Consider the following 72089-nt stretch of genomic DNA (forward strand, 5'->3'; position numbering starts at 1 on the left):
TGTGATGGTAACAATTTTTAGAAGCTATCCACCAGTCAATTGGAGATGTAAACTTGTAGAAAGAAATCGAATAAACGTCACACTCAGACACCAATCGAGCAGCCAACGACACAGTCTGTCCTCAGTCCTCAGTGTTCAGTTCTCAGTCAACGGTGAAAGTCAGTGGGACTCTCGATGGTGAAAAACGATGGAAAGTGGAAGCCTTCAATGGAGCAGAGAAACAATGGCAACCCTTGGGTTAATTGAGAGACCCTTTTAGGACTCGGCAAAGGCATTGTCTTGGATCGATCTTGGCAGCAGCCAGGAAGCGACCAGGAAGATAATCGGATAGCAGTCAAATTATATTGAGTTCCACCTCCAGGCCAACCAGCGTGTAAGAAAAGAGTCGACTAGTCATTGGGCTCTTCGTTCGACCCTTTCGAAGGGGACCCTTTCAACCCCCGAACGATTTCGGGGGCTATCTTCCAGCAGGCTGGAAAGTCGTCGAGCGTGAAGTTGAAACGACGCCAGGCCCCAGTAATCCATAGAGAAGGCATGCTTGATTGCACCAGCCCCATCATAGCCAGAAGAGGACTATCCTATGCCCCCCTCGGCCCTTCCAAAGCCACATGGATACATGTACATATTAATATTTGGCTTTATATTTAAACTATTTCTGGTCGTGTGCATATTTTTCGATTTGGACTTTGCACCGTTGAGTTTCCGGTTGCCAGAATTCCATTCCGGGTCACAAGCTGAACAGTACGGAGACGGACTTCGGCTCGTATGGAGTCTGGGAATGGGATGGAGTATGGGTATGGGTAAGGGCATGGGATAGTTAGATGCTTGGCTGAGCAGCTGTCGTAGCAACAGTCACGACAGGCACACCCCCAGGGCCGAAAGTATGTAAAATATTTTTGCAAAACGGCCAACTGGAATCCAGTTTTAAAATTAGGGCTTAGGACACTTCAGTTTTCGGTGAGAGGCAGATAATGGATGAGGGAATCATGGTTTTAAAATATTATGTGTACATGGAAATAATCATATATTTGATTGTTTATTATAGAATACTCGTACATATATTATTTTAGGGTATCTGCGTATATTGTTGCCTTTTGTTACACTTTTGTTATTCATTTGCCGAATATAATCTTCATTTTAGGACTCCAGCCTGGGAATAGTAGGCAACGAATATCTCTTGTGGTATAAAATACGGGTAAGTAGGTTCACCACACACTTGGCAAACGTAAATCACAAAGGTTTCTGGTCATGAACATCGACATGGACATTGGCATTGGCATATGCCTTTAACGAGGAGGCCAACACCCTCAAATGAATGCGTATCTGTCTCTGTATTTGTATCTGTGCGTCTGGCCGTCTATCTATCGCTGTGTAGTTGTACTTTAGCTTTTGCAATCCAAACGTTAATGGTCTGTCAATTATCGCCACCCAGTGAGTGTAACGATAAGATATCGCCTTCAGGCACAAAACCTTCCTGCCCCATTCCGCCCGCTATCTATTCCCCCTACATGTGTGTGTGTGTGTGTGATTGTATGTCCGTGTCCCCTCAACACTTTAGTACATCATTTAGTACGAATTAGTTATGGACATAGAGCACACAAGTCTCACCCTCACCCTCGCTCTGGACCTCGCTCTGGCCCTCACTATGTCTTGGCACGCTACCCAAAGCCGAGCCGAAGACGGACAATCGAAGGGAACAAATTTCCACACAGAGGGCGCAGGAAGGAATTTCTGAACGGAGTCGGGTCAGAGGTCGGCTCTGGTTGCCCTTTTTACATTTGTATTTATGGCCAGGGCCAAGACACTGTGCACAGCACACAGATACAGCACACAGCCACAGGCACGCACATTGAGATGATGAGGCCTTGGTGGACGGTGTTGAGCATAATACTCGTACACAAAACACAGAAATTGGCATTCACTAGCGACAGCACTGAGAAAAACTTCAGATATTGATAGAAAACAAAAAAGAAAAACAGTAAGAATGTCCCAATGCGTTGCTCGATACCTTTAAAACTGTGCCGACAAATTCCGAATACATTTATTTTATGCCTCTCCTATTACATACAAATATACAAGATTATACGTGTAAAATGTGGCATTTCTATCTAGTACTATGGGATGCAATCATCTTGGTGGCCTGCTTGGACTGTACTCGTATCAATTATCCCTTAAGATTTTGGCACAGTGCATGAGACCACTTCATATACAGACAGTCGGAGAGACACACTTAAGTTCGTACCTCCTTCTTAGTTTCCGCCTTAGTTTCCGTCTCCGTCTCCGTCTCCGAATCGGCCTCCGACTCCGACTCTGTTTGACTGAGTGCCCATTAGACGATGACGATGTGGGGGAAGGCAATGGCAGTGCCAGTTGATGGCGTCTTGGCCCTGCTACTACTCGTACTCATACTCGTACCCTACCCCTATCAATTGCTCCTTTTGGCCGTGCATTTATCTATTTAGACGCTTTTAGTTTCGGCTTTGGTTTCCAGGGTGGCGGCATCCTCTATATCGAATTGATTTCCAGCCACCACTCACCCAGGACCAGGACCAGGACCAGCGCCAGGCCCAGACTCCAGGACTCCCAGATTCGCAGACTCTCAGCTCCATTGTTCCTCTTGTTTGTCTTGTGTAAGTATTTTTATTTCTTTTCATGCTTATTGGAATTTTATTATCAGCTCATATAAATGCAATAAAATGTTGATATATGTGCGCCAATATGGGTGAATGTGAATGTACGCAGGGTCCTTCGTACTTACCAAAAACACCACCCGAACCACAATTTTTCGTTATTTATTTTCTTCCATTGCCCCACTCCGCCCTCCTTTGAATTGAAAACTTTTTGGATGTTTTTGCTTTGAAATATTTTCAGTTTTTATTGATTTCTCTTTATTTATTTAATGTATTCTCATACCGCTCAGCTCAATTGCTGTTAGCGGCCATTCCCATTATTATTACATTTATTGATGTTAGGTTTTATTGCTATTATTATTAGCTATGGTAATTATTCCCGCATCAGTAGTTCGCCTTTCTTTGGAGCTTAGCCTACGTTTCATTTAATGCATAATCATCGTAATTGTTCTAGAAAAAAAAACAATCAAATTTGACCATTGCTTTAAAATAGTTCTCAGTTTTAGATCCTGTCTTTTTCTTGTTCTTGTCTAGTTTTACACATATTGTACGCACACAAACACATACATATGTTCTGTATGCTTACTGGACAGAGAGACCTCACTATACGGGTATACATACATACATATCTATATAGTTTTCATACATATATGGGGGGTGATTATGCGGAGGGGCCTTAGGAGTACTTACTATCCTTAAATGAGTATCGTATCAATTCACAAATTAACGAATCCAACAGATAACAGATAATAGATAACAATTCATCGACACTGAAACTCAGGCTAAAATTTCGATAAACCAACAACAGGTGTGTGAGTATCTGGGTATTTGTGTATCTGTCTGTGTCGTGTACGTATGTATGTATATGTGTATAGTTAATTCAATTTGCACATTTACCAATTAGCTATAATTAATAAGCGTTTTCTTTGGAAGAACTTAACGTAGGAGCATTTTGCATTGATCTGAATGTTGAACAGTTTCCATCATATTGCATCTTAGCCTACTATCCTTATGAACTATGTCTTAGCTTATGAGAAAAAAAACCACCTCCACTCACTCAATCAAACACTGAAGCCCACACACACGAATACACACAGATAATCAGAGGGATACATTTTGAAGATTTTAGGAAAGTATAAAAACCGTTGAGCTGAATTTCCTACGGGGATTACATTACTTGTATTTGGTAGTGAGCTATCGCTTAACGCTTAATGCTTAAGCCGAGGTACACATAATCCGAGCTTAGGTCTTAGGTGCTACACAATATTCATTCATATCATATATGGAATTTTGTATAAAGTATTGCATATGCATTTACGAGTATCTATCAATTATTTGTCACATAGAAACAGTTAAGAGGACGGCCATTGAAATCAGGGACCCAAATCCAAATGTGTCTCGGCCCGGCCAACTACGATAGCGTTTCGGATAAGGATTGGGATTCTGCTCTGGCAGGACGATGCCGATTCGAATATGCTCGCTCACTGATCCTGATTCTGATTGAGAGCAAGGGGCAAGGCTCCAAGCAGTTTGGAGCAGTCTCGAAACGAAGGCTAACCCGCTTTCCATCCCTCTACATATACAAATACATATACATATAGTCCCATTCAACTCCACTCTCTTTTCAGTCAGCACTTCGCTGGTCCAGGGCACATTCGAGGGGGCATCGTTTGGTCGTGATCCGATATCCGACAGGCCTATCATCGTTGGTGGGTCGAGGTTTTCGGTCCGTGTTTCAAAACTCAGTTTTTTATATTACACATACGATTATATATCTTATCGTAGTACTTCAGTTGGGTCTGGGCAACTATTGCGCCCTCGCCCAACTTTACCTCTGCCTCTCTTAGCGGCTGCAGATTACTTCTAGTAATGTGCTCTACATACCCTGATTCTTCGCACTTGTCCGACTTGCTATGCACTCTCCCTATACCTTAAACCTTATACCTACATATCTCTGTGGGAGTATCAGCTATAGTCACCGCATATATTCTTTTCCCGAACTTGCGTTCTCTGGGATCTGAAAATGAGTATTTTCGGGCCTTGGTTTAGGCGTACTAGGTACGTCCCTGCTTAACTTACGAGTACTCTATGGGACTAACCTAAATACCTAAGACCTTAAGGTTTTAAATGCGCTTACATCTTTCACTATCGAAATTCCTCTTAAAACGATGTAATTTCCCTAGGGCCTTGGCCTACGAGTTTTCAACTGAAACTGAACAATAATCCGAATTGTGCTCTGTAAGCAGGGTTGGCATCGAGGGTCAGCGTTCCTGCGATTTTGTTTGATTTTTGGGGCTCATTAAGTTTGTTTTTGTTAAGTCTTTTTGTGTGTGTGCATGTGTGTTCAGCGGACAAGTTATCGGTTTTGGTATCGGGTATCTGCCATTCGATATATCGAATCGGGTCGACTGTTACTGCTTGAATGCGATCCTTGGGTGGGCAAGGCGGTTTTGGAAGACAGTTCTTGATTGATTATAATCAATTTTGAAAGCTATCGATGCATTTATCGATCACATATATGATCAATGACCGATCAAACTTACCGATAGACTGATAGAAAATAGTTTATTTGAGTTACCGTGACCATTCTTGACCACCCATCCATCCCTTACTTTTTCGCCCTGGCGCCAGCTTATCGATAACTTATTAATATCAGCTATCGTCCTTAACTTGATTCATTCGTGTGTGTGTGAGTGTGTGTGCTGTGTGTGCGTGGGGCCGCTGACCTCAAGGCCCTGCTTGTCACTTATTCATATCCTGCCTAATACTGCTGCCTTACACTAAGTATCGATACCAAGTATCGAAACGCTAACCTCGAGCATCTTCGAAATCTTCTGCTTCGAGTTGCCGTTGCCTTTAAAGATATGGAATTTCTTCTCTACACTTATCTACTCATTGGGGTGGGGCTGGAAGGGGGAGCGGGGGCGTCATTCGGTGAGGGGAATACGAGTAGTTGTCTGCTCGTGATATGTGATAGGTCAGGAATTAGCATACAAAACATTATCCTCAATTTAAAGCGAATTGGTTCCAATCTGATCCGACAACTTGTGGAACTTATGGCTACGGTAGAGTTATTTTCAGTATTCAGTTTGGGGAGGGGCGTTTGATTATATCGTTCGAGATTAGGATTAGCTAAACGTAATTGTTTAAAATTGTACCTAGCCTACAGCTCGTAATGCTCTCAACGCGATATTGGTATAGAGATTATATGTGTATAGTACTTATGCATAATTAGAGCTAAATGGTAGATGTATATACAGATCTATGTACATAGATAGCTGAACCTTTGAGTACACATGCTTAGGGCTATTGTACCTACGAACAAAACGAACGGGGATCTCCTTGCCTCGAGACTTAAATGCCTAATTGAGTGGCGAGTATCGATCGATCCATCTCTCCATCCATTGCTTTCATTTGGCACTGTGCTCCAAACATACATCCATCCATTCACCCATTCATTCATCCATCTATCCTTACGTCCTTACCCCACTACTACTTACATACACCTTCGATTAAGTACAGTTTTGCTCTTAGTCCAGTTTCGGCTTGCTTGCTATTGCTATTTTTGTGATTGCTGGTGTTGCCGCTGCTGCTGTCATGCTCGTCGTTTTCAATCACCCCATATGCATGATCTTCTTGAAGGCCTTGCGAAACTCTGGATTGAATATCGTATAGATCACGGGATTGACAAAGCTGTTGATGTAGCCCAGCCAGGTGGTCATCATGTAGGCCGTCAGACCCGGTCGGCAGTCTTTATTGAATTTGGCGCACATGGCGTCCATGATGTTGCAGGTGAAGAATGGCAGCCAGCAGAAGAGGAAGACACCTTTCGGCCAGACAGGGATTAGGCCAGAGATGGATAGAAGGAGATACAGATACAGTCAGAATGAAAATGATTTGCAGTCTCCCCGCTAGTTTCCCTTTTATTTTGGCTTCCGCTTAACTTACCCAAAACGATGGCCAATGTTTTTGTGGCCTTGCGTTCCTTTTTGGCCGACGATTTTTCGCGTTTCTTTTTCGAGGCCTTGTGCACCTTGTATATCGTGAATCTACGCCAATAGGACGGCACGCAAGCGGCAAGCGGCAAGTGGCAAGGATAATAAGCCATGGTAAATTGCATTTTCCGAGAGGGAGAAAAACGTGAAAATAGAGAACGAGTAGAGACCAGTGAAAGTGTGTAGCAGAGCGAGAGAGAGAGGGCGGTCGGTTGGTGGGTCGGTCGGGGTTACATTACCAACACTCAAAGCTGAACTAATAACTGTAATTAGGGAGGACGGACGACGTTACTCACCTTGACGCCTGCGAGTTTTTCTTATCCTTGCGCGAGGACGTTTTCGATGTGGTCGATAGCGTTGAGTCGTTGCGTGCCAAAGTCATGGCCTCCTGCACTCCATAGCGGACAAAGGACAATGGCTTCATGGCGACGCTGCAAAACGGAGCACAAACGGAACGGAACCGCACATCAGGCAATGTTTCGGGTACAAATATGAGGAAAGTGGACGTGGAACCATAAGTCCCCTACAGAGTCTGGCTACAGGGGGTGCTGCGCAGAGTTATAGGGTTTTTACTGATTTGACGAGCATATTTTTACAGACTCAAAGGGGTAGGAGTATGGTGGAATGAGATCAAAAGAAAGAAGATAAAGGGAGGGAGTCATAGGTTTTCATGGGGTCAACAGATGATATATACATGATAAGAAAGCTATGCAAAATATCTTTCATGGTGGTACGATCGAAATATACTGTACATACGCTAAGGGGGGGCAGGGGATCTATCTAGAGGGTCTAGAGTAACTGTGTGTTCAATGGCAAATACCTGGAGTGATCGACTGCCACTGACCTGAGTGGTGGCTCGCCGCGCTTCGGCGAGTCCTCGGCGGTGTTGCGCCGGCTGCTGACACTCGACCGCTGCAGGGTGGCTCCGCTGGGCAGGGGGCTGTCTGGGGGCGTGGCGCTGCTCACCGCTGCGGCGGTGCCGGCCGGGCCCGTGGCCACGCCCACGCCTGCAAGGACATCATCAACGTTTGAGGCTGCATAACCAGAATCATGATTACCATTCGGATCGGCAACCACCAGCTGCGGCTGTGTGGTGATCTGAGCCACAACGCTGCTGCCACACGGACGCCAAAGCGACGGGGATTCCATTTAATTTCCAATCGGCGTTCGAGATGATGATTGGCGTTGGGCAATCAAATGCAATGCAATCCGGCCAGGACAATCAATCAATCGATGCCACAGACAGGCGAACCGGCAGACAGAAGAGAGCGATGGCAGCGACGACGACGATGACGATGACGATGGTAATGGCGATGTCGATGAGAGGACGAGAAGATGAAATTGGGGGCGCAACGTCAATTAAAGGCAAGGCATAAATTGAGTTTTAATTAAGTGACGCATTAATTGAATTATTCAGATTTATTTTTCACATCTTCTTTGGTTTCGCCTTCTTTTTTTCCCCCGATTGGTAAAAGTTGCCAATAAGGTGGTCTGTCGAAGCGTGGTCTGTCCAATACCCAACCATCCCATTCCATACCATTCCTCTTTGTGCATCCGGGCCGGTCATTAATGGTTTCATTTCATGTCCTTATTGGATTAAGCAGGCCATCAGGATGCTAATTGACTGTGCTTAACGCCAGGTTCGGGTTCGGGTTCGGGTTCACGCTCAGGCTCAGGTTCAGGCACGAGCTCTGGCTCAGACACGGACTGGACTCAGATGCGAACTCAGACTGTGATTCAGATTCAGATTCAGTTTCGGTTTTGGAAAGTGATTGAGCGATCGATTGGGACTTGTTGTGGCTGGCTGAGAGTGGTGAGTGCTACTCTTATGGCAAAACAATTGAGAAGAGGGCCCTACTGAGAGACCCGTTTTGCAATTAGATTGACATTTTTCTGTTGCCAATGCACTTAGTGCAAATGCAGACGATGCATACGACTCTCAGGCAGCAGCTCTCACAGGAGTTGTCCAAAGGAGCACTGGGTGGAGCTGTGTTGGGTTATCTATTACGTGCTTGTGGCACGTGAAAAAGCTGCCAGGTTGCAGATTGTATCAGGGGGACGTACCGATGCCCCAACCGAACCCTCAAATTACACTGTGCAACAAAGCCGCACGCATTCATTTTGCTTCACACCACGAATAGCGCCCGGCGAATAGCGAATAGCGGGAGCAGTGTGTTTGTATCTGTATCTGGCTTGGACTCCCTTTGTGGATACTCACTTGCCGGTCTCCTCGACCACGGTCGCCAGCATGAACTCGGTGGACTTGTCGTTCACAATGACATGACAGTCGTCGATGTCCGGTGAAATGGCGTTCTCGTCCTCCTCCTCGTTGGAACCACTGGCCGTGTTGGTGGCCGGCTCGTCCGGCATGATCCGGCTGGCATGGCGACTGCTGTCGAGGGCCGTCTCCGCCAGTCGTCTAGTCTGGGCGATGTTCTCGATGACGCTGCCGCCCGTCAGCTCCGAGAGATGCGGCTTACGGGCAGCCCTCTGCTTTCTGGCACGACTACGTAGGGCCTGTAAAATAGAGGTAGACGCAGAGAGAGCGGGTCAGTGGGTGGGTAAGTGGGTAAGGGGGTGAGAGGCAGACAGGGAGACCTAATCCAGGACTGATGCGCTTGCAGTCTCCAGGAGAAGGCTGCAGCTAATGTGTGTAAACTAAAATCTGACTCTGCCATTCCATTGGATGCGATTCGACCCGATTGGGTTTGGTTCTTTGTAAACGGGTGGATTGTAAACTGTGAATTGTGCACGAGTCAGCAGGGAATTAAAGCCGGGAAAAATCAGGGCAGCCATTCATGAGTATTCCGACCAGCAAATCCGATTTTGATTACCTACTATATGCCAGGACAAAGAGTACTCTGAGGGCCTGAAGGAATGGCTTTTATGCCAGGACAATGATAATATACCGAAGCACCAATGATGCGAGCACTTCATTTTTGTATGGAAAAGCCTCATTCGACATGGTTTCCTGAAGACTCGAGACTGAACACTACTCACCTTGAATATGTTCCAGTAGAGGAATACCATGATGATGCAGGGTATGTAGAAGCTGCTCAGCGACGAGTAGAGTATAAAGTCGGCGTTGTAGAAGGCGCACACATCCGGTTCGCGATTAGGCGTGTTGTTTAGGCCGAGAACTATCGGCGAGCCGATTGCAGCCGATATGGCCCACACCAGCAGTATCGTAAGGCAAACGCGGCGACTGTTTTTGTGCTTGGCGTACTTTATTGGCTGCGTCACAGCGATATATCTGTCGAATGCAAAGATACAAAGATTAGTGGGTGGCACTAATAAACTGGGGAGATAAGCTGAGGGGAGGCCATTCTTACCTGTCTATGGAGATGGCAACTAAGTTGAATATCGATGAAGTAGAGCATATCACATCCATGGCTATATAGAAATCACAAACAACATCAGGCAATGCCCAGGCCCCATTTACCTGCAAAGAAACGGGGACATACTCGTATATTGTTCTCTTAATCTTTTCAGCCTATGAGGCTATGAGGATGCGAATGGAGGAGGGATACTCGTATAGGGTTCTATAACAATATTTTTCTGTTCCCATTTGGCCAGAAATTAGTTTTCGAGTCTATCTCTCGATGGGCATCTCGGCCACGAGACACGAGCAGGACAGAGACAGACTCCATAAAAACCTTAACAATAACGCTGGGAATTTCCAAAGCCAAACAATTTGTAGCACACAAAGCCCATAAAGAGTGGAGAGTGGGGTGTGCTGCCTTGAAGGGGCAGGAGGGGCAGGAGAGTAGCCGCTGAAGCCTCTGCTGAAACTGACATCGACATCCCTCTCCAAACAAACACACACACACACACACGCACAGACATTCATTTTTCTTCTCCGATCGGTTTTGTGTTTAAAGTAGGCAAACAAACTCAATCTCCAGCTGAAACTCAAACTGAACCTTTACCTTACGGCCTCGTTTCTCCCCTCTCCACCCTTCTCCGCCGACTCTCCCTCACACAGACAGCAAGTGCAAAATATTTGTGGAAGCCGAGCCATGAAAGTGAGAGTCAAGTGAAAGCAGCATAGAAATACTGTACAGAAATAGCCTAGCACAGACCCAGTCCCAGTCCCAGTCCCAGACCCAGAACCAGACCCAGTCGGAGTCACAGTCTCAGCCTCAGACGATGGCTGAGACCCGTAGCCGGGTCTAAGCGAGCATAACAAAAGTTGAGCTCTGGCTAAAGAAAGTGGCAAAAACTTTTCGATATAAAGACACACGCACGAATGCTCATACACACGCACACATGCACATGCCACACACAAGCACACACTTAGACTGACACACACACACACAGACACACTCAGATACACGTGAATGGTATGGCATTTTTTTACAACATTTCTTTGCCTTCCTGTTTCCATTGTCAGGCACATTGCGTATACGAGGCGTACGCGTACGCGGCGGAGATGGCAATGGCGATGGCGATGGCTTCTACGGCTGCCTGCAGCTGAACTATAATTTATAATGTATTTTTGGGTATTGAGCATAAGTGTATATACACATAAAAAGGAAGAACGACAGAGTCTGTTCATGTCGTCTATTCTATCTGTTTTCTTTTCTATACTTTTCTTTATTTTGGTTTTCTTTTCATTCCTTTTGTCGCTGTCCTTTTTCGGATGGCGCCAAAAGTTTCCGCAATCGATTAAGGTTCGACTAAATGTGAACCGAGAAGAAATATACATACCTAAGTATGTATATAAATATACTCGTAAAGATATAGAGAGAAATCCTTCTTAGAAACAAATGTAACATTTGTCGAATTATTTATGGCTTAATCATGAAAACTTGGCCTTGAATGGGTTCCATTCACTTTCTCCAGGCTTCATTGAATTTTTTAATATTTTGCCAAAATTTATACATACCCCTACCCCTATTTGGTTCTGAGTATTGTGTAAGCGATTTCCAATTCACCGAAAGTGTCTGCCCCGCTTTCTCCATTCTGTTCGCTTTCTTCGTGTGGCTATGGTTGTTTCTGTAGCTATAGCTGTGGCAGCTCGAAAATGTTCAATTTATGTATATTGTGAGCATAAAGGCTCTTAAAGTCAGCCGGCTGCCGTCTGGCCTCCCTCGCTCTCGTTCTCGCTCTCGCTCTCGTTCGCTTTACTTTTTGTGGGTTTTTGGTTTATTTTAGAGGAAAAATTGAAAGTAAATTTCTATGCTCTCGCTATTGTTTGTGTGCGGTTTTTGCAGCAGCAGGAGCAGCAGCGGCAGCAGGGCATAAAATAAATAAATTTATCTATTTGCACAGTCAAAGGCGAGCGCACACACAAAAACCCAAAGGGACAAAGCTTTCAGATGGCATCCCTATACGTAGCCCTGGCACTCATTGATACCGACTGGGAAGTCGGAGGCGACAATGAGGAAGAGACCGAGACACACACACACACACCCACACACGAAAACAGCGAGGGGAGACGGAGACCGCATACAAACACAGCCACAGACACAGACAAAGGCAAAGGCAAACACACGTAGCCTTTTTGATAATTGAGCTTCTGGTTTTTATAGTTTGCACGCAGATGGAGTCCAGGAAAAGGATACGAGTATATCCCACATCGAAGCGAGTACATAAGAGTTTTGTGCAGAGGTAAGGCTACATACTCGTAGTGCTACTGGCATATACTTTTCGGGCTTTCGAGTGGGTGTTGAGGGTTAAGGGGTGAGTGGTGAGTAGTGAGGGGAAGTAACTATTTGTACAAATCAGTGGCACACACAAACACACAAATACTGCTCTGTGGAAGATGTGGCATGAAAACTGGCTGAAAGGCAGACCCAAAATCCATTGAGAATCGTTTCAATGATCTGATTTCATTGAGTGGTGACCAAAAGCCGATTGGAAAAGTCGGCTAACATTTGTTAATGCTAAACAAAACAGAACTCCATAAGCATTCATTTAAGAAAATCTTCTCAGAAAAGTGAAGGAAGAAAGTGTAGAAGATTCTGTGCTAATTGTTTTTCCAGCAGTGATTTGGCTTCAGTTTCAGTCGCTCCACAGTGAACACCAAATAATTGGTTCTTCAGTTTCCACACTGGTTCACTGAAGCTCAGTTACAGTTCGCTGTAATCCAACACTGTTTGTTTTCTTGCACAAATAAATCTCACAATTTCCCCACATTTTCCATTTTCCTTGCTTCTCTTTGGGTCCGCCTCCAAGCTGTCGCTGTCGCAATGGCAGTGACTGTGGCTGTGGCTGTGGCAGTAAGTGTGTCAGCAGTAAGTGGAACTGCTTTTAATTAAATTCTTCCATCGAAACCAGCATTGTTTATTGTGGCCGCTGGCAAGTGGAGCGACAAAGATGCATGGAGAGGGTACGAGAACAGTGCGGGGAAGGCAATGGATCAATAGATCTCAAGGGAAAGACAAGACTTTAAAGTACCCATCCCATCCATCAATCCTGGTGCTTTATGAATTTTGCAATGCTACAAAAGATGGTCGTAGAGGATGGAAATGACCAGTTTTCCATATACTCGTATGAGTGTATCAATATTTACTGGATTACAATCGTAAGACTGTAATAAACTGTGCCACAGGAGTCGGCGGACCAGTCCCACGAGGAGACTTAAGTTCTTAAGATCTCAAAATAGTTTAATTTTTGGAAATCGCTCAGCAAGTTAAAGTCGAAGGATGCGTTAATTAGCCGCCATTACGATAGCCCCCCCGCTCAGTACCTATATTTATCTTTCGCTTTCCCTTGTCCTCAGTTCCTCCTCTTTCTGTCTCTCTCTCTCTCATTCGCTGTGCATATTTGCTTGTTTGTATTTGCTTATAAACATTTGGCAATGGCAGGTGAGGCGGCAAGGCGACGAAGCGATGAGAGCGAGCCAGTGGCAGGGGATGCCTGTATCTGTATCTGTAGCTGTAGCTGTATTTGCGTCTGTTACTGTTTTTGTATCTCTGTCTGTGTCTGCATCTCTGTCTGTGTCGGTTACTGTGTCTGTATCTCTATCTGTATCTGTGTGTGAGAGGCTGCGGCTGCGGCTGTTGCCATTTCCTTTTACGCCTGTCAATTGCGCATTTTATTTACCAGCGTCGATTTATTTTATTTCATTTTATTTTGTTTTACTCGACTGAATTTTATTCTGCCTGTTACTTGACTTTGCTTTACTCTTATTTTGGGCGGGATGGGAGTGGAAGTGGGGTTGGGGTCCTCTGAGTGCTTTCCAAGTGCGAGGTGGTGGAAGTAATGAAGCGGAAACGAATTACTTTGTAGCAGTTTCTAGAGCCTTGACCTTGCCACCCATCCTCCCATCCTCCCATCCTACCAGTCTCCCAAGCTGCTTCCTGCCATTCCCGATCCCCATGTGCGTGTGTTTTCAATTTTATGCATTTTACCAGAACACCCCAGAGCCCAGACCGAACGGATAGCGCCTAGGGAGCAAGCGGGAGCCCAGCGCACGTGTCGCACGTTTTGAATTTCCCCACAACCCCCCCCCCCCCCCCCCCTTCCCATCACTCCAGCTTTTTCTACTTTCTGTTGTTGTTGTTATTGTTATTGTTGTTGCTGTTGCTGTTGCCGTTTGCCTCCCCCCCCCGTTTTGGCTATTAAAAGTTTGACAGCCCCGAGCGTCACTCAAATTGTTAGTGACTTGAAAGTGGCCCGAAAAATGTTCATCGAAGCAACAGAAGCAAAAATAGAAACAGCATCAGGAGCAGCATCAAAAATTTGCAAAAAAACAAAAATATAAAAATTTACTTGGAATGTTCACTAAAAATAAATTCAAAGCTTACGAAACTCATTCTATTTGGAAAATGTTTTACCTCTCCGGAATTCATTCGTTATCTCGGATTATCACAATTTCTGAAAAATTGTTAGAATTAAATTTTTTATTTAGAGAGAAAGTAATACTTTTGTGGAGAACGGACTAGCTGTTTGTGTCCTTGGAAACGTTGGAAAACAATTAAATTAAGCTATTATGCCATTTTGCACTGATCTCAATGCGTAAAATTATTTAAAATAAAATAAAATATATAACAGAGTTTCTAGCTATCATGTACCATCCATCCAACTGTAAAATTGCATGTTCATTTTGTTGTGTTGCACGTGCAACCATAGGCAGAAAGCATCGCTTGCGTTGGTGGCAGCAGTTTCTTGGGCCAAGCCCCTTGGTTATCCGGTGCCTGGCAATCCCCTGGCCAATCCTCTCCACATTGGCAAGTCAATTAGGAGCACTTGAGCTGTCCCCGTTGCCCTTCACCCCATCCACTCGTACCAACCTCTCATGCTGAGCGGACTTTCATCTGGAGGGTCTTTCGGTTCGGTTCGGTTTGGGGTCCAGCGACTAGGGTAGGTGCTGTAGGGTATAGGTTAGAACTGTTTTGGCGTTGGTCTAGGCCAACGCGTGCCAGCCATTAAAAGCTTTTTAAAATTAATTATAAAACCGAAAGTAGACACAGGAAATTTTCCAAATAAAACGCCAGCAGAAGCAGAATCCCCTGACAACCCTTTTCTCCTGTTGTCTGAGAGGAAGGGTAGATGGGCTCAGTTCAGTTCGGCTTGGTTCGGTTCTGGAACTTCTGCCACTCTCCTTCCCAGCCATTTTCCATTTTTTGTGTGTGTGTGTATCTGCGAGTGTGTGTGTTTGCCCTGGCGAATTCAACTTCAAACAGATTTTTGATACTTCAGTGGGCAACCGCAGGGGAAACGGCGGCTTAGGTTGAGTGGGGATGTGGACGGTGGTTTAGGGTGCTCTGGCGGTCGTGCTTGGTGGGGGGCGTGGCCAGTCGAGCATGCGTAACAAATTGTGCACATTATGCGGTGCAGAAAATAGTTATCAATGACCCCTAAGCCCCACCCAATCCGCACCCAATCCGCACCCAATCCGCTCAGTCCGAAAAGCCCCGATCCCAGGCCAAGTTAAGTGGCAAGTTGAGAGGGAAAGTTTCTCTGATTTGGGTTGGCTCTACATCTACATCTACCTCTACTTCTAGTTCTAGATTTAAGGCTCTATTTCTACCGCTCTCTCATATTTTTCTGTGCCTATCCTTTAGAGCTGGACAGCATCATTATCATCTCATTAGAACAATCATGATGTGTGTCAGGTCGAGGCCTCCCCGAAAATATTCAACCTTTCACTTTGATTCATGGACTTGCCACTTGCCACGTGGCACGTGCCCAAAGGTGGAGCATAGAAGGGCTCTGACAAGTACATCAAATTTGTAAACTGTCCAATTCTACACTGAGCCAAAGGAAAAGGTGTCAAGGGCCTAAATGTGGTTTCGAAACAAGAAATAAAACGTTTAGTGCATTCATGGATTAACCTTCAAGATCGATCTGAGCTCAAAGTGGGTCTAAGTATATTTGCATCTATATATGTACATACCAGTACAGATATATATACATACATATGTATGTTCTCCAGTTTAGTCTTTGTTTCAGCTCTAACTACTCGTATCACTCTTGTTCTATCCCTACCTCCTCCCTACCATCCTTTTCGAATGTTAATCGACTTTCGCTTTCTCATATTTGTGGGGGGTTCTTTCCCTAGTTTCTTCTTTTAGTTTATGTTGCTGTTGCTGCTGTTCTTTCTGGTTGATGTCGCCCCGAAACGAGATGATAAACGAGTCAGCGCAAACGAGTTTAGTTGGCAAGCGATAACCCAGAGGGGAAAGCAGAAGCAGGGACAGGGAGCACAGCTGGGGAGGAGGCCAGGTCTCGTCTGGCCAAAAACCTCAAGCTCAAATTGCCAAAAGCTAGCACATTCTCCCTCTGGCCACCTCTATGCTGTGCTGTGCGTGCGAGTGCATCTATCTCTGTCTGAAAGTATGCCATAACATTTGGCTTTTTATGAATTTTCATAATTTGGCGACTGCTTAGCATAAAAATGTCACAGCAGCAGCAGCGGCAGCTGCATAAAAATGCCCTCTCCCCCCTTCCTTCCATCCGCTGACATGATATGAGAGTACCCGTATCACCCTGCTGATTATATAGAAGTTGATCCGGCTTCATCGTATTCTTATTCTTTGGTTTTATGCGATTCGCATATTATACATACATACATACACTCTTACTCGAAGGCGCCTGCATGAGGCGCCCCTTTTTGCCTATTTTATGGCTGTCATAAAAGTTTACTTAGTGGCCGGCCATGCAACCGACCCAACCGTACTGAAAATCCGCCGAAAAGAAGGCGACACCAACCGCAGGACGAGTGGAGCCAGGACTCAGTATCCCAGCAGCCAGGACTCGACGGAATGGGGGCGCAAAGCGATGATGATGACGATGGCGATGTGCGATGTGCGAGGCGAAGCGCGTAAAAGTCATCAAATAATTTGTTTATGTTGCCAAATGCTGCAGTCGCCGTCTTGGGTGCCCCGTCTTTCCAGGGTCCGGGCTGGCTCCATCCGCCACAGTTTCTTCATTCTTTTCAATGCTTTACCCCCAAAAAGGTTATTATAATTTGGTGCAGGAATTCACAACTTCCAGAGGCTGCATTTAATACTCTACTTGAATGGTTTTGAAGGACATTATCCGAAGACTCTTGTACAGTTTCCAAAATATAGTCCGGCCTTAGAGCCAATCCCTCATAGCAAAAGATCTGGCATCGTTCCATGCGAATAAAACTGCTTTAAATGTTGGTCCTGAAAGGGTATCCCGTAGTTTCAGTGCCCCAAAAGCTAACCTTTCGTTCTTGTTAATACATATTTGGGGAACATAAAGTGTAAGGAACAGAACGGGGGGCAGAGTTAGTTGTACAATAAATTGCGTCAGAGCAGGGCCAAGAGAACGCACAGAAGGCACAGAAGGGAAGGCAACGGAGGTTGCTCTCGACACTTTGCTGCAGCTGCAATTGAAATTCTCGCCAAAATATTGTTGCAAAGCTTTGTTGCTTTTTCGCTGGCAATTTCGCTCAGTGCAGCCATTCAGCTTGTCGACCATTTTGCAGTGTCAGTAATAAAGTTACCGTTACCTTGGCTGCAGCAGTGGCAGTGGCAGTGGCAGTGGCAGCCATTGCCGTAGCAGCAGTACCAGCAGCACCAATGGCCTCTCAGTCAAAGCCAACAGGCAGCGACTATTAAACGAGTTTCGCATACATTTTCTTAGGACAGACAAAGTTAATTGAACTGGCTCACACAAACACACAAACATACACACACACCCAGGAGGGGATGGAAGGGCTTTTAGGCCAAGTGACTGGCACTTGATGCTGTTGCTCCTGGTCCTGGTCCTGGTTCTGGTTCTAGTCCTCGTCCTGGCTCCTGCTCTGGCTCTGGCCCCATTCCAGAGTCCCCAGTCATGCTGCTCCTTTGGCTCCTTCTGCTGGCATATCAGAAGCGCAGAGGGAAATTAATTGACTTATTTATTAAGTTTATTGTCTGACGCTGTATGTGCACCCCAACTTTCTCTTCTCTTCTTCCTTATGCTGTCTCTCTTTCTCTCGTTCCCTGTATGTGTGTGTGTCTGTGTGCATGTCCCTGCTGTCGTCTTCATCGTTGTCGTAACAATTTTAGCGTTTTTGTGCGCCATTTTTAATAGTCTCGGACTCTGCCCCCCAAGGCCACCATCATGCTTATTTATACACACACCAACACACACAAGCACATGCATATATAAGATATATATATAGCTGTATATGTTGTGCTTTTCAGATTTTCTTCGCTTTTCCTCGGGCTGTTCGGGCTTCAACAAATTAGTTGTCATTAGCGTCGAGGGAAATTTTATTTTCTAATACATTTACTTTTTCGCCAGCCTCTCTCTCGCTTAGCGACATATTTTGTGGCAGTCCCCCGCCCAGCCGCTATATGCCTGTATATGGAAATGGAAATATAATACGTGTAGATTTTCCAGGAAGAACGCTTAGTACGTTGATTGAATCTTGGGTCGCTTTTTGGGGTTGGCTTCCCAAATCAAGACCTCTGTTAATTATTTAAGATGCAAAACGAAACTCACACACACTTTAATACATACAAACATATATGTACGTACGCATGTGGGAGAGATGTATAGAGAGGGGCAGAGAGAGAGAGAGGGAAAGGCATTTGGAAAATGCGACCAAAAACCAAAATCTGCGGTCCGTGAGACTCGAATCCGGCCGGAAGTACGCGCTTTAACTCGCATGCGTGCCGGAGATGAAAACCGCCGGGGCTGATGGAGATTCAGATGGAAATGGAGATGGAGATGGCGCTGGCGATTGGGATGGGAGTCGGCGGGTTAAAGGGCAATATTTTTGATAGCAGCCATTTAGCTGAGGGACAGCACTTTCCAGGCCCCGTGCCACAGACCGTGCCCCATGCCTAAGCAGCTGAAAAGTTTTTTGCCGTCGGCCAATTTCATGCTGTTGGATTATTTATTTGAATTGATGTGCGGCCTGCGGTTCAGTGCGGTTCAGTGCGGTTCAGTGCGGTTCTCTGGCTGACAAGGATTTATACCCATACCCACATACACATACTAATGTACACACACTAACACACACACACACACACACAAGCAACTCAAGTTGAGAGAACAAAGTGCTGCCTGGGTTTTGGGCGCATTCTACTCGTTTTTGGCTTAGTCAACAAATTGTTGCTGCCTGCAGTTGTTGGCCCCAAAAGCAAGGCCACTCCTCGGCCGTCTAAGAGGACGTACAGGAGCAGAAGGAGAGTGGTAGAGAGTACAAGTACGGCTAGTAGTGCCACTGTAGCCAGTGGACTGGACCGGAGTCCAGTTCAACTTCCAGTCCAACTTTCCCCCTGTCTTGAACGGTTCTTCCCTTCCCTTCCCTTCGCTTTGCTTGCCTGTTCTCTCTCGCCTTTTGCCGGGCTTCAGTTTTGGCTGCAGCCTGTTTGCTTAGCCACTTGCAGGCACTTTGGTAACATCATCCCATCTTTTGAGCCCTCTCCTGCTGAAAGCTTTTCCGATGCAATGGAATGGCGCTGAGAAAAGTCAAAATGAGTTGTGCAACGAAATGTGCATCAGAATGGAGTAGCACAGGCACAGGGTGCTCCATCAAGGACAGGAATGATCAGTTTTAGCCTGGTCAGGGCCATAGAGGATAGTCAGAGGATTCCACACCTTTCCTTTGAATCCCCGTCCTGCCAGCCCGCCTTCCCAGACTCGTTTGGCAGCACTTAAGCCAGGGCCAGGCACATTTGCCTGCACAACCTTTTAAATGGCCATTAAAATTAAAAAACTTTGCGCCCCACCACTCGGCTCAGCTTGGGGCAGTTGGCATCATCAGCAGGTCTCCATGCCGCATCCCACATCGTTCATCCCTCTATCCTCATCCCCATCCCCATCCCCATCCTCAGCCTGAGCAGGTCTCATCCTCATCAGCCCTGGGGCTGCTGAACAAGTTGGTGGAAAACTCTTTTTATTGCCTGCCACATGGAAACAGTTTTTGTGTAGTTTGGCAGCCGCCTAAGCCCCGACTCCGACCTGAAGGTGAAACTGCTCTTGTGAAACTTTCCACTTGTTTTGTAGTTTTATTTTTCAATGTTGCAGCTGGAGTGATAAATGCTTTCACCCCTCCTCCTCGACCCTACCTTACACCACCTGAAAGACCAGATGGGATGGGATGGGATATTTGAGAATCATTCAAAATGTTTTGGGGATGAGCTGCACTGGCTCAGAGAAGTTTTCCGACACCTTCTTGAACTCGGAACTCTGGACCTCCTATCTCTCTTATGACCTGCTGCTTATGGCCAAAATACGAAAATACGTGTAATACGAGTAGCGGTGCATATATCCAAATACCAAATCGAAAGCCAAATCCGTATCCCATTCCAGACAATCATAAAAATCATGCATAATAAAAATGCCACAAACAATTCTCTCCTGCTCTGTTCTGGCTAAAATCAGTGGATGGAAAGAGGGAGAAGGGGAGGCGGATTGGGCCCAGGAGGGGGTGTGGTGCACTCAGAGAGGTTGTCGACACTTGGCCTGTCACTGGCAGACCATTTCATCGGAGCAACTCTATTTTTAGGCCACAAAATATGATTATTTCCATTTCGGTTTCATTCTGTTTTTCCTTTGGTTTTTTTTTATTTTTTTCACCCACTGTGCGACGGTGGCTGCTTCAAATGCTGATTAAGTACCGTTATCGCTGCCCCATTTCCTTTGCGAATTTTCTCCTATCCCAAAAACGGGGGCTGTGTGGGATGGGGGGTTGGTTGGAGGCTGGAGGCTGGGGCGGCCATTGACAGTTTCGCATTTTCATTCCTTTGGGCAGTGCTTGATGTGGGTATGTGAATCACTGTGTGAGCGCGCTTGTGAGTGTTTTCCAGAATTTTGGAAGTGTGTGTCTGAGTGTGTGTTCAAGTTTGTGTGTGTGTGTGTGTGTGTATATGTATATTAATCAGATTATTTATTTTTTTCCATGAATTTATGACAAATTCTGATGGCTCTTTACGATGCTCTCAAGAGGGTGAGTGATTGAGCAAGGGAAGGAGAGAAGAGTATAGCAGCAGGTCACCCCTGCTGACTTTAACCCAAGTAAATCCATCTCTTAGCAAGCCCCATGGTTTGCCATCTCTCTCTTTCGCTCAAGGATCACTTCTTGTATGTAAATCACTCAATAAATATTGAATGACTCAATTATTATTCCAGTCTTAGAGGCTTCGCCAATGATAGCCGAGACCCACAATTCCATCTGCAAATCGCGAATTAAAACTATTTTTGGATTGCGCACCGTGAACCGGGGCCATTGCTCAGTATTCGATCCGCTCCAGCAGCCGATAACTTCTATGGGGCTTCCTGCAAACAAAACTTCCACTCCTCCACGTTGACAGCCTTTGCCACTGACCACTTTCCGGCATAATCAATGAAATCCCCTGTGCCCACAGACGCACACAAGCACTCTGGTCACACTAATCCAGCCCCACTGCTGCTGCAGAAGTCAGCGCCAGAATGCATACAAAAGCAATTAATGGCGGCCAACATGTGTAAGGCAGTCACACACACTTCCATGCACAACACTCACACATCTACAGCGGAGAGCGGATAGGGGACATGGACATCGACATGGACACGGACATGGACTCAGTCCCGCCTTTGCAGGAGCACAAACACAGACACACTCCTGATGAGATTAGAGCAGTGAACATGATGATGGTGAACTTTGGGCGAGGCTACTTTGACTTGGCTCCTGTGTGTCGCGTCCTGGCCCAACTGGTCGCCACCTACAGCCCCCCATGCCAGGCAGGACAGTGTGTGTGCACGCTTTTACACTTTCAATGACCACTTGAATGTCAACAAAAGCTTTCCACTGACATATACAACCACTTAAAATAGAAAAGCACTGCCCTCATACACACACGCACACACTCACATACGCCCAAAGAGACAGAGAGAGAGAGCGGGGAAGGGATAGCCAAAGAGAGTGGCAGAGTGGTGGAAGAAAGCATGGGAAGAGAAACGAGGGCCGAAATGCTTGTGTATTTGTTTTAGCCGCGAGTTAAAGCGAGCCGCGTGTAACCAAACAACATCCACATACACAACCTCGCCTCGCCTCGTCTCGCTTCTCCTCGCCACCAACATGACGTACAACGTTGCGTATGAGTAACATGTATTCGCGTATACTCGTATGTGGCCTGCCACGCCCATTGCCCATTGCTGACTTGCCTGTCTGTTCGTCTGTGTCATAAGCAATAATTCTCCATTGTTGGCATCTCTTTCCGGCTCTCTTGTTGCTTTCCTCCCAAAGGTGGGGCTCGGGGCTGGAGCTGCGCACATTTTTATGAGTTAAGTGCTATCCAGCACAAATGCCAACGCACACAGTAGGGCAGTAAGGGCGGAAGAGAGAGCCCTGCCAATCTTCCTCACCTTCGGTTACCAATCTCGAGCAGCCACCCATTCGCATCCCACCCCCCCTTCGCCGACAAACCTCTAGCATTTCTCATTTTCTAGAGTCTTCCAGTCACCCAGTCTCCAAGCGTCGCCAAGCGGTCTCCATCTGGTAGCCACGACTGGGACTGGACCGACGACACGACCGTGTTACTGCACACTTACTCGTATTGTGCTGTTGTTGACGCAAATCCTCTTAACTAAATCAATTTTCATTTGTGTGCTTGCCAGTGCCTGTGTCTGTATCTATATCTGTATTTGTATATGTATCTGTGTCCGTATCTGTGTATTTCTGTGTGCCTGTGTGTGCCCAAGTGTATGTGAAAATGCCAACAGACTTGGCCGAGCTAAATAAATTGTACTTGTGCTTGAGGATTCTTTCTCTGTCTGCTACTACTACCGCTTCTCCATTGAAAACTACACTCTTTTGCCCTTGAAGGGTGAGAAAGTAGAGAAATTGATATGTAATATGGAGAGCATGAACGAACGAAAAAGAGAAATTTCCAGCTAGCTAGATCATAGAAAGAAAGGCCCAGAGATCTCCGGTTGCAGCATAAAGCCTTAGCCCCTGCACATACTATTCCTACACCCTACTGCATCTGACAAGCGTTGCATTACATGTGTATGTGTGTATGTGTGTGTGTGTGACTATGTTTGGGGTGGGTGGCTTTCCGGGGTGTGGGTAAGAGTGTAATTAACACCTGACACTTGCACAGGTATACGAGATGCGAGACGGTGGCCTGTTGGCTGGGCGAGTAGAGGGCGTAGAGCAGGGCGCATTTGATGCTTTTAATGACAAGTTAATTTGCTCTGCCTCGGTTACCATATTTGTGTGGGGCGTATCTGTGTGGGCACGCCATTTGAATACCCGTGTCTATGTGGTTGCATGCCATTATAAGGTCAACAACAAGCCCCGCAACAGGCAGTTGCTCATCCAGATCTTGAGGCAAGGGAAAGGTCCATCGGAAGCCATCAAAAGATTTAGCTATTATCCTTGAGAATGTTTTTATACCAGGCAGAATAAATGCTACAATGAAATTCTATTCTCTGCAAGCCTGAAGTCCAGACGTTATTTTTCGCACAAATTTTGATGGGGATATAATATTCGGAGAACGAGTCCTGGGCGAGTATCGATATTTTCTGCATTTTTAGCAATTTTAAACCCGAGTCAATCTTCTGAATACGCTTGAAAAAAGGGGGAGTGCCAGCACAAATAAATAATTAAGTCGAATATTCAATTATGCTTGAACGAGTTTCTTGTTTTCATTTCTCTGACAAGTTGCCACATTTGTTATTGTCAAATGACACTCTGACACAATGCGCCCCCTGCCCCTCTGCTCTCAGCCACCGTGAAGTGCCTGTGTGTGGCTGTTTGTTAATTTCATTTGACTTTCGAGCGTTTTAATTACGTATACGTATATTCTACTGATGCTGATGCTGTGGCTGTTGCTGCGTCTTGCTCCAGCTGCAATTGCAAATTTTTATAATTTACCAGCACTCAAATAAACACACAATTAATTGTGGCAGCCCCGGACATGGCAGCAGTAGCTTCCAACCAATTAGCCAGCAGCCAGGTCACCATTCATGTGTAGAGGACATCCTATGATATTGCTTATCCTGTTCCTGTTTCTGTTTCTGTTGATGTTGCTCCATTTGCATAGCTAAGCCAATATTCTAATCCAGGACTGCCGCAATCCGAATGCTGATGAGCTATGGATAGGGATGAGACTGGGAGTGGCAGTGGACTAAGGCCATTCCATCAATCTGTCAGTCAGTGAGCCAGTCAGGATTCAACTCTCGATGGAATAGTCAGAGCCGGCGGGTGGCAGACAGTCATAGAGTCAGACAGTCTGTCAGTCAGTGAGTCCGTCAATCTAACAATCAATCATAGGGAATGACAGCTACGTCGGCTTAAGTCAGAAGGAAGCGGGCGAAGACGAGAGCTTGTCTCAGGACCAATTCCCTTCCCATTACCCATATCCTAGCACTCTTCTCTTGGACTCTGTGGAACACACATTGATTTATATGCAGGGAGCGCCAAAAATTGAATGTTATTGCTTGAATGGCCGCAATTTACTAAAAAGCCACGCCCCTCTTGGCCTCCACCATGTGCCCTGTTGCCTGTTGCCTGCTCCCTTGCCCCTGATCCATGGTCTATGGTCCATAGTCCTTGGTATTTTCACATCTCCATGTCTGGCCTCTGGCTCCATCGTGCTCGGTTATTTATGAGAGTGTTTATTTATTATATGACCCAACACTTGATAAAATTAAACGCAAATGGCTGGCAATTTTGCATTTTGATTTTGCCACCCTCTGCCAGACTTGACTCGACCCGACCCGGTTCCTTCCATGCAGCCATCAGATACTCACACATACACATACACATACACATACTCGTATGGTATGTATGTATATAAAGAGAGACATAAAAGTGTATCGTATAAATTGAATTTTTTGGCTTTACTTACCAGAAAGTAAACAGCAAATGGCATCACGACCACGGCGACCAGGAGATCGGCTATGGCTAAAGAAACTATAAAGTAATTCGTAACTGTCTGCAGCGATCGCTCGCGGCATACGGACAAGATGACCAGGATGTTGCCGAAGAGGGTAAGGATGGGGAACAGTATCAAGATGAGCGCCCAGTAGTTGTGGTCCACTGCAAAGACAAAATGGTACAGGAGTACACAAATTAGTTGCAGCTTAACCTGTGGACAGTGTAGGGAAATGGCCGTAATTGTTCTGTGCTGTTAGGGTTGGTCAGCCCTCAATCTATACAAATAATGAATAATTTTCATAGTTTTATTGTTGAATGCTACGCAATCTCTGTATGTGTTTTAATTTCATCACACATCGATTTGCACTGTGGTCTCAAAAACGTCCAAAGACGGTGTTGGGAAGAGCAGTAAAGCAGTGAAGTACTGGACAACATTTAGAAGAACATTCCTAAAGGAATCTCCTGATCATGAAGTGAAGTGCATATCCCACAAGTGCTGTTAAACAGTGCCGCACAACATTTCCTCCGTTGGAGTGCCTTACGGTAGTGTGAGTGCAGAAATGAAGGATGAATACAGTGGAGTACTTACCGATTCTCAGCTCGCCACAAGACTCGGACGTCAGGTTCAGCGTCTCGTTGGTGCAGTTCATCCGATAGGTGTCCAGGAACAGTCCCGTGAGGTTCTGTTCCATCAGGATGCCGCCACTGCCGCTGCTTGGTGTTGTTGCCGCGGCAGCTGATGTTATTGTTGTTCCCGAAACCGTGCTGCCATTGTAGTTAGGAAAGTAGTCGTTAAAGTTCTCCAGAAGCAGCATAAATGAGCTTCCACCACCACCACCAGCCGCGCCGTCTACTCCTCCTCCTCCTACCATACCACCTCCGCTCGACACCGCCGCCGTGCGGTTTCTGAGCGTGGCCTTGGCCATCGTAGCCGTCCGCTGAAGCAGCTCAACATCGCCGAAGCCTCCTAACAGACCGTAGTCCGTTTCCGCATCAGCTACGTTGTCCAAGGCCGCCTCCTCCCCGCTGTCGATCAGTGCAATGTCCGCTTCCTCCCCGGCACCGGCGCCGGCCTCGCCACCGGCCAACTGCTGCTCCACGAAGTTGCGCAGCGCGTAGAGGCCGTCGCCGGGCGCCTCCTCCTCCCCCTCGTCCACCATGCTGGAGTTGACCCGACTGGGCTGCGTGGTGTTCAACGCCTCCCCTAGGTCGAGGCTCAGCCAACCCAGGGTATCATTGGTGGTCGAGGTGGCTGTGTCCGTTCCCATTCCCATTCCCATTTTCGTTGCCATCGCTGCTGCCGTGGACGTTGACGTGGACGTGGCGTTCTCTGCGCTGGCGGAGCTCAGGAGCCAGTCGCTGATGTCGTCGATTAGGGCATAGCCGTCATCCTCCGCCGCCGGCTGCGTCTCGTCCTCGTACAGCGGGAGGTAACCCGTTGGCGTCGGGGGGGCTCCGATCCCGACGCCGTCTTCCCCCAGTCCCCCATCTTTATCGACCTCATTGCTGCGGTTCCTCTCCGCCGAGCGGTTCAGCAGGTGGTTCATCAACGCTCTCCCTGTGCCTGTAGTTGTGGTTGTGGTTGCTGTTGTTCCCGTTGTGGTTGCTGCTCTTTCCGCTGCTCCTGTTGCTCCCGATGTTGCTGTTGCATTTCCTGGGCTAGCGGCCATTTTGCCGTAGCCGTTGCCGTTGCCGTCGGACGCTCGCACGCCCCTTCTGACGCCTCCGCCTCTGACTGTGTCAGGGGCCTAGACCTTTAGTGGGGCGGAGGCGTGGCTAGAGCCACGAGCTGCGACTGCAACGCCAGCGGCATTTCTACTTTAACTGCAACAGGGAGAGAGAGAGAGAGGAAGATAAAAGATAAGAGATGGTTTTCTTTGGGTTGAGATAGGTGTCGAAATAGCAAGTATTGTAGGTCCATTTCTTTGTCAGAGCCAAAATTTGTGTTGCGGCAAAGACACACAGGCAAAGACCTCCTACCGTGTAGGCTGTTTCCTTTTGTGACAATGCAATTATCTACCCGCCTGCTCTTGCACCCCAGCCTCAGCCCCCAAACCCTCCCTGCGCTAACCCGTCTCATTTTCCCCTCCCCACCCATTTGCCACGCCCTATTCTGTTGGCTGGCATTGCCGCATGTTTAATTAACTCTTTAATCAATTTATTGCCAATTATTCTACAAAAAGCGACAGCGAAAATGGTGTAATTTAATTAAATTAGCAAAAGGTTTTTGTGTCTCTCGCCTCACTTGCTCTCCCCAGTCGCACCACCCCACCTCGATTCTCATTTGCCTGTCCCCCTTTCTCTCCCTGTCGCTCTCTATCTATTTCTCTCTCTCTCTTTCTCTCTCTCTCTGCTTTGCTGCTCTATCTTTGCCTTTACACATTTTGCAATTTCCGCTTTTGTATTTGCCAATTGACGCTGATTAAAGCCGGCCATAATTAAAAGATGGCTCGTTGTTGCCTAATGAGACTAAAGTACCTACCAGACGGATGGTGGCAAGCGGGGAGACAGGGTATGGCCTCTTTCATTCCCAAGTTGTACCTAACTTTCAATGGGTCAAAAGTAATCGGAACCCCACCACAGAGAAGCGGCTAGCTACGCTCATTACTCGAATCCCGAGTCCGGATCAGGAATCTTCTACCATCAGACTGGGATCCATTGGGGGTCCCTCGTTCCCCAGTCTCAGGCAGAGATTGGCCAACATGTTTGCACTAATCAAATTTTGGCACACGACCAAGACAGGCAGCGGAAGTTGGAGAATGGCCATCAAAAAGGCCGCAATTCTGCATGTTCCCCTTGCCGTACACCTCTCCCCTTTCCCCTTCCACTGATGGTAGTGTCCGTAGCCACATCCCGTTTGTTCGTATGCCTGGCTTTTTCATTAATTACGGCAGCAAGTGGCAACTGAACCGAACAGAGCCGAGGCGAGTCGAGTCGAGCCGAGGCCGAGACGAACTATACCTAACCGAGCCCTCCTTGGACCCCCTAGGAACTCAACTCGACTCAAGTCGAGTAATTAATTTCACTTTCGCCTGAGCGATGCCTTTGAATATGCGCCAGCCACACGCAATCCATAAAGCACAGTCAGAGTTCAGTTCAGACTTCGGTTGAGTTGAGCCGGTAGTTGGTTAGTTGGAGAGATGGCTGGGAACTTGGTGAGTGTCATTTCCTGTGCCAGGAGCCCACACCCCCCAAGACCAAGCAGCAACAAAAATGAAAGGCATGTAGTGGATATTCCGACAATAGGTATAGCAGGCGATCTAATAGAAATATGCATAAATCGAATGGGAGTTCCATTCCAAACTTTCGACCTAAGCGCCATATATTTTGGATACATTTCAGATGGTATTCCATTCCAACATACCCTTAACTACCTTCGAGCAAGCGGCTTAGCAGTATAACTAGATTGGTGGGCAACCACAGCATTTGGTCGGCTTCTCTTTTTGTAGACATTGGAGAGAGACAGGGAAAGGAGAGTCCTTTGGAGTGTCTGCTCCATTACATCCTTATCATTGTTCCATCACTGTTGGGTGCCTAGACCACAGCCTACAGCAGTCCATGGATCCTACACCTGATGCAATCGCTTAAGAATGTCGTCTTCAATCTTAGCCAAAAAACGTTCGAGCACAATTATTCCATACAAAATCAGAAAAGCAATGAATGAAGGGAACGTAGGGGGAGCCAAGGGTTTGCGGGGCACGCCTAATCACTTGACCCCACTCAACCTTGGAGCATTTATAATATGACGTGGCCGCTGCGGCTGCAATCCAATCCGAGCAATCCAATCCAATGTCGTGGCTCATTAACAACATCCGGACACTGGGACGGCATTTCCTCTACTGCCTCTACAGCCACTGCCGCATCACTCTACGCCGCACCACTCTCTACTCTACTCCATCCTGTACCGCACCGCGCCGCACCGCACCGCACGACACTCAATAAATCAGCAAGTGTAATTATTTCCAACGCCATCGTCGAGTCGGGTCGAGGGTCGAGAGTCGCTCGCGTGCGACAGTCACCAGTCGCCAGTGGTGCAGGGCGCGAGAGCGAGAGTGGTGGAAAGTGGAGCGAAAGTTTGTCAGCAACATTTTTGCTCTCGTGCCCAGCCGGGTGCCAAGGTCACCACACATGGCTGGGGCTGCCGATGGGGCCGTGGACTGGGCTTTGGATTGGATTGGATAGTATGTATAATGCCCCCTGCAGCTGCTTCGAAAACCTTCCTTCCCCTGGGCTCATTTTATTCACACTTATTTTTGTAACTCTTGCTCGGCTTCTGCATTGCGTCTCAACCGAAAGTTTTCGCTTTACGATGATGGGCAGAACAGAACAGAGCACGATGACCGATGGAATCTACACGGTGGTCGGGTCAAGGAGTGCTGCTTCCTGCCTGAGCTTTTGCTAACGCTATAATTGCAGTTTTCTCCAGGATATCCGATCACGTGCCCATCTCTTATAACTTTGACCCCTGCCCATAATCCATAATTCAAGTGTAGTGCCAATGCCGGGAATACCGGGAATGCTCCAGAGAGATAGAGACAGCATCCACGGAGTGGTAGGGATGTAGAGAGAGGCAAATTGGTTTCAGAAGACGACACAGACACATGTTGCCCCAAGGGCGGAAAGAATCACGACACCAAAAACCAATTCCTGAGCGTCCATATGTGCGTGTGTCTATGTGTCGATGCTGCCTGCGGGATTGAACAGATGCTGCCGCCTGGCCAGGATAGCACCATTTCAGGGCCATTTCCGCCGCCACCACCCCATCACTCTCCAGAACTAAGCGCCATCGGCAATTGCTTGTTAACTAGTTATGCGGCGGCTCTGCTGTCCGAAACTTTAAACATCTGACACCAGTGTCAATGAACACAGGAGCAACATCACCAACAGGAACAGACGCAAACACAGAGACAGAAACAAATACATGCGCAGACATAGCCGCAGTCGGAGACACAGCCACAGCCACAGTCACAGCCACAGTCATAGGAAGTTTTTGCAGTTGTGCGACATCAGCATGACATTTGATTAATTCCATTAGCGCAAGTCCGCAGCCGTGCCGTGTCTGGGGAAGGGAGACGAACGGGGGCAAGGAGTTAATGCACACGGATGTGCCAACGGGGCGTATGAGTTATGCGTGGCGCAGAACCACGTATACGCAACGTGGAACGTGGTGTGGCGTCAGGAACTCTCTTTTCTTAAGCAAGTAAGAGAAGAATAGCTTCAGAGAAGATATCTTTAATCTTTTTATATATTTTTTTGCAACGGATTCTCGACTGGAGATCCTCCAAAAGTGTCAAAAGAGATGATCCCATGTGGGATCAGCTTTCCGATCAATTTGTGAATGGTTGAAGATTCTGTCATGTCTTGGCCCGCTTTAAACGATGGGTCGAATGGGTGGTTCGTTTCGACGGCAGGTGGGGCTTCGGCTTCTGCTGGGGTTGGTTGACAAAGGGAGGCGCGACTAGATATATTTTTGTATATGGGACAAAAACCGCTTATCGCTTCAAGTCTACTCAAGCGTCAACAGAGCGATTCATTCGAGAATTTCTTATGCTTCACTGAACCAGAAGTGTCGCCGTCGTCGTCGTCGTCCATAGCCACAGGCACAGGCACAGCCACATTCACGTCCACTTCCACGTCGATGTCGTTGTCGTTCGCATCGCTGCTATATTTATACATACTCGTATATATGTATATTCAGGGGATATATCCAGAGGAGTGTGTGTGTGTGTGTGTCTGTGTGTGCAAGTCATCCACCCCTTGCAACCATCCCCAGTCCCCGCCCCGTTCCCTATTATCATCATTTACACAGCCTGGCCAATGGTTGCCCCTTTTTTATGCCAACGCATTGGATTTTCCCTCTTCCTCTGGCAGTTATGTCTTTTATACTTATTTTTTTGTGTGGCTCGTATTCTTGTCTAATGGAAAATTATTGAAAAGAAAAGCCAAATTGCATGCTCAATTTTCTGCGAGGCTCGGCATACACCCCACCAATGGGTGAATGTGGGAATGGGAGAATGAGAGAATGGTAGAATGGGGACAGACGGACGGAGGCTGTCATGTTCTGTTATTTCTTTCTTTCCAGTGAATTTCTTTTCTGATGCAGAAAAAGTAAAGTGAGTCCAAATTGACCAGAAGGAGTGGTTCCCTTCGAAAAAGAGTAGCAGGGAAGAAATAAAAACCAACATTCACCCAGCCCCAGCAATCTCAGCAGAAAAGGACAGTACAACACACTAATTTCTGGACCAAAGACTCGAAACACTCGACGGCCGAAAGAAGAGATTACGGAGTCTTTATGGGATTATAATTCGTTTGAAAGTTGAATTTGGACAGGGAAAAGGCCTAAAAGTGGCTAAAGAGAGAAGTGGAAGGTTTTCAAAAGTGATTCTTGAGCATTCTCTCTACCTTCGGAGTAAACCCTAAACCTGAACCTAAGCTTGCACGTTATGATTGATATTCTATTCAAATTTATATATTATCGATTCATAATCTTCAATCTAAAAGATTTGCTGCTGATAATTCCAATTATTACCATACATCTTCCTTTCTTTTACCATTTTGAGATAGGTGATTATTTAGATTGAATATTAAACATATGTTAGACAATAACATGCTGCTCCCCGCCCTCCGCCTTCCGATTGGCGGAGGGCAAAATCAAATTACACTTCATTATTGAGGGGAATGATGGGTCCATGTTCATCCAGCAGTGTTAGGGACAGAAGGTTAGCATACTTTAAAGTTAGCTTCGAGCAACCGCTTTAAGCTCATGATTTATTCAAGCAAAACGATTTTGCATCACAAAAGGGTGCAGAGCAGAGCAGAGCTGAGTTCCATGGGCCGCTGACCACGGACCAAAAAGAGCAACAAAGTGCCGCACAGGGCTGCTACGGGGCATGGGGCAGGGGGCAGGGGCACTGGGGCACATGGCAGGGGAGCCTCCGGGTGAGCAGAATTATGCAGCAGGGCACAAAGAAAGTGGCAGAACCGAGCGGCGCGAAAGAAAGAGAACAGAACACAAAATGAGCAGCGAACGGGGCGAAATTGCCAAACAAAGGCCGCTCACAATTGACGCGGGCCGTAAAGGGTGCCGCAGGGAGCGGGAAGCAGGGGCAGAGACCGGAGCGGGGTCTACACTTTACATATATTACAGGAGCCCACACGCCTACACACAGCGAATGGCGAATGGCGAATGACGTTGCGACTTCCAATACGCTATCGGACTCCGCCCAAAAGCAGCAACGTTTTTCCTTTTTTGTGGCTTGTAAATGGCCGTGTGGCATGAGTGGCATGAGTGGCGCGTAGTTTCGCAATTATGCAACATTCGTTGGGGAGGGCTGTCAATTCTCGCACGAACTTTCTGCGAATTCCCAAAAGGAACAAAATCTATTTGTCGGCGTAGAACAACGGAGAGTATCTTAGGCACCCATTTCGCTCAGTGTGGCATCCTGCAGGACTCTGCGGCACTCGAACAAAAGGCGAATATCTTTCATTAACTAATTAGCTTACTTTTCCCATTTAGCGGGTGGCTCAGGAGAGCAGGGCAGGGGCACGGGGTCGGGGACGGAGACTCTGTCCAATCTCTGTTGGTTTTGCTTTTGTCTAGTTCTGTCTCCTGTCCCTGGCAACGTCCGTGGCTTGAAAGGATAACGTGTAACGCAGTGATGCCATAAAGTACGACTACTTTCGGCTTCAGTTGCTCCCACTTCACCGTCTGCAGTCCTCCTTTCACATTTCTTCTACTTCTGCTACTCTTCATACTCGTCTTCTGCCAGCCAGTCGTCTTCTTTCTCAGCCAATATTTTCGGTTTCGGCTCTATTATACCTGGTACTTGTTCGGGGCTATACTGTGCTGGAACATAACATAGGTACTCCTACTTATAAAAAAGGCAGAAGAAAACTACCTATTTGTCTGTGGGAACACCTTTATTTCGAAGACTACTGCAGACAAATTCCATGATTGATGCCCCTTAAAAATGTATATGGCACTTGTCTGTGGTATCCGCTTCCTAGCCACCACTCGTATTGTATAGATGGTTCCCAATTAGCGGGTATCTTTTGGTCGGAATTACGACTATACTCGTATCATTCCCTGGTTCCGTTGTTTTACTTTTCACCCTGTCGTCGCTCTTCGCTCCATGCTCGTTGAGTCTTTGTTATTTTACGCTTTTGAATTCTTTTCGGCATGCGAAGCTAAATTTGCTCAGCATCCTTCATCATCCTGCTACTCCTCCCCTTTGCCACCATCTGGGATCTGTGGAAGCGGACGCCAATCCTCGTCCTGCCCCGTCATCGTGGCTGCCTCGTTGCCATACACTTTGATTAAAGTGAAAATAAATGAGGGTCCTAGGCAACTGCTGTTCGCCTAGCCCCCATGACTGTTGGCCGCTCCAATCCCCAATCTCCAAATCCCCAAACCCCAAGCCCCAATCCCCTCCGTGTGCGCCTTTTTCAGTTCAGAAAGGAGGACCCTTCTATTTTTTTTTGCGTTTTGTTTTCTTGCTCTTCCACTGCGGATCAACTTCATTAGAAGGCTACAAAAACATGGGCCTAAAGCTCTGCCAGAGCCAGAGCCAGAGCTAGAGCAAGAGCCTGTGTATTGGCTACAATTAAATAGACCGTTATGACGCCGCTCGACAACGGCCAGCACCAGAACGAGGACCAAAACGAGCACCAGGCAGCACTAGGCGATGACGGCAAGCAAAATTCATTTGAATACGGGCCACAGTCGAGCGCCGTGCGTCGTCTGCCGTCGGCCCAGTTATCAGGCGCAAATTAGTCAAAGCAACTGTCGGCTAACACTGAAATTGCCGATGGTCCAGAGAGCGAGAGACAGCTGGAGGCAGTTCCAGAAGGCTGCCAACAGATAACTGACGGAGGCCGGCTGGCAGAGGGGTATCGCATCGCTCCCTCGCTGAGTGGAAGGAACAGGAGCAGCAGCAGGAGCAGTAGGAGCCGCAGGGAGAACAGGAGAGGGAGGATTGGGAAAAGGCTGTCCAATCTGCAATCCCAACGTATGCTGAAGTACAGCCCATGGCCAAATACAATGGCCAATAAATTGCCGGTCCGCCTTGCTCATTAAATATATTTGGTACGCACACACACACACACACGGATGCACTGAGCGAAAATGGAAGCCCATTGGCAGCAAACTTTTTCGATCTACAATGTATCTTGTATCTCGGATTTGCGCATGGATCTTAAGAGACTACAAGGTCTGAAATATATGAAAATGAGTCATTTCCTGCTTAATTTTGATACTGTTTTTTGCTCAGTGTACAGATACACATACCGGCAAAACTCTGCACATATACAAAATACAAGATACAGCTGTGTGCGTGTGTCGTCTTCACGTTTAATTCAATAATGCAGCGGCAACTCGTTTGTCATTTGATGTGTGTGGCACGCCTCCTGCCGACTCCTGCCACCCCCTGCCACCAGTCACGGCAGGCACGGCAGGAAACGTGCAACAGTCCAAAAGCCACAGAAGCCAATGGAACAGAAGAGTACAGAACGACAACGACTCCTGGCAGCGGGCATCAGCTGCATTGGTTCTTCCTGGGATTTTGTGGGAGTAATTCGTGAGTGTGTGGCGTGCCCCACTCTTTGGATGTTTGCGTGTGTTTGTGTGTGTGTGTGTCTGCCTTTCATTTTCATGTTCCAGTTGACGCGTTCAAGCATGTCGAGGCATTCAATTTCTTATTTCCTCGTCTGTTGTCAGATTTTCATACGGTGTCATGTCCCTCAATGTCTCTGCTGATGTCTCCCTCTCTCTCTCTCTCTCTCTTCCACCTTGTTCCTGAATCAATAATTTCATTTCCTGCCTCTGTCTGTGTGTGTGTGTTTGTGAGAACAGCCTTCTGGGCATCTTACCATTCTTTAAACCGGAGTCTTGGAATTCTCCTTTGCGTTTCTCCTCTGATTGCTTTAATGAGAGTCTGTCTGGCTTATCCGGCAATGGTAACCAAGGGAAACCGCTTTACAACTTTTCGTTAATATATGGCAGAATTCTGTGCAGAATCGAGTCCAAAAGTGCACAAGGGTATCTTCTAGTCGACCTGTAACTACGACTGCAGGCTGCTGCTGTCCATTTGCCGGAATATTTTTAATATGGCCATGCAAATATATGGACAATATATGGACATACTATCCGACCAGGAAGAGCTCTGTTACACAGAGAGAGAGAGACAGAGAGAGAAGTGTAGAGGGAGAAAAAGAAGGGAGAACAGCAACTCAATTTAATGCAATTATAGTCGACATAAAATTGATAAAGTGTGCTGCTGCTGCTGCATGGCCCTGCCAAAAACGCGCCCCACAAGGCGACTGTATGCCAGGACTACTCCACCTGCCCGGAAGATATATATATACGTAATATATACATGCACTATGTACATATGCAAGTATATAGGCTCTGGGCACTGGGCAGTGTTGAACGTGGAAATTAATTACCAGTTGGTGCATAGAAATGCAGAAAAAGCCACAGACCACAAGATACTTTTCGTTTGGTTATTATTATTCTGATTTCTGCAGCTGCACCAAGAGCGGGACGAGAGCTAGAACGAGAACGAGAAAGAGAAAGAGAACGAGGATGAAGAGGAGCTCTACCGGTCCCAGACTCCCACTCCCACTGGTATCGGCAACTGTGCGAAATTTCATAAATTTCACTGGCGATGCCAAATTAAAAAGAAAAATCGGCCATGCCACGCCAAAGCCAACAAAAAGTTGAATCGTTAAAAAGCAAAAAACGAACAAAACACGGACGAAAAAAAACTTTCACAAAAGGCATTAAAAATTAAAAAAAAAAAAAACCATAAAAAAAAGAAGAGAAACCCCCAAAGAGAGGAACAAAAAAATAAGAAAACGTAAGTGTGCTAACAGCAGGCTGGTCAAAGCAGAAATATTATATTATATATATTCTTTCTCTCTGGTTATGGTATGGGCCATGTTCCACCTGCCTTGCCCAAACCCCGACACCCAACCCCGAAGGTTAATATTTCTCGTTTACCTTTGCGGTTCGGGTCAAGTTTTATTTCATTTATATTTATATACCTACATATTTATTCTTTTCGACTTGTTGTTTTTTTTTCCAGCAAAAATGTTAATAATTGGCTTGGCTGTTCAGGGCGGAAGGACCTTACCATAAATTGCTTGGGATATTATCGTTGCTGCCACATCTCGCACAGGCTATCGCTCTCACTCTTCCAGGGTCTCCTCTCTCGAACTCAGAATTGATTACAGTTCATTTCATTTTGGCTTTGTTTATTTCCCTCAGCTCTCTTTTCATTTTTCGGCCCGTACACGGCTCACTGTGCTACCCCGCCCCGCCGCCCAGCCGCACTGCGCCCCCAGCCTGCAGCCGCATTGATATGGCCAGCGATTTTTCCATTTCAATATTTATTTGTGTGAGTTATTATTATTATTATTGCCGCGGACCAAAGTCCTCCGTCCTCCGTCCTACGTCCTACGTCCTCCGTCTTCTGTCCGTTGTCCAAGCGTACTCAAATATTAATTTCGCGCTTTTTTTCCACTGCCCAACTCTGGCGGAATCTCTCTGCTTTTGCTCCATCTACCAACATCTATCGACTTGTATGCGAATTTGCATTTGTATGGTACGTGGCACTGAGGAGAGTGCTCCTGCCATTCTGCCATCCTGCCAGCAATTGAATCATTTCGGTGAGAATTTGGATGCTGTTCAAATACGAGTACTGGATGGAAGGCTGCTATACAATTCTTTTCATATCGAAATTGAGTAGCAAATTGTTTAACACTCTCAAATATATCTTTCTTCCACAAATTTGTACATTTTAAAAGCCATTTTCAATGACTTCCATACGACTGCTATTCAATCGCCCTGTTCTATGACCACAACCACATTTTACGAGTTCTGCTGTAAGAAGCTGCTTCATGGATGTGCTTCCAAGTGGAATAAGTGCTTCCAGATTCTGTCAAAAATAGGATTTAGAAGAAAACTAGTCATACATAAAAAGCAATACAGTAGTAGACATTTGTATATGCTGACGGTTCCATGATGAATTTATAATTAATTTATAATGAAATCCCATTTTACAACAAATGTAAAACTTCCGCTTACAAGCCACAAATACGAGTACGAGTACTACTCGTAGATGTACTAGATGTACGTAGATGTACAAATGTTATAAGTGGCATGTTCTAAGCTGTTACAGGGCTGTTCATTAGCATTATGAGGCATATCCATCCTGTATATTAGCTGTATTGCTGCGCATGTTTATCTTCAATTATGTGCGGTGCGTGATACTCCGTTGATCTGCTCTGCAAACTGAAATCCAAATTTGTTGGCCAAAGTATGCACAACATTTTCCATTTAACAACAGCAGCGGAAACGGCAACAAAAAAATGCAATTAGAGATTTTTGTGCAAATTTCATTTCATTTCATCGAGTGGGAAAAGTGCGGCAAAGTGTGGAGGATGAGAATGAAAATGAAAATGAACACCCCACCACCCCCTTGCAGTGTGCTGCGTACGAGAATCATTTGTATGGTTTTTGCACCAAAAAACCACCTACCCAAAAACCGCTCGTTTGGCAGAGCGTACAGCTTTACCCCTGGGGGTGGGGCGGGGTGGTGTGGTGTGGGGGCTCCGAATTTAATTGGAGTTTGTTGCTGTCGGATTTAGTATTTCTTTGTTGTTGTTCTCGCAGTATTGCTTTAGCCATTGTTCTGGTTGTTCTGCTGGTTGACTACCAGCCTTGCAGATAAATGCGCATTAGATTGAATAAGCAGCGGCGATAATTGCATAAGTTTGATTAGTTGCTCAAGCTGATTTAATAATGCAGAAGCCAGCCGATCTACCACGCATCCAGCTAGGCAATTAACGCAACATCAATATTTGATATCGGATAACATACGGTATACGGTATACGGTACGGCTACTGCTATATGTAAGTACTCGACTCGACTCTCGTTTATTGAATCGAGTAAATGGAATTGAGTTGTGAATTAATAAGGCATCAGCTAATTGATATATTCTCGGGGGGAGGTAAAGATGGGGCGGAAGAGAGGCTGCCTTGTTATTATTATTGATGTGTGTAGGAGAGCGGGCGGGCTTGAACGGTTTACTTGTAAATAAATTGACTTTAAGAACATGAAGAACATTAGGGCAGTACTCAAATATTATACAGCATTCAGTAGTGCACAACTAATTGGCACTCAATAAATAACTAAAATACCATTTTGTTTGGCACTTATTTAACACCTGAAGCTTCTCCAGTGAATATATATGCAATACTTGAAATTCATACTCATTCTCTTACGAGTCTATGTTCGCATATGGCAAAGCCCTTCTTCATACTTGAATCCCCCTTTTCACCACCGCCGCCTGATACTACCTTTTTTCGAACCAAAAAGTACAGTCACCATTTGGGAATTTATGCGACTCAGCGGCTCATTTAACACCGAAGACGATTTAATCCCGACCTTAGCCGCTGCCCCTGCCGCTGCCTCTGCCACTCGCTTCCTTCCTCTTCTGGTGGCAGCTGATTAGTAGTAGATTGTTGTTGTAATTAATAGATGGGGGGTGCCAGGGCCCCGCCCTGGGGCATCTCTTATCGTCCAACACCCACCGCCCATCGCATTAGACGGTTGCCTGGCAGCGGGGTTTCGGTATTTCGGGCTTTTCGGCGGTGGGGTGTGGGAGGACCTTTAACAGAAATCTGTCATAAATGGCAGACCAGAGCAGCAGGAAAATGCAAATCACAATGAACCTTTTTCTTTTCCCTGTTCTTTTCCTTGTTATTTTGATTTCCCTTTTCTTTTTCGGCTGATATTCCCTTTTGTTTTTTATTTTTTTTTTTTTTTTTTTTTTTTGTCGTTGTTCTCGTTGTCGATGGCGATGTTGGTGAGGCCACAAATATGCGCATAATTAATTTGCCGGCTGCTTTTTTCGGGTTTTCTGCTTTTCTGAGTAGATTAAATGGCATTTTGTCAAAGTGTATTCCGTATTTTAATTAACCCCCACGGAACATTGGCCGCCGGTCAGAACCCATTCATTCATCCGTCCATCCTTCTATCAGCTCCTGCGAGGCGGCAGCTCTGCGGCTATCAAAAGGATGCCCAAGGATCCCTTGAATACTTAAGTTGTTTTCTTACCGAATCCTATTGTCCGTGGTCGGCACTCAGTATCGACGCTGTTCCCTCTATCGAATCCAAGTAAGTAATGCCAAAGTATTTAGTCTGCAAAGAGAGCAACAAGCAAATGGAATTCTTCAGTTTATGGCAGTCCGGGCAGTCATCATAAAAATTGCAAACAGATCTGACAGGCACTTTCCACTAAAGCCTGCTCTGACAGGCTTCCACGTTCCCTCCCCCAGGAGGAGGTCTGGGATGGGGATGGGGACTGACAGCTGGTGGGGAAGAGAGAGCTGCTCACGTCACTTCAAGCTCAACTTGTTCTTAGATTTTATGCCCATGTGTTGCACTACCCTGTGGAGCTCTAGCATAAGCTTTAGCTCCAGCTCCTCCCATTTGCTGGTTTCATTTTTTATGCCCCACCATGTGGCATGCTGTACATCCTGCATGACCCGGCATGGATATTCTCGTCGTCGTACGCGTATTTATGCATATCATATTCGCCGTTTCGAGTTTTTGTCGGTTTTTAAATATTTGATGCAGCCCGTGGCAGTCATAAATTAAGCGATCCAATGGAAACATTTAAATTCCGATGTCGTACAGCCCCAACCAATTAATTTCAGCCCATGAATCTTTAACTCCCCTTTTTTTTTGGAGCTCAATGGATGATCCACGACTTCGGTGGTGGGCTTGGGCTCGGGCTGAGGCTGGTGCTAGATACAGCTGCTATAGCGTCGAAAGCGACTAACAAGTCTGATCCCATCCCTGAGCTCTTTTGGTTCGGGTCTCGGCCATTGCCTAATTGAAACATAATCCCGCTTTCCATGGATGCTGGTTTGCAATCCGCGTGGACGCAACACCACCAAGAAATGGTCGAATAGCATGAAAAGGTCGAAAAATGGGAGAAAAATAGAAGGGAAACGCTTTTCCTTTGCTTAGGGCTACCGTCTGTGAGCCACTTAATAGGTTGGAAAATGCGATAGGAGAGATAAGAGCCAGGATCCAATCAGTTTAGCATTCACTTTTCGTAAAACACTCAGTCCTCGCAGGAATCTTTGATTTATGCATTATTTTTCACCATTGGATTGGATTATTATGCCAAATGAAATCAAATTAGGCTAACTTCATTCAGAATTTCGAATTTAGAATTCAGAATTCTTTTCTTGGGCCATCCGTAATGGCTGACAGAGTGAGCGAAAGTTTCGAGCCTTTGAAAGGCGGAGAGGATATTTATAGCAGACTCTGAAAAGTCTCGGCTGTTTATGAAAGACGGATATTTATAGCGAATTGGGGGAGCTCTCTGCTATTTCCGTAAAGACAAACTTTGGCTCTATATCATTTGGCTGTCATTGGAGAAATTCCCAAGAAAAAGTCGCTCCCCGTCTAAGCCAGAGTAGTCGTATCCGAGGAGTATCTGTGGCCTACCAAAGCCACTTCTCATCTTCCCGATTTCTCTATTGGTTCCACTGTTGCTGCTGCTGAACGTTGTCCTGTCCTGGTCCTTGTGCAATATGAGAGCGCCCGAAGTGCGAATTTCGCGTAAATAAATTTAATATCTGACGCAATCTGCCACGAAAAACAAAGCCCCTATACATACACAAAAAGTGGATAAAAAAAAGCGAGAAAAATTGAGTGAGAAAAACATACGAAAACCCTGGGCTGCCGTTGCTCATCGGCAAGCAATAAAGAGAGCGCCATAACTGGTCCTGGAGTCGAGAAACGTAAACGAATTTGTAACTCGATGATGTCGGCATCGCGTCTCACTTTGTGTGTCGTTTCCCAATTTCATTATGCAAAAATCCAGGAAAAAAGACCAAATAGAAAACGCAACAAAAATGATTTAACAAAACATTGGCAACAGAATGAAAATATACGTACACACAGCGGACAGCGGACAGCGGGCAGAAAAAAGGGAATACCGAATAGCGGACAACAACTGGTGCTTATTTATCACAGATTTCTATTTCGCAAATAAACGTTTCGGATGGATTTGATGATGAAAGTGATGATGGCACGGAGCCATCGATTTTGGCGTTACGTTGATGATTGTGTAAAAATATTACGGACTTTGTTTTGGCTGCACTGTTCGTCAATTCCGCAAGCCTTTGACTATCGCAAAGAACATAGTGAAACAGAAGGTCTTGATTAGATAAGATAAGATTCTGTATGTTTAGAACTGATCATTACATTATCGAGAAGCAATGATTTCATGATTTTCCAGTGCTTCCAGGATACTAAAAATTTGAACAACTCCCCCAGAGACCCATGCCACACTGATTCGCGCATTACTTTTTCTCGATGGGCTTTATCGCTGAAACTTTTCCAAGTTTGGAGTTCTGGCTGGTCCTCGTCCTCGACATCGTCATTGTCCGCTTTCTGTCCACTCCACGGTTTTCTAGGCTGTCCTGTCCGTTGTCGTGGCAGTTGCTGTTGTACTCGTACAACATTTTTATTGCCTATATATTTATCTGTCCAGACTGTGTGCCGGTCCACCCATCGCTCGCTCTCTGCGCAGTCCCCCTGTTGCTGCTGTTTGACTTCATTTCTTTCAACTGTAGAGTTTTTATGACACTTTTGCGTTGCGTTGCGCTGCGCTGCTTTGCTGCAAATATGCAAATGTCGAGCATGCCACCCCTCCTTTTAGTCAAAAAACACGACCAGCCTCCCAAATAAATTTATATGAAAAATGGCCATGTTTCAGTTTTTCACGCGGCAGAGTAGGAAACGGAGGCGGACACGGACACGGACACTGACACGGATACGGACAGCGGGTGGCAGTGGATGCGAGTGATGGTGAAGGTGAGAGTGAGGGTGGTGGTGATGGCGGGGGTGAAAATATTTATGCATTTGGCCGTGGGCCCGTGTTTAAAAACTCAAACTGATGAGAGGAGGGGTTTGTTTTTTGTTGGTACTGGGTGAGGCGGAGGGTGGTGCCTCGACTCTTCGACTCATTTGGGTGGTTCGAAACTTGCGCGTAGATAAAAGTCATAAAGTTTGTCTCCAGCTTCCGCGACCAGCTCCTGCCCCAGAGAGGCTCCTGAACGCAGAGCGTTCGTCCGTCAGCTCCATCTGATGCCTCTCCAGAAGCAGTATCTACTCTGGTTCCTTCGGCAGACTCTTGTGTAGTTCCTCCAGCAGCTTCAAGAGCACCTATGTACGAGCCTTGGATTTTCCTAGTGCCGTTGAACAGCTTTAAGTGCAAGCTTAAAGAGTTTCGCATTGAGCTAAAGTTTCCATGGAGCTGCTTCGATTGCATAGATTCCATCCTTCAACAGAAAAATGGTAATAGGGTCCAGCAGTCCGTCAATGCTATATTGATCTATCAGAGCTATAAGGAAGCAGCAAAAGCTATTCCCATCTGTGTTTATTTCTGGAGGGAACTCCATGCATTCTCTGATGAAAGGGAGCAAGCAAATATTCTAAAGTCCTTTTTTATTACCATAGCATCATATCGGCATTATGCGAGTTTCAACTTGCTTTTGACAGCAAATTGGCTGGATTCGAATGGAAAAACAGAAAACAAGGCGAGAGGAAAAAAAGGTGAAAATCAAATAATAGAATAAGAAAACTCCCAACAAGAGCTATGGAACTTTAATTAAATATCAATTTCCTTTCCAGCATCCGATCCATGTCCGTGTGCGGTTCTATGTGTCTCTATGTGTGTGTTTGTGTGTACTTGTGTATTAGTTGGTCTTTGATCTGTCAAATGGCAAAGTCTAACCAAAGAACAAACACACACACGCAGACACAAAAGTGAAAAAGCCACAGGAAAACTCATTTACTTGACCAGCCACGCAGTTTTCCAAAGAATGAGAGAAAGAGGACGAGAGATATGGCAGAAGGGAGGAAAAAGAGATAGCTATAATATATGCAGCACTCGCACATATCGGTCCCTGACAAGATATATGATGGCAAAAGTTTCCCTGTTTGCTGTGCCCTTTGTCGTTTGTCGTTTGCTGCTGCTGCTGCTGCTGCTCGCAGGCAAATGGCAAAAGTTTGCTGCCCGATGAGAGATCTCTTTCGCTCTCTCTCTCTTTCTCTCTCCATCTCCTTCTATGTCTCTCTGTCATGTTTGGCATTCGAAATGCTAATGGCAGATGAGCTAGAGACAGAGAAGGAAGCAGAGACAGAGATTCTAAGCTTTCAGGCCAGGCTCATAATTGAATGTTCGGCCAGTGCAGGCGGCAGCAGGAGCAGGAGCAGCATCAGCAGCTTGGGTTGCCCTTTGTGTTGCCTACTTTTTTGGGCACCAGCGGGTTAGAGACTTTTGCTGGGGGAACCAGAGCCATCCCCAGAGGGACCAAGGACAAACTGTTGGCTAACTAATTTAAATATCATGAATTTAACATATTTATATATGAAAAATAAAAAACCCAGGCCAGGCTGTAAAAAGAGAAACAGAAAGAGCAAGAGAGAGAGAGAGAGAGAGAGAGAGTGCACAAACTGAAGGGACGGATATCTCATATTTTATATAAGCCCGATCTGGCGTATCTCCCAGACCCCTTTCTCCCCTTTTTGCACCCCTATTCTGCCTGTTCCCTTGCTCCCCCGTTCTCCTGTTCTGCTTTTCCCCTGCCAAATTTGACTTTCTGCTCTTATTGTTGTTTGCCTAACAACAGCGAAATAAAAAGCAGCGGGGAAGAGGACCCAAATAAATGTGAACTGTTGGTCGAAATCTACATAGGCAAATAGTGCAAAACTTGCCCCACATGCCACACATGATTTGTGTGTGTGTGAGTGACTACATGGGGAATACTCGTATGTGTGATGGGGTCCAAGTCCATTGTACGTGCCCGATGCGACGAAAACAAAACTTTCAATGGACTGAAGGAAACCCTCAGACAAACATCGACTTGGGGGTGATACTGCGACGATATACAGGGATGAAGAAATGGGAGAGGGTAAAGAGGATGGTAAACGCCAGGCGGCTTTTCAGTCAAAGCCAGCACCCGCACCCCAGCATCACTGAGGCAAAATTGTCCGTCCCTGAGTTAGGCTGGAACTTCCCTAAGTCGCCTTAAACAATTCTCGACACATTTCCATTGCGACAGTTGTCACACATTAAAGTAATTTCATAGCAAATATGAGATCTCCGTCGATATCGATTATCGAATTGCGTGGGCTATGAATGTTCTTCAATAGTTCTTCAATCGGAATGTCCTTAGAAATGCTTTAGAAATATCTACAGGTTGCATTGATGGTTTGCTTTAAAGATATTCCAATGAAATAATGTCCTTCAACGTTTTTGCTCCTTACGATTTCAAGAGCATTTCCAGATTCTAGAACGTATTTTTTCGCAGTGCTCAAGACTGTCGCTAAATGTTTTTCCAAAATGGCCAGGATGCTCTCGATTGCCTGGCACTCGCCTGCTCCTGCCCCTGCCCCCCTGCCCCCCTGGACCCCTGGACCCCTGCTCACTGTCTATCCCTAGATTCTGTGCATATCAAATAAATAAACTTTGGTTTATGCTGTGTCGACTATTTGGCCTCCTCCTCCTCTACAGATTTTGCTTTTTTTGATTGCTCTGCCCTGCCCGTCCCTCCCTTCCCATCCCAAAAAGAAAAACAGAAAAAGGGAACCGAAAAAAGAAAAGCAGCAGCAAAGTTAAAGGCAAATAAATAATTTTGTCTTTGGCTGGGCTTGGCTTTGGCTTTTATCGGGTTTTGTAATAAATTTAAAGTTGTCTCTGTCGCTGACTTGCCCCCCTACTTGCCTGTTTTTGTGTGTGTGTGTTTTTTTAATTTTATTTTCGTCCTGCTCTACTTTTAGTCCCGGCTAAGCCGGAAGGGATCAAACGGTTTTCTCCAGCCGTCCAGCCGAGCCAAAAACCCAGCAGAAAAAGCGGCAAAAAATGAGAAAAAAAGGAATGAAATAACATTTCGACAGCTGCCCCAAAGACGTGGCCTAGGAGAGGGCTGCCTTTTGGGTCAATGAGCATCAGAGGTTGACTGCATAATTTATGAACATAAATGGGCGTGACAAGGGATTAGGGAGCCGGGGACGGGGCCGGTGTCCGGGTGTCCGGAGTCCAGGGGTCGGTGTCGGTGTCGGTGTCGGGCAGGGGCTGTGTGGATGAGAACTAATGAGTTGGCCTGGCCGACTGCAAAATGCATGCAAATTGTTTGCCATTTTCGAATTTGGAATTGGAATTAATTGGAAATTTTCGAGTTCTAATTACCCCAAGCCAGGTGGGGCTGGGGCTGGCGATGGGCGGCGGTGTTAACCGAGAAAAGGCGTGACCGAGGGTGGTAAAACCAATGCGGTTAACCGAATTAACTGACCCAAAAGGTGGCCCAAAAGATGTCAGATAACGACAGCCATCGACAGACCTAAGCCTGGGAGCATTTTTCATCGTAAGGTATCCGTATTTTTATGGAATTTGTTGTCAATTGTGAAATTGTCAGACGAGAATGAGTAATTCAACTGGTACTTATCGTTCTATCAGAAACGACCAAATTTTTGTAGTATTCTGTCAAATCAAATAAGCATAGAGTTTTCCGAGCTCATAGAATTTCAGTTTGTTTTAAAGATAGGAGACCGTACACATCTCATTCAGTAGCTTGACTTGACTACAGCACAAACATTTTTCGGCATTACAAAATATTTTTAGGCAAATTAACAAACATTTATTCGGCAGTTTCCCTACTTTGTTTTCATTATCGAAAAAGCCATAAATCCGTTTCGCATCAATCATGGTTTCAAATTTGGTGATTCTGGCCACAACAATACTACATGTGGGGCTTCAGTCCAGTGTATTCGTGGCCATGGACTACGTCCTGGTGCCTGGGACCTTCTTCGCTGGTTGGATAGTGTACTGCGGCCTACTGTACTTCCTTCAGGATATGGAGCTCCTGCCGAAGCACTACAAGCGCCGCATGGGCTGGTTTTCCAGCTTCGTTATCGAGGTGGTGCTAAGTATTTTCCTCATGGAGGTTCTGGCTCTGTTCTTTTGGTCCAGAATTGTGGCCAATATCTGCCTGTGCCTGAAGACCGCGATGTGCTACTGCGGCGGAGAGGCTGAGGAGTACTACCTTCAGCACGAGACGATTATTGTGGGAACTTTGATCACATCGATAGCTGCGGGCTTCTCGCTGAGTGCAGCTTGGGCCACGGATCCATGGGAGTCCCGTGACGAGCAGCCGGAGACTGAAGGCAAGACACTCCAACAGTTAGCGGACGAACTTCAAGAGCAGATGGATAACGAGGAGCTAAAACAGCAGCTGGAGAAGGACTTGCAATCGGCCGATACTGATTAATTGTCCCCCGAAGCCTAGAATTACCTTTTACTGTTCCTGTCTTCTATCCATACTCTGCCCCGCTTTGGTGTCACGTCCACCAATACGATTTGCCGGGCAGCAAGCACAAAAGGAGCCCTTCAGAAAGTACCTTCAATTAGATACAGGAGTGGACAACACAGAGGAGTGCTCAACCTGACCAACAACTCTTTGACCGCCTGGCGATGATCATTGCCTAGGCAGTCAGCCGGGACAGGACCAGACCAGACCAGACAAGCCAGGACCGGGACCAGGACCGGGACCAGGACAGAGGGCCCAAAGCAGAGGAAGAGGCGGCAACTTGACGCTGAAAATGTATTTATTCCAGCCAGATGGACTCAAAAAGCTCTAAAGACCGTTCCAAAGGATACAACGAAAGCGTGCCCGGGGGCGGCACTGGGGCGGGGCCAGTAGTATGATGGACTGCAGTAAAATTTCTATGAAAACTGACTTGGCATTTCTAGGGTTGGCATTGAGGGTTAGCCGGGCGGAAGGACCTGCCAGCGCCTGGATGCGCGTCAATTGACAAATTGTCGGCCTTCTCCTATGGGGTCTCCCCTGTGCTCTCACCACTGGGTGGTGGTGGTCGCTCGGCTCGGTGCTCGTCTGCGGTCTGCTTATTCTGCTTTCTGTTCCCCGATTGTTGCCGCTGTTGCGGTGGGTAAGCCTCCCGTTCCCGTTCCATAGGCTGGACGCAAAAAGTCATCAGAACTTTTGTCTAATTTGATTTCGTTTCACTTGAAGACCAATTTTCGTTGGTTATTATTATTCATACAATTTCTGCAATATGATTTGTGGCTGCGCTGTAAGGAGCGTAGGCAGGCAGGACGATTAGGCGCTGTGGTCACTGAGGAGCAAAGATTCCATTACGTATACGTAATGTAGTCGGCAAGGAGCACAGACCGCATTACGTAGACGCAATGTGGCCACTGAGAAGTGAACAAAAAGAACCTGCACGCAGTGTGGAATTATGAATTTTCATCCAACTTCTCCAACTGCCAGCGTGTGCGTGTGCGTGTAAGTGTGAGTGTGCGTGTGTGTTTCTGTGAGTACATGCCTAAGCAAACAATGGCCGAGCAGAGCTTTTGTTTATTTTTCCTTGGCTCTTCCACAGATACACACACACACAGCACACACAACACACACACCACACAGATATATTCACCCACTCAAGCACATTGTGGTGCGTGGCTGCTTTGTGTTTCCCGTTGCCTTGTTTCTCTGTTACCCTGTTTCCCCTCGACTTGTCTTGAGGAACAGTCCCATGCCATGCCAAGCCTTGACGGGCCTGTTGTTGGTCTGCTCTTGTTCAGTTGCGGCCCATTTGCTGTGTATTTTTAGGAACATTACTCCAAAAATATTTTAAAGACAACCCACAACCAAGAGGAAAGAATGGATGAAGAGGGGTGGGTGCGAGTGGATGCTGGGTAGGAGAAAACTTTCCGAGACATTGGCAATGAACAAAGGATCCCCCCACTCCATTCACAGCTAGCTGTGGAATGGGACAATAATTGGAAATCCAATTCTATGGATAAACAGGTGCTATCGAAAGAGGAATCTTTAAGCACACCGATTTTTAGATGGTACAGGAATCGTACGAAAGAATAGAATCATAGAATAGAATTTTCTTTTTGTTTTTGGTATGTGACAGTCGAGTCTAATAATCGATCATTTTTTATCGTAACTTTTCCATCCTTTTCGATTACTCGTTGACTGTCTGTCACTCCGTTCTTGATCTGTTCGAATTTCTGTGCTGCCTGCTTGCCTCTGTCTCAAACTCTTCCTTCACTTTTCTTAATTTTTGCATCAAGATGTCCGTCAGTCCGACTCTCTGTTTGTGCTGTCGGTCCGTCAGTCCATCTCTTCATTTGTCCGGTCGCCTTTCTGTTTGTCTTCTCGTCTGTCTATAAAGAACAAGAGTTGCCTGCCGGGCTTTCTGTCCTTCGGGCCAATCGCACGGGCCACAGCTGAGGACAGCCGAGGACAATGACGAAGTGGAGGCTAATTAGCATCGTCAACACGGGCCACCTTAAGGCCTGGCCCCGTCCCCCCTCCCCCGTTCTGCTCTGTTTTTGTGCCGCTCCCCTTTGGTTTTCTCGACCCTTTTGCAACCTGATGCACGCGCCTCACGCTGCTGCTGCTGCTGTCCTAACGAATGGGAGAGCCTAATGATGATACGACACCCCTACAGCCTCAACAGCCACTACAGCCCCTCATCCTCTCCCACTCTCTCTTCAGTCCATGCAAAATACCAACAATAAAAATGTCATTTTTGCGTGTTGGAGAGGCCAGAAGGAAAACATTTTCACCAAATCGCAGAAATTACAAAGGAAACCAGACAGCAAGAAAGAGCGAAAAGTGGAAAAAAATGGTAAAGAGAAAGTGTTTTTATCATAAATCACGAAACCACTCACTGGCCACGCCCCCTCTTTTTGAAAGGAGAGGCGCAGTGGAAGCAGTGGTAGTGGGGAGTGGGAATGGGAATGGGTGTGGGCTAATTAATTAATTAGTAGCGTCTCATCATCACCATCATCGTCATTCCATCCGCCTCCCCATCTCGTGACATTCTCGTGAGTGCTTGCTGCATGAATAAATTGGCTAAAAGCGAATTGTCAGCACAAAACATGGCGAACAATTAGCGAATGGAACTTGCATTTAGACCGCTATCACCAGCCCCCGATCGACGGCACGCACGCACCGGAATCCGGTTGCCCCAGCCCCAGCCCCAGCCCCAGTCTCAGTCGCCCACGAGATTTATGCGGACCGCACACGATACTGATACTCCCCACTCATGACCGGGAGGGAGTCAAAGAGAGGAATGTCGTGCCTGGTGGCGACCAATTAGTCTTAGAAACAGCCTACCCCAAGCCGAACACGACGCCATAAAGAACACCTACTGGGGCAGTTAACCCTTAATGTTTATGCTAATAATCATTCTAGTACACATAAGGTACTATTCAAAATCCAAACACCCCTCCACTAACAATTTGCACAAAATTCTTTCAAATATCAAGCAAGCGCCTTCTGAGTAGTACAATTATACGATTGACAGCCATCGGTGGAGGAGTCCATAGTTCATTTTTCTTTTCGTTTAGCTTTTTTCTTTCTGTTGTCAAGGGCTCTGAATGGTATATCAATTGATTTTTATTCCTCCATCCACAGCAAAATTAATTGCACTTTTTAATTTAGAGATAGACAGACAGACAGAAAGGACATCTTGATATCTTCTGCTCGTTGTTCGATATTCTATACGTATTGTATTCTAAAGTTCATGTATAGGTAGGTACTCGTACAAACAGTGTTTTTTTTGCTAAATTGCTTTTATAGAAGTAAAGCTACAAAGCTTTTCAAGTGTACATTATATTCGTCCTTCAGACTGGAATCCGTCTGAAGTGCAAGCCGTGTCATGCCGCAGTCTCAGTTCCAATAAACGAGTAAATGCCATTGCTCAACCAGACCAAAGACTGGCCAGCCGAACAGCTTCACTGCCACTGCTTCCCTCCTGCCCGGCTGCTCTGACATTCATCTTAAGCTCTGCTCCATTTCGCACTTTATTTGAAATTTCAATTGGACTTCTCTTAGCCTCAATCTCCAAGGCAAATAATCTCTCAAAAACTTCGATTGCTTATACGTTTAGCCCCCACCAAAAAACAAAACAAAACAGCACCTGAAGAAGGAGAAGGAGCTTGAGCAGCAATCCAGAAGAGCCGCAAAATTGCATTTAAACAAATTTGACTGGCAGTCTGGCCAGGTTTTTTGTTTGGCCCAAACTTGTTGGCAATTTTCTGAACATTTTCTCCCGTTCTCTTATTTTTTGTTGGGGATTTTTATTATGTTTTATGTTCGTATTCTGCTCTTCTGCTGTTGATATTGCTGTTGATGTTGGGCATTGTTTGGCGGCTGTACGAGAATTTTAAGTACATAAAATTTTTATGATTTTTCAACAAGTGTTTGTGTGTGTGCGTGAAATGAGGGCAAAGTAGGGTGGTGCGGTGCGGTGTGGGTGAAAGTCTGTATTTGATTGTTTGCTTGCCGCATACATAGATACGAGTACTCGCACACAGACGACACACACACATTCGGGGGCTCTGTCTTTATTGCCGCTGTTAATCTGCAAAAATTTGTAACATTTTCCAATTACCAAATCGTCTGAATGTTTCACAATGAGCCCAGAACAATGAGTGTTTGTTGTGTGGTTGTGCAATGGCGTATCTGTGTTTGTGTATGGGTAGACGGGAGTGGGCCAAACCCCACCAGTCGACCAGTTCCTGTTACTCCATTGCGCTTCCATCAATTATAAGACCAATTTCAGATTCAGCTCAATTGTTTGACTGTTTTCTTCTGCTTATGTTTATGTCCATCCCATCGCAACTAGTAGCCTTAAAGCCTTTAAAAAAAGCCTCCCTCATTTCGTTTTGGACACCCAATCCAGATCATTGCAGAACAAATGCATCCACTCTGCTCAAAATAACTGTTCTCGAAATGAATCGAAACAAAAAATACGCCATTTCTCTGTCTTTACGCGGTATTTTCTTCGCACTTCACATCCCAGGCATAACCAGCCTTCCAGCAGGATATTGTGGACACGCATAAAAGGAATGGTCAGCAGTGTATCGTGGGATGCTTTTCCTTGGTGCTCGCATAATTCCAATGCCTGGCCAATTGTCACTGGGGAGGCACAGGCACAGGCACAGGCACCGCACACGGTCTGGAGCGGAGTGCAGTGAAGTGGATTGGAGCAGAGAATGTTTCTGACTTTTATGCCTGTCGCTTGTCAACGCCCTTTTCTCGGTGGCCTCGAAGGCCTGGTAGCTGGTGACTGCTGACTGGTGGCCGGTCCATTCCCACCGATACCTCTTCTCGCCGTGGTCAGAATCTTGACCCGTGCATGGACTTCAGGTTGGGGAGTGGACAGTGGACTTGTCAGTGGACACGCACACATAGTGACATTGACTTTCATTCCAAACAGAAACATCCACAGGCACAGGGACAGCCATCGGCGCAGATTCAGATGGAGATTGGGAGAATGGAGCACATTTTTCGACTGGGCTTCTGGCTTTATTCGAACCATTTCCCAGGCACCTGGTACCTGGTACCTGGGTACCAAGGCACCGGTGACGTTGTTCAATTTTCAAAAGCCAGCTACGAACAGCCGCTACTTAATTGGAAATTTCTCGGGTTTCCCACTTTTGCTACAGAAAAACAGGAAACAACAAAAAAACGGCTTGGATTGGCATCTCTGCTGGAAGACTGTTTTGGATTTGACTTTCCTTTATTGCATTCTGTCTCTCATTTCATCTTTCTTATTTTTTCTCTCTCTCTCTCTCTAGTGATGAATTTCATTTATGAAAAGTTTAAGGATAGTTCTTGGGCTGTTACCAAAACTCAGTTGCACACATCCTGGGCTTTTTGTCATTTTCCATTGCCTAATGCATTTTCTGCCTTACTATTCCATTCCGATGTTCCTGCTGACTAGCGATCTCCCGACAACAGGTGGCGTCAGTGGGCCATCCAACTCTGGGACCAATCGATCTGTAGGACAGCTGTTGGAAAGTTTTTCAATTTGAATTCAATTTGAAGCTTGAAGTTGGCAAAGACATTTTCTTCACTGGGATACTCCTGCCGTTTGCTGCCTCTTTCACAGTCGCTCCCTGTGGCTCCAACTCTGACTCTGACTGTTCCTCTGACGTTTTCTGTCTCCTTCTTTTCGGTTTTCTCCCTCTCTTTCTTTGTGTTGTGGTTTCATATTTATTTGGCTCTGTTGAAATGCAAATAAATGCAAACATTTACTTACGAAAAACAAAAGAAAGTGAATGTCAGAGTATGGGTCTCCCTCTTTTCGTTTCTCTCATACACACGCATATACACATACGTATACGTATGCACACACACACACACACACACATAATGATAATTATGCAAATGTAATGGCATAATGTTGGCATGATTCCCTTTAGAAAGTTGCGTGTGGTGCGGTGTGGTGTGTGTCGCCGTTCTGCCTTGATTTTATGTAAACAAAATGACGGACGCCTTGAGGTTTATGATACCTGCTGCTGCCGGTGCCAAAAGAAAGACAGAAAGAGAAAATGGGCAAAACCAAGCAAGGAGCGGAGCAGGAGAGCAGCAGGACCAGGCCGGGAATGAGCAGCGCAAATCTCTCGGCTCGCGGCCAAATGCGCATAACTCGTTTGAGAGGAGCATCCTCATCCTCATGCTCATTCTCATCGTCAGCCATATTCCTATTCCCATCCTGCTCTGCTCGTTAGCAGTCCCAAAAAAAAAAAAACAAAAAGGAAGAGGAAAAACCACCAGAAAAAATAACGAAAACCCTGTTTACCATTTTCTGTATTTAAATACACTTTCAGAGGGTAAAATGAATTTGATCGGGAGTTTGCAACCCAGACATAGACACCAATCTATCTATTACCTACCATCATGTGATATATATGTTTCAATATATTTTTGTGTATCCATTTTCAAGCGGATCGTTTGTCTACGTGTATGATTCTCCGCCGGACAAGCCTTGTGTTGCTCTTTTCCCTTTTTTGACCCTTAAGATATCCAGAAGGTGCTTGCATATAACACACAAACAATAATCCTAATTTTTTTTTGTGTGTAAAGTCGACACGATCCTCATACTCGTAGAAATGTAGAGGACTTGGAAGTGCTTGGGATGCCACTGCAAGGGTATTCACATTTTCGCCCTAAGCCTGCCCATCGGCTCCTATTTTTCCCCTGTTACTTTTTTCTATTTTTACTTTGGTTGAGCCGAAGGTGGAAGGAAGCTGGCAGGATGAGCACGGGCTCTGGAGTGATATCCGTGCGGCTGAGTCGACTTAGTTTGATGTGTTCCAAAACTAACAAACTGAGAAATGCTGCAAATGAGCTTTGGACCAACCGAATTGTGGCGACACCTATGAAACCCATTTGTTTCTAGAACAAAAAAAAAACAACACAACAAAAATGAAGCATCCAAATAAGGGGAAACCTTTTAAGCAAAGAAAACTGGGTTACCCACTAAAGTGCAGCCAGCTGAGTCATGTGTGAAGAGAGATAGAGAGAGAGAGAGAGTGGGGAGAGTGGAGTGTGTAGAGTGCAGAAAGCTGTTTGTATATCCCCTTCCGCATCCGCTCGCAAACACTCTTTGCGCATCCTTTTTAGATGTGTTTTAAAAGATTCAGCTGTGAGTGAGTCCCCATGGGTGCCAAAATAGTGGACACACACAGATAGATGCAGCGCCAGGGGTGACCGGGAGGCGGGGCGTAGGAGGGGGGAGGCTGGTGGCGCAACCGAGTGACAAACCAGAGCGGGTTGGGGGTTGGATGCGGAGAGACAACCACAGATAAACTGCAACCAAAAGCAGCAGGGAGGAAGAGCGAAGCCAGCGGCAGGAGCCACGAGCCGGGAGCCGGGAGCCAGGAGCCGGGAGAAGTGTGAAGCAAATGTGAAACAATTCCGCTAATTGCAAAAAATGCGATGCCAACGAGTGGACACAGGGGGGTACACAGAGAGAGAGAGCGAGAGAGCCAAGGAGAGAGACCTCAAGTGGGTGTTGGATGTGGGGTGCTGGCTGCTGGGTGGTGGGTGGTGGGTGCCAGGCCACACAGCATGCAGAGGCGTTGGTCATTAAAAGGCGTTGCACTGCACACAAAACTATGCAACACTTCGAGACCACCAACTGCAACCCCCCGCCATGGGAAAATCTAGCTCAACTTAACTTGATTTTGCTCTAGTTCAGAGTTTTCTTGCCACTGAATGTTTCACGTGCCGCAAGCTCAGATTTTTCTTGTTCTTGCACTTGCACTTTAATTAATTTAATTTGGTCATGCTTTGCTTTTACCGACTGCTTAGAGAGGATCGGTGAGGATGGCAGGAGCTGGCAGAGGCAGAGCTGCTGAAGGGTGTGGGCAGGGTGTGCCACTGCCACTGGCCCTAAGGATCCTCCCGTTTCGAGTGTTGCATTTTTCGTCAGCTTTTCATTAAATGCCGAGCGTATGCTACACTTTTATTACTTGGGTGTGGACACCAGCCACCACCAATACACTGGCAGATCTAGAGACGGGGGGGTGTAGTTGCTTTGCTTATTGGTATCCACTGCCCAGCGAATGGGCGTGGCATCTAAGCAAAAAAAAAAAAAACCCACAACGAAAAAAAGGAAAAAGGGAAAGCACCAAATTGTTGTTGACAGTTTGATTGAGTTTGCGTTGTGTCAGCGTTTTTCCTCGATTTTCCTCGTTGTTTCTCGCCTTTTCGCGTTTTCCCTACGACTCCTACTCTTACTGGGGACTAACTGGGGGATTGCGGTCTGTCGACTGTTGCATGGAAGTAGGAAAATGCCAGGAAAACACGCACCAAATTGCACCAGCATATGAGGCAGGACGGGGGCGAGAGGGTCACACTCTCTTCTTCTAACTCTCTCTGATTTGCTGGAATTATGGGAAAAAAGCTGCTCGATGGTCGGGCAGAACATAAACCGCAGGACATGGGTCCTCAAGGCGCCTAGGACCAAAGACCAATTGTGCACCATTTTCTCCAGCGGTCAAATGACACTGACCAGCATCTGCAGTCCCCCGAACCCCAAACAGTAGAACGGAGGAGAACAGAGGCCGCCCCATGAAAGAAAGAGCCAGAGAACCAGGGAGCCCAAGGACAGGAGGAGAGAGGAAAGAGAAGTCAAATGAAGTTAGTACCAGGAGGATGCGGACTGCCGTTGGAGCTGCCACTGCGACTAGAAATAGGAGCCACTGTGCATTTGCCTGGGCCCTGGACTAACAAGGATAATTGCAAAAGGAAGTAACAATAAACTCAATGATATCGATGCCCAGCTCACACACACACACATAGACACACCACCCACAAACACACACACATTAAAAGAGAGAGAGAGAGAGCAGAGGAAAGAGGAAAAAACGAAACCGACGCAAAACGGCATGTCCTGGCCCGTGTCCTACGTCCTGTGGAACATTTGCGCCCAGCGAGCAATCAGCGTAAAGTGCGCGCCGCTTTGTAACTGAAACGATAACGGTAGAACGGGATAACGGTAGAACGGTGGAACGGGAAAAACTGCAAGAGCCACAAAAAGGGAAAACGAAAGAACGAAAGAAAAAACCCAGCAGGAAAAGTGAACAAAACCGAACAGAAATATGGGTAACGGAAGGAGCACAGCACGGAACGAACAGGAGCAGAAACAGAAGCTGGAGCTGGAGGAGGGGAAGTAGAAAGAGAAGGAAAAGGAGGAGGAGCAGAAGCAAAAGCAACACCAAGGCGCCCAGACAACGGCGGAAGAGTGAAAATATAATAAAATGTCGTTTATTGAGGGCACTCCAACTCGAGCAGCCAGCGAATGCGAATGCGATTGTTACTCATTCCACCTCGAGAATCCGCCACCCAATTCCCATATCTATAATCCTGCATTTCCTGTCATTTCGCAGGTCATCCTCTGGGGAAACGTCGAGACCAAAGCCCATGGCGAAGCCCGGCGAAAAACATTCCAGGAAACACACTGAGAGAATGGGAGAAAGCGAGGTAGAAGTGCAGCTTTGGCTGAATTTGACGAGAGGCCCGAGAGCAGATCATAAATATTCGCTTTTATGCGGCCATTTTGCCTTTTCATTGTTCATTTTCCGACAATAATGGCCGTGGCCAAACGACTCGAATCGTCCATTACATTGATAATTAATAAAGGATAATGCCCCCCAACACCCGCTCCCTGCCACTTCCACCCAACTCTAGTTAATATCTTCTGATTGATTCCCATTTTCGTTTGCATTTGCATTAAAAGGGATTGAAGTACATGAAGTCTAGGATCCTCCTTGCCCAGGAATAGAATACTTTCCAAAAGAATTAATTAACATTCATATGTACAAAGACATAAGCCATGAATGTGCATGTTTAAAATCGTAGCAGCTCTATAATAATCTCTACTTATGTATAAGTAGAGATAATAATCGAAGCATTGAGCTACTGAGGTACCATCTGTGCAATGCCACACGCGAATCAGAGAATAGCGTTAATTAAAGATTTGGATACCTACTGAAACCTAAATATCAGAGATTGCGAAGTGTAGATCTTTATACTTCAAAGATTGTAATTGGCGGAAGTTGGCAATTTCGTTAAAACATTGTCAAAAATGGAAATACAGAGGAAAATAACAGAACAGAAATGTTGAATCAAAAGATTTTTAAGCTCGTGTTTAAATCCCTTTTAAAGCAATCGATTCCAGATTCCATTCATCCATCCCAGTCCACAGACATCCTTTTTTCTGTCTGCAATTTGAGTTTGTTTTTTAATCGATGACCAACAGTGCGTATGCGTGTTTTTAATTGCAATTTCTCATACGCAGCGTGTGACAAATCAACAGGATGTTCGATTAGATGTATTGCCCAGGGGAGAGCGTAAAGCGTGCCTGAAGACCTACCCAATTGCCATTTGTTGCTCCTTGCCTCCCCTCCCATGCCGCCCACTCTCACACATAGCACACTCAGCAGCACACATACAAAAACATGGACATCCCATCCCGTATGGCTACTTCCTTGGCTTTCTTGCCAAACGCTTTCATGCACATTTATCGTGATTAGCTATTAATTGATAATAATTAACTTAAGCACAAGCCACAGATGTTTTACCCCCTGATGAACAACAACATCAACCGAAGCAACATTTCTCCCTCCGTCTTCATATTCTTTATTCTCGTACGAGTATATGTCCATATGTATGTACATATATAGCACGAGTATATACTCGTGCGAGTACATATTGAAGTATTTGTGTGTCTGGAAAAGACTTGCTTTTTGCCTTTCAGTTCGGGATATCTGAAACTGACGTTTTTTCTGTTTGATTTGGCATCCTGTGCCTAGAACTTCGAGTGCTTCGATTGCTTCGATTTGTCGGCTGTTTGCTTGTCGGACAGTCATAATGGGACGAGGGATGGGATCATTTAATTCGTTGCCATCAAATCGGCAATTGGCAAATAATTAAGGCTCTCATCATGTCAGATGCCATCCCCCATTCGCTGGGTATTGTTTTATCATTGGGTCTTGAGCATGGGAAAAATCTTCAACAATACTTACATGCGGGCTTTGGGATTATTACTCAAACTCTGATCGGAGCAGAGTGTGATCGATTCTTCTCTCCTCTGGTTCTCTAACCATCAATTCCATGCAGTTTCACTACCGATTCTCCTGTCGGCCTTTCATTTGTTTTTGTTTTTTTTACACACACACAAACACGCAAAACACTTACTTATTTTGTCTATTGACAACGCAAAAAAAAGTTCTAAAAAAAATCAAAGAAAATGTTTTTGGCCGACGGATTTGCTTGATAAAAGAACTTGAACTATGATCCTATGCTATTTATTGCTATCTTTTGTTTTGTTTCTTTTTGTTTTTTGTCCTATTTGTTAACTTTATTTTTGCAGCTTGTTGATTGAGTTGGTTACCATTAATGAGATAGAGATGGCACTATAGACAGCGATAGAGACGAGTGGCAGAGTGACAGAGATAGAGAGAGAGGAAGGAAGACTGCGAGAGGCGCGAACTCAAGAAAACACAAATTTTCTAAACACAAATTTCTAGCACGAAATGTTTTCCAATTCTCTGATGTATTTTTCGCAATTTTTTTGTTTTAGTTCTTTTTTTGTGGGTTTTTTTTTATATATATTTTGTATGGTTTTTTTTTTTGATTTTTTTAGATTTTTTAGATATTTGTTTGTTCAACCAGAGTCTGGGGTGATTTATTTCGATTTAGTTCGAGTGGAGTTGCATTGAGTGGAGCGGAGTTGAGTTGAATTGAATTGAACTGAGTGGATGGCTGTTGAAGCTGCTGCGAGATCCGTGCGGCACGTGCGAACACGTTCAGATTTCATAACCAACTGTCGAGCCACGGCAGAGCTGGCAGAGCCGACAGCAGCCGATAGCCAGGCCAGAACCGAGGACGAGTCCATGAGTCGGGACCAGTGCGAAGCCGCACGAACCGCAAACGACGACAACGACAACGACTACAATGACGAGGACGAGGACGAGTAGGAGTGCTTGGGCATTCGAAAGGCTTTCGAAGTTTACTCTTTGGAGACGACACGGCTAATGGCAGCGGGTCCTGCCAGACATTCGGGCGCTGGGTCCTGGGACCCTGGTCTTGGTCTGGTCTGATGCTGATGCTGGTGCTAGTGCTGGTCCTTGTTCTGGCATGCTTCTGGCAGCCAGCATCCACAGCGACTCTCTTAAGCCAGCTCACCCTGCTCTCTTAGCTCGAAACGGTTGCAAGAGAGGGTGTCGGTGTTTGCGTCGGTGTGCGCCCGTGTGTGTGTGGGTGTACGAGTATTACACTTTTATAACAGCAAGAAAAGTTAAATTCCGCATTTAAGCCATGCCATGCCCCGACGATGCTGTTGCTGTTGCTGTTGCTCAAGTGTTGCACATTACGGAGCTGAAGCCAGGCATAAAACTTTCACCATTAGCCGCGTTAATGTGACGCCCGCGCCAAATTCGTCAGCTGGCCAGTGGTGCAAGGACATCAGAGCCACAGAAGCACAGAGCCACAGAGGGACCAGGGGACAAAGAGACAGTGGAAGCACAGACAGGGACAAGGACACCCAAAGTGGAGACTTAGCGAAAGTTTTATCGACACTTTCGGCCACATCGTGATGTAAGTAGCTGTCCAAGGATATAAGGATATGAGCACAGCTCGCGATGAGATTAAAGTGGAGGTGAAAGACGATAAGCAGCCGCTTCCATCAACAGTCGATGATCTCGAGGATCTACCCACTCCTCCACTGATGCCTGGGATTTGCATGGTCCAGGTGCTGGGGGAGTCCCAAAGTACAGTACACTACACAGAGCACAGAACACAGGACGACAATGTGAGTGGGGATGTGAATGAAGATTGGAATGGAGATTGGGATGGAGCCCAGGCATATTTATGCGACCCACTTGGGATCGTAAGTGCTGTCAACGATGTCTTTGGCCCTGGCTATGGCCATGGACAGTGCCAGTGCCAGTGCCATTCGGATGGAATCGCGACACATGCTGCTCCAAGTGGGCTTCCCTGCCCCTTTGCCGCTCTCTCTCGTTCTCTCTTTCTCTCCCGGCTCATCCTGCTCAGTATGGCACTATGACATATTGTATCCACAAGCGTACGTGCCCTGGGTGCCAACAAAAGAAAGTTTTCTTACTCAGCTCCGTTAAAACCTCAGTCCTACCCTTCACCTTCGTCAACTGCCGCTGCTGCTCCTGCTCCTGCTCCGGCTCCGGCCCCTGCCATCGTTATGGTATGTGGTGCCAGTCTGAATCTTACTTTCGTGTTCGTGTCCCTTTTCAAGATATCCAGACATAAATTTAATGAATGACATTCTTATTAGTTGCCGCTGATAGGGCTGATAGGGCGAGACGAAATGCAAACATACCCGTACTCGTACTCGTACTCGTATTCGTGCAATGAAAATCGCAGCCAGAATCGAGCCTCATTAAAGGAGGCGGCAATGGAGAGCGGGAAATCTGAGCAGCAATTAGTGGCGGCGCCACAGAGCACTTGGAACATCAATATAGCTGGAGGGATAACATTTGTAGCCAGCGCTTGAGGAGAGTATGGAGTGGGTGCAGGGATTGGGATTGGAAGAGGAGCTGGGACTACTCAAAGCCGATCAAAAGGGAGACCTGAAGCTGGAAAGAAATATAGAATAGGAACATGAACCGTAGCTTATGAATGAGTTCGAAGAGCAACTCGAATAAATAGATGCTAGATCGAAAGTTGACCAGAATCTAAAACAGATGCTGGTAGAGGAGACGATCCATGCTAGATCCGGGACAGAGAAAATGATCAGGCTGGAGGAAGTGCAAATGAGAGAAAATCGGGTCAGGATCGGGTCCCACATCAATAAATTAAGTCCAAGCCCGCTCGGGGGAACTGGACAAGCTCTCCCTTCTGGCCAGGACGGACACACACTTTCCGGGATTCATTTGTTGGCTCCTCTCCCCCCCCTCTGTATCGCACTGCCTGATGAGAGCTATGCCGCTGGGAATGCAAAGTTTCAATAGCCCTACCCCTGCTCTGCCGACCTTGAGCGCAAAGTTGACCCACAATCTGGTGACCACCAAACCGAGAAAAAGAGGAAGGGTCGAAGGGTCGCCGAAATAACAAATAACAAACACCCGAAAAATCTACAAAGCGGGAAAACTGCCAGTCAGAGAAGTTTGGCACATTTGTCACATGGACACTCGGCAGATTCACATTTTCGAGTGCAACGAAATGTTGCACACGACTGCCACCCCTTGCCGCCGGCCACCCTCCTGTTGAGCCCCTCAACTGGTGGCAGTCAAAGTTAATAGGGGGCCGGGGTGGGGGTGGAGGGTGGAGGTTGGGCATTAGTTCACCGCATTTTATAGCCCAGCAGCCTCGCATATGTGTGTTATCTATCCACCCCTACACCCCTACACACCCACTTACCCACTCACCCACTCATCCAGCCCCCGGGGGCATGTCAAAAGGTGCTCACATCTCCTTCCTGCCACCACCATTCATGTGGTGGCACCATGTCCGCTCCCGTTCCCCCGCCGTCTGAGAGTGTGTGCTAGAGAATTTTTTGCGTGTATCAGCCACAGAGAGAAATGGAGGGAGAGGGAGAGAGCTAAAGGGGTACAGGGACACAGGGCCTGGAAAAACTTTTTCAGCAACTACAATAATTTAGTATAGTTCACAAAAAGTTCCACCTGTCCGCATCCGCATCCGCATCCACATCCGCATTCCACAGCCGCCACCTATACTCGTATCCGCATCTGTTTCGGGGCACCACGACCCGCCGATCCCCCGACCAACCATGTGTGCGTCTAAAGTTTATTGGTAAAATTTTATTGCAGATTTTTGTGTGCCACCTACCCTGCACCCTACACCCTACACCCTACACCCTACACCTACCCCCAGGCAGCAGCACCACAGCCCCAAACGCCTAGGGCTTGCCGTCGTCTTGTGAAAATATTTTGGGAAAACTTTTGCAATTTATCTGTTTCATAGCCAGCGACCAACACCCACACACGCACACGTATCGTATTGGTACATGGGGAAAAAAGAGAAGCCAGAATGAAAGGCGAAAGAAGAAGAGAGAGGGGAGGGAAGGAAAGAAAAAGTCCGTTCAGGTATCTCTGCCTGTCGCTGCCAGGCTTAAAGAGCATGTATGTGTGTGTGTGTGTGTGGGTGTTCTACCCACAAACAAGTGAACAAAAAGCAGACCAGAAAAAAGACTAAAAAAACTAAACACCGAAAACCAAAAAGAAATACCAAAGAAAAGGAAAAAACCCAATTGCAAAATGAATCGAGTTAAAGTAATTTAACAGTAGATTGTCCAAGAACTCCACACACATACACACACACACACACACACAAGCACCACGCCCCATTCCCACCTCCCCCGAAGCCCATCGAAGCCCCTCGAAGTCTGAGTTCCCAAGGTGGACGGACTACAACAGATGGCCAAGTGCTGATAAGTGCCTCGAGTGGAGATGGCCATGGAGTGGAGCGTGGAACGTGGTGCTGGTAATATATCATTTAAGAGTGGGGAGGCACGGCAATCCTTGGGAGGCAGCCACTAATTGATGCTCCAGTGGGGGCCATAGAAGAGATGAAAAAAGGAAAGATCTAGGGTAAATTAAATTGAATATAAACTGAATCATTGTCCTCATAAATCATGTGTAAAAGATCAAGTGAGAAATCAAAAGTATCGTAATGGGAAATCATCTAAAAGAAGAGCTACTCAGCTACTGATCTACCGATCCTTCTTGTTGTTTATAAGTGCTCAAGTCAATAACATCATAATAGCATCTATCCAGAATCAATTCCTTTGATTTTCATTGATTTTCAACAATGGGAGTGATGCGAAGGCAAGAGGAAATGAAATCCTCTGCGTTTCAGTCATTAACAGCCGATTCTCACGGATATCGCTTTCGGGAACATGGCAATATACATACATCTGATCGTAGTCCTCATCAAGTGCTAATCCCACCCAACCCCGAACTGTCGAAGTGCCGAGGTGCTGTTCCAAAAAGAGAGCAGAAGGCGCTACAGAACAACGACTGAATAGTCAACCGCAAAACCCTGCGCTGTTCTGGGATGAGCACACCCGCATAAAACCAGAATGGGATCGTGGAACCGTTGAAAGATGGAGGCGCGAGGAAGGAATGGAGAAATACCAAAAATAAATCCCAAGCAGGCAAAGCGCTGCGCTGCCATTTCTGTATGTGTATGTGTGGGTGTGTGTGCATGAGGGGTAATAATCTTATCTTTAACTCGGCAGAAACAGAAGCCCTTGTCGTTGCTGTTATTGTTTTCATCGCCGCTCCCGTAGCCAGCGACTGTGAAAGGCAGCGACTGCGACATCGACGACAACTGCTACACTGAGAGAACATTTTACTCCATAGACCAAGGACCATAGACCATATACCACAGCTGTTGGGTAGAATATCGTATCTTCAAGAAAACATATCTTCCAAATTCTTAGTTCTTTAGTAGAGAGAATCCTTATATCCTGCATCATTTCTGTAACTATCACTGTTCTGTAGTTAGGATCTCTATAAAATTCATATTGTTTAAATTTATTGGATATTCTGCGTTACCAACCTTTTCCCTATTTTCCACCCACCACCCGTTTTTCGGCACAGTAAGCATTGCCTAATCTTTCGCTCTGTGTGACGGGCTGCCATGGTTGCCGTACGGTAATACGGTAAATATTCGTATGCCCCCACCCTGCTACGCTTCACCTGAGCCCCTCCTCTTTTACTCTCTACGCCCCTGTGTGGCCCGTGGACCGGCAGTGATGCCGCCATTTCCATATGGCGTCATATTGCTGGCTGCCAAGGGGCGGCGGCGGTGTCGTGGCTGCTGCCGTTGGTTTTCATACAATTGAAATTTGTAATTATTCAAATCGGATTTAAATACATACACACTCGCACAGACACACACACACACACGCACACACACATAGATAAAGACAGGCACACACACACACACAGATACTCGCAGGGAAGCAGCCGACACACAAACGGTTCACATGGGGTGTTGGGGAGGCGGTCCAGGGGACAGAACCCAGCAGAGACAGTAGTTGAAAGCGCACGGCATGGCGAAATTTAAAATCAGCCATGGCAAAAATAAGGAAAAAAATGCACAGAAATTAAACAAAGCGAGATAAAATGAAAATGAAAATGAGAATAAAAAAAATAATAAAGAGTAAAGAAAGACAGGAGGCGCGTACAACAAGCCCTTGTGCAGAGACAGTGGCAGAGCCACAGCCAGAACCCAGACCCAAAGGCAGAGACAGAGACAGAGGCAGAGGCAGGTGCATAATGAGCCAAAAGACGACAATGTGGCACAGTTCCAGCCTCCGACTCAGTGTCAATCTCAGTCCTGGTTCCACTCACTGTAGCCGTCGCCGTCTCTGTCTCTGTCTCTGCCTCTTTCTGCCTCCGTCTCGGTGTTGGCCGCTTTCTACTTGTGTGTGTGACAACGCCAAATTGGATGAAAATTAATTCATTTTGAAGCGATAAGATTCTTTACGCGCTAATGAGTTGAAGTGTGTGCACACACACCCACACAGGCATCCACACCCACACCCTCACATACTCTTGCACACCTTCACACAGATGTCCTGAAAGAGCTTCTGGCCGGGGCAACATCTGTTCTAATGTCCTGGCCACATTTTGTTCGCGGTTAAAAGAGAGGGATCGGTTGAAGGCTAGCTGGGTGTGGTTCCTGTACGGCCCTGTAAGCATAAACTTCGCTTCGGTCCTGAAAAACCGCACAAAATGAATGAACCTGGGAGGAGATGCTGGATATGGCTGCTGTATAGGCTGCTACACCGCAAGCAAACACTTCATCAAGGCACCAGACTAACCCCAGACCCTGACAGCAGCTTCTCCCCCCATACACTGGTACTATTTCTTTTAACGAATCAGTAAATAGATGTGAAAAGGATACAATCTATAGACAGCTAATTAAAAACTGGTATTCCGTACCACATGGCGTATGGGTAATTTGAATGGCTTCAATTGCAAAACTGTTTCCCAATTAAGCCACTTTCGCTCGCTCTCGCATAATCGCAGCAATAACACTAATACTAGTCGCAATACCACTAACAGCCACAGCCACAAATTAAAAACCAAATAATTGTCTAATTATAATTCTCAACAAATGAGTTTCCAAGTGGTTATCTTCATCTTGCAATCTTCCAATCCCCCACCACCTCCTCCTACTCCGCAGCATGGCTTCATTATAGTCGTACCCTAGCAGAGGGTATTACGATTTTATTCAGAACTGTGTTCCTAAGTTTGGGTGAAAACATTGCACAGATCCTTCCTCAAGCTACAAGCAGAATACAGATATAAGAAAGTGCAGGTCAACATCTGTTCACTATATCACTTAAATGCCATTAGCAATGGGATTGCTTAACATACGAGTTTATGTACATATGTATATAGCTGCCATAGGAAGAAGATATATATAACTGCCTTGTGAACGGAATGGTCCTGCAAGTGTATCTTATGCTTCGGCAGCGCATTTCAGTGTTACTTCCTTGTTCTGGTTTCGTCGAGGCCAACAACATGAAAATGTTGTGTCTTTTCTATTGCAAATTTTTGTGCGACTGAGCTGAGCTGAGGCGCTGAGAAGTGCTGTGGATTCAGCTAGCTTATCGCTTAATTGCCCCAGAACGAGTGGCAGCGGCACGAGGACAACAACGTGAACGAGAACCACTTGGAATTATGCAAAAATAAACACGAAATACTGAATTCAACCAAGAAAACTTTGGCACACTCATAGTTCTGTGGCTGGCAGACTGGCTCGTTGCTTCCATAATGACAAGTGAAAACCAGAATGCACTTCAGCACAGTGCAAACTCGGAGATATGGCCTCATAATAAAATTCTTCACACTGAATTTGGCAGGCCAGACGACTGTTTTGACTGACGGACTGACTGACTGACTCCCTGGCAGTGCAGTCTCCTCTCTGTTGGGGGTTTCATGCTCCACTGGAGTTGATGAAAGCATCGATGATCTGCATCGGAGCCTCTGCACTGGGGCAAAGGACAGCCAGGCAGTCACAATGGCTTATTTAATGAGGAGTGCCAGTGTCAGACCCCAGACCCTGGATCCTGTTCAGTTCAATTCAGACCTCAGTTGGGGTCTGTCTCGGGAATGGCAGCGATGATGATAATTATTATGCTATACGTATAATCATTATTTGGCCAATCTAAGTGCGCCCAGAGCCATTTTGTGGACGAGCTTGGGCAACTGGAAAGTGATTAAAAACAATTAGATCCCAGTGGGACGCCCAGCCTAGGGATGGGGTTGTGGATAGGGATGGGCAGGGAATGAGTTACAACGTAATGCGTTACGATTGGACCAGGGCCGGATGACAGGAAGTGCGCACAATGAGTTAGCGCAACGGAAGCCAACTAGAAACTCCCAGAGACAAAGAGCAAAGTTGGAGTCCCCATTACCGTCCCCAACTCCCAACTCCCACCTCCCACTCCCCCTCTGGATTCTTCAGCTTCAGCCTCAGCTCCAGATTTCTCCTTCATTTTGCATCATCCTTCTAGCAAGCCCTCCAACCCCTCCATCCCTTTCAGGACCTTCAAGCCAAGCGCGTTTTTCGTGCATAACTAATGACAAATTCAGTGATTAAAATGGCCCAAAGGCATAACCAAAAACCAAATCGAAGATGATAATACGAAAAGGGAATGAGAATGAGTCTGAGGTTGGGACTGGGTCGGGGATTGTAAAACAAAAATCAGTTGCCAAAGGATATGATTATAGTTAATGGAAAGGACCTGGCGCCTGACTTGAGACTAGGTTTAAGAATGGAAACTATAGCCAAAAAATGAGTATAGCTGCCCTTTGCCCTTTGCCCTTTGCGAGATTCATTTAGGAGTAAGGGCCCAAGGCACCAAACAATCTTAGTTAAACCAGTTATTTACCCTTTCTCAATGGTATTCAATATCTAATACATATACATTCATAGAAGGGAAAGACACTTTAGTGATCAGTCAAGAGTTGAAGCTGATATAAGCAATTCCTCGCTTTAATGGAATACTCGGTGATGGTTCAATCAGATTCCTATGTACAGCAGACCCATAGTCAATATTTACGTGTACACATATGAGTATATAGAGAGACAAATAGTTTATATGGCGATGCATACTTATGCGAGTGTATGTGTACGTATATGTATATCCACTGCAGGCTGTGTCCGTGGCCGTGTGGGTGTTCGTGAACGTGTCCGTGTGGCATGTTGGATTTGCTCATGCGAGAAATCAACATATCAAAATTAATTTCCCATGCATAAATAAGTAATATGAATGTCATTTTAATGCATATAAGAGGGGCGGAGGATGGCGGCCAAGTGTAGGTATGGGGCGTGGCATTGGGACAGATTGGCATCAGTGTCTGTGCGTATGTGTACGTACGAGTGTGCGAACTTGTGTTTGTATTTGGGATTTTCCTTTTTGCAGAAGGTGTAATTTTAATGCCAACAGCCTTGCCATTAATAATTTTCATCTTCTTCTCTTAAGGATTTTTCTCCCTCCTCCTGTAGGCACACAGATACACAGATATATAAACACCCAACCACACACACCTATGCTCACTCACGCACACACACTCACTCATAAATACAGGCAAATGGCTATGGGGAGAAAAAAGAAACGTCAGAGAAGAGAAGTGAAGAGAAAGCCAATATGCCGAGCAAATTTCTGTGAATTATGGCAAATTACATTCTTATCGATTTTGGTCCATTTTTTGGTCGCAGAGAATTCCCTTCGTTTTCCCTCCTCCTACTTCATTTTTTCCAAATATATTTTGTTTTCCTGTTTTTCCCTCGTCCTCGTGCTCGTATTTGGGGTTTGCTTTTTGCCTGCTGCCGTTGCACCCACAGCTCTTTCAATTTGTTTTTCGTCGATGGTGGGGCGTTCAGGCGCCGGCCCCCAAACACACGAAAGGTGGGATTAACTATGTTGACGGTAGTCTTCACGGTACTTCACCCAAAAAAAAAAAAAAAACAAAAAAAGCAAAAAAAAGCAAAAAAAAGGGGTCCAGCCATTAAAGCGGAAGGACTCATCTAGGACATGGCGGGGACACAGGCTTGTCACAATCAGAGACACTTAATAGGACACAATGAAGTGGTGATACTCGAAGAGGGTTTTAGTTGGATGCTTTATGGGCCATGTTGGCAATGCGAGAATGGAAGTGGGAGCAAAATGATCATCTTGCTGTTCCGTAATATACCAAATACTCGTATATTCTTGGGCTAGGAGTTCCTAACTCAATATTTGCCCAGTTCTTCGCTTTAATTTCGTCCCCTAACATACAATATTGGATATAAATATTCAAAAACTACGCGTATTGCTCTGTATTTCCCTCTTAACATCAGTCCCAAAGACGTTGGTGGAGTGCCTCTCAACATAAATGTAAAAAAAAAGAAACGCTGGGATAATATTTTGGACTAAAAAATGTTTCCGCTTTGATTGGTTTTTAAAGATCTTGATTTGATTTCGGGTGTCTATTCTGATTTGTTCTGAATACGAGTAGATCTTCAAGGTGAGGTATTGCCTTCATCCTAAAGCATATTGATTCTTATTTGCCGAAAAACTCCCAGCCTTCGCCCTGTCCCTCGACACATTAGGCCTGAAGATGATGCGCTGGGTTGGGGGAGGGTGGGGGATGGAATGGCAGGCCCCACGGGCCTGAGCATTATGGCTTGGGTTATGAGAAGTGGTCTGGCTCTGGCTCTTGCTCTTGCTCTGGCTCTGGTGGGGCGGTTGAGAGATGGGGTGTGAAATTATTTGCTTCGATTTTGCTGTGCGTGTGTGCTGTCATTTGGTGTTTCTTCCACATCCCACATCCCACATACCCCATCCACTTCTTTATCATCTCTTGCAGGGTAATAAGATAACCTTATTGCATATGTTTATATTACCGTTACAACGATGCGTGCTCATGGGTGTGTGTATAGAGAATCTCTAACACCCTCTAAACAAAAAGAGAAGCCGGAAGAAGATGAGTATCCAGCACCTGACAGACAGCCACACCCACTTTGGGAGGCACATGGGCAAACGATGTGTGTGTGTGTGTGTATGCGTTCGGTGCCTAATAATGTGATTGCCTTGTTATGGCTAAGCCATATAATGTAATATGTGTGAGTGTGTCCTTGTGTGTGTGTGCATTGACAGAGTGTGGGTGAGTCCGTCCAAGTGTGTGTGTGTGAGTGCGTGTTGGATTCACAAATTTATTTTTATGATCATGTGAAATTTATTAATATTTATTGTTGTACGTACATATATTTTGGTATTCACTTTTGTTTTTGTTTCCTTTGGTTTCGGTTTCGGTTTCGGTTTTGGTTTCGGTTTTTTGCTGCCGCCACTTCCTGAATCTCCCGCCTTTTACTCCGTTTCTCTGTTATTGTTTTTATATGTACTCATATTCGTTTTTCCACTGCCGCAAATATTTGTATCTGTATCTGAATCTGTCAATTACATGCATTTATGCTCTGCTGAAAGCCAGGCACGCCCTCCCAGTTGTGGGCGGGTCTAGGCAAAAGATATACAATACATGTGGGCTAATAGCCAAGAAAACCATTGGCCATCAGATAGAATGAATGTCTTCAAAAATCCTCAAAATAGCAGAAGAAATTCCGCAATGTTTTGTTATGAGCAAGTGTAACCGATTCACGATTGAGTTAATGGTTAAAGGGGTTTATTTTTAATGCATTTTTAAGTCTATTGTAGCTATGGATTGCCTTTAGACATCAAATTGAATGTCCACTCAATAACCGATGCATTTTCGCAAATGATTCCTATCGACAATATCTAGGCCTTTAATATAATCCTTTGCAATCCTTTCTAGTACCCAGTGCCCATTATATCGTTCCATTTGGTAGCCTTTGAATATCAAATGGCTCCAGAAGATTCCACTCTGAGAGTTTGCTGTGCACTCAATGATAATCTGAAACGGTTAAACAGGTTAAACAATAAACGCTTTGAATAGGGCTTTGTGGAACCTCGGCTTCACATCACCATCACATCTCCCCTCTTGGTATCCACATAATTCTCACAGCTACCTCTCCTCAAAGGCTTTCATTGCTTTTTATTTCCTTTACCCTTTACCGCCAGTCGGATCAAAAGTTTTGGCTTTCGCCTGTCTTCAGTGTCGGTGTGAAATCAAATCTCATGCAAATTATACGCCTTTTTACGCATTTACACAACGATAGTGAGCGAGGGAGGAACGGCATGAAATAAGGGGAGCTGCCACTGCCACTGCCACTGCCACTGCGGCTATGCGGCAAGTGCTGATGGGTGGGGGGAATCCCATTTAAATTCTGTCTTCAATTGCGGCGCGCTTCGAATTTTGAGTTCGCAGAGGCAGAGGAGCAAAACAACAAAAGCGAAAAGGGAAACGCTCCGCTGATGAAGTAACAGACCAGACCGGAGCAGCCCTCTCCGTGAGCCATGTGTGTGTATGTGTGTGAAGTCCTTAACTGACTGACGGTTCTGCTTCTGCCTCTGGCCCCCCATCCATCTTCCGATCCATCTCCATCCAGAGCTCCAGCACCAGCTCTGGTGCTCCAGAGCAGGCTCCAGCTCCTGCTTCAGTCTCTCGTTACGTTTTACATTTCATATCTGATTTTTTCGTGTATGTGTTTGTGCCATGGAAATTTAATTTGTATTTCATCATACATATCTGCCGTCTGCCGTTTGCCCTGTACCCTGTGCCCCGTGCCCCGTGCCCCGTGCCCCGTGCCCCGTGCACTGTTACCGTTGTTCTCTGCCCCGTGTCTTGTGTCCCGTATCCAGTGCACGGTTTGCTGTTCCGTATTCCGTGTGCCCAGAGCCTAGAGCCCTGAGCTCCAGTCGCATCGTCCGTTATCACCAGCCGCGACTCGACAAAAGAACAAAAGTTAAAGGCAACAGCAACAGCAACGACGAATTCTTTTAGCCAAACGAGCAATTGAACGTCAGGGTTTATGTGGGCGAATGGGCGTGGCAAATGCGTTAACACATTCGCTCTGTATACAAGGCGAGGCCGCGATGCGAGTGGAGCCTCGAGGACAGCTGAAACTTTCATCTGTCATTCCATTGGGTGGATCGGGGGGATTGGGGGACTTGGTGTCGGGGAGTGCGGGGGCGAGAGCGAGCGTAAAGCCACGTGATGTAGTATCACGGGATGTGATGCTACGGCGTGTGATGCTATGCATAAGTACGAGTACGTATTAAGGCTATGCAAGAATGTTGTGTCCCGTAAGGTGATGACATGCAAATGATGTGACTTTAAGGAGATGTGACTCGATGGAGTTGAGGAATCACTTAACACGTAACCGGATGAAACGCTAAACGATGATACGTGAGTTTTGTGTGCGCAAGGAACAAGCCTATCACGAATATAACGTAAGGTCTTACATGTACACTGGGAGAAAAGTGGCATACTAAAAGAAAGGTACAAAAATAGTGAAATCTAACTTTGATTTAAATATAAATGTATGGAATAGTCCTTTGAATTTAATCTAAACATTAAGCACTTTAAAATTAATATTTATTTGATATTTTAATTTAGATGAAATATATTTCATTTAATTATGAAATGTATTTATTTGAAATATATTCCGATTATTTTTATTAAAAACATGTCCACTTTTCTCTGGGTGTACGAAATCTTGGGGTTATCTATCCACGCAATAATCCACGCTCTCAAATTTGAATCCTTATTTTTGACTTTAAAATAGCCGCCGAGATTTCACTAAACTTCATTACACTTTTTATACAAATAAAGCGTCTTTCTCCATACCTAATAATAATGAATAAGAGCGTAATGTAAGGGATGATATCTGGGGGTAGTAGCTTCCATACTTCCATCGATAGCTGCTGGATCAGCCAGCCGGTAAATATCCTGTTTGTACTTGGGCATGTGCTGAAAGGTCTGCCTGTGTGTCCTGAGCATCGCTGCTCAAATCCCAAAAATATGCTACACTTATGATCGTTTAATGTCGTGTGAAACAGACAAATGAACAGGACTGTCACAGGGAGAGGGAGACCGACAACAAGCGGATACAGAATGGGCACAAGCAAGCAGGCAACAGTAAATAGCACACAGCAAAGGAGACGGAGAAAGCAACAGAAACAAATATAGACGGGGACGGAGACAGAGAGAGCAATGGTGGAGCATCGTTCATTATGAAAGGGTGGCATGCAGTTTATCCAGCTATTAGTCAGAAGAGGAGCATGTACTCCATGCCGAGCGCCATGAAGAGGAACAGAAGGACGGACAGGCAATTTTCAAGTCAAAGTGCACGATGCACTTAATCACACACTCCCATGCTGGGAAGGACGCACTCGTATGAGATGGAGTCACTGTAATGCATCCTTCATGCGAAAAAAACAAACGAAATGCCAAATGCAACTGTGTGATGCAATTAATGTGGCTCCATCTTCAGCTGCCACACAATATAAGCAGCTGAAATGCATTTGATTTTGAACTATTTGCACAGAAATTGGTGGTAACTTTATAATTTTTTTTATTTCCATGCACTTCTACTCCTCCATTAATCCAGCATAGTCGTATATAAAGGGAGCATACATATACATATATGTACATACATCAATTTGTGCCGGGTTCGGGCACGAATCGTTTGTCGGGCAGAAGACAACATGCCGTATGCGTAATATGCAATTATCTACACTCCACTCTACTCCACTGCACTCCCTCCGTCACTACCACTATTACCCTCCTTCTCTGTGTGTGTATGAAGCAGATATGTATGTATGCTGGGTGCTCACTGCCAGCTCTCAT

General features: G+C 46.0%; 2 protein-coding genes across 7 annotated transcripts; one reads left to right on the plus strand and one right to left on the minus strand.

The window, feature by feature from the left end:
• Window positions 1–2891: 2891 nt before the first annotated feature.
• On the minus strand, window positions 2892–58158 carry LOC108164954 (dopamine D2-like receptor). 6 transcript variants are annotated; one of them, XM_017300955.2, is made up of 12 exons: window positions 57348–58158; window positions 39026–39109; window positions 25495–26729; window positions 24877–25067; window positions 9958–10067; window positions 9626–9878; window positions 8844–9142; window positions 7684–7736; window positions 7446–7632; window positions 6922–7056; window positions 6579–6679; window positions 2893–6456 (listed from the first exon to the last, which is right to left on the minus strand). In XM_017300955.2, exons 3-12 carry the CDS (start codon window positions 26573–26575, stop codon window positions 6245–6247), a joined length of 2622 nt encoding a protein of 873 aa, XP_017156444.1. In that variant the 5' UTR covers window positions 26576–26729; window positions 39026–39109; window positions 57348–58158; the 3' UTR covers window positions 2893–6244. The 6 variants fall into 6 exon arrangements, with proteins under 6 accessions (XP_017156441.1, XP_017156442.1, XP_017156440.1 ...); XM_017300954.2 differs by having other exon boundaries at window positions 7684–7739; XM_017300952.2 differs by having other exon boundaries at window positions 2892–6456; window positions 7446–7736.
• On the plus strand, window positions 45697–46260 carry LOC108154869. The gene has a single exon (XM_017285346.1). The coding sequence runs from the start codon at window positions 45697–45699 to the stop codon at window positions 46258–46260; it is 564 nt and encodes a 187-aa protein (XP_017140835.1).
• Window positions 58159–72089: the final 13931 nt, after the last annotated feature.

Source organism: Drosophila miranda, chromosome XL, assembly GCF_003369915.1.
Source record: "Drosophila miranda strain MSH22 chromosome XL, D.miranda_PacBio2.1, whole genome shotgun sequence".
In the NCBI taxonomy this organism is placed as follows: Eukaryota; Metazoa; Arthropoda; class Insecta; order Diptera; family Drosophilidae; genus Drosophila; species Drosophila miranda.

Bases quoted from the DNA above. Each gene is read 5' to 3' on its own strand.
- LOC108164954 (XM_033393147.1), bottom strand. From the start codon at position 26,575: ATGGCCGCTAGCCCAGGAAATGCAACAGCAACATCGGGAGCAACAGGA. The intron at 25,068-25,494 runs GTAAGTACTCCA...TTGTCTTTGCAG, and splicing joins TTGTGGCGAGCTGAGAATCG to TGGACCACAACTACTGGGCG. The intron at 7,740-8,843 runs GTGAGTATCCAC...TCCGTGTGGCAG, and splicing joins GTGGTCGAGGAGACCGGCAA to CAGCGTTGTGGCTCAGATCA.
- LOC108154869 (XM_017285346.1), top strand. From the start codon at position 45,697: ATGGTTTCAAATTTGGTGATTCTGGCCACAACAATACTACATGTGGGG.